The sequence below is a fragment of the Plectropomus leopardus genome, chromosome 1, assembly GCF_008729295.1.
Source record: "Plectropomus leopardus isolate mb chromosome 1, YSFRI_Pleo_2.0, whole genome shotgun sequence".
Classification (NCBI taxonomy): domain Eukaryota; kingdom Metazoa; phylum Chordata; class Actinopteri; order Perciformes; family Serranidae; genus Plectropomus; species Plectropomus leopardus.
This window is the reverse complement of record NC_056463.1, coordinates 401934-464927: the sequence shown is the minus strand read 5'-3', so window position 1 is coordinate 464927 and position 62994 is coordinate 401934. Positions and strand designations below refer to the sequence as shown.

Here is a 62994-nt window from a genome sequence, read left to right as displayed (position 1 = left end):
AAGCGTTTGGCTCTCGCCGAAAACATACGACAAACTGATTTACAGCTGGCTGGCTCGTCAAGAAGTAAAATCAATAAAAACAGGCATAAATAACCTGATGAGACGGCTGAGGGATCGGTAATGAAGATATAAATAACAACGTGTTTCACACTCCTCATTTAACCCTTTAATGCTCAACCAGTCCCCGGTTAAAAAAACCTTCTCAGGGTTTAATTAATGTTTGAATTATTTCTGAAGTTCTGAAACGTCAGCTGGAAATCTGTGAAAACTGAAGTGAAGCGTCGTGTTTGAGATCATGAATGAATTTCGCTCTGATTCATCGTCTGCAGAAATCTCGCATTTTCATTTTTCCACTCAGTCATTTCAAACGTGAAATATTCTCCGTTTCTGCACCAAATCCAGATGAGTCTCATATGTCAGCTACTCGGAGAGTTAACCCTTTGAAACCTGGAGCAACATCAGGTTTGTTTGTGCTGCTTTCAGACGCCATTCAAGCATTTAACCCTTTGAAAACTGATATGATTTCCTTCAAAAACACTGAAAAAAGGCAATGAGAAAGTTGGTAAGAAATGTTCCACAAATTGCAAGAAATTAGTAGATTTAGGGAAATTCTTTTTAAAAAAGCTAGGGAATTATTTTAATTATTTTAAGTTTTGAAGCATTTTTTTGAGGTTATTGCCTTGTTGTTGTTTTTTTTTATTAACTTTTTTTGTTTGCAGTTTTTTCTTTTATTAATTATTTTATTTTATTGCTGATTTTTGGGTCATTTCTCCTTTTGTTTCTCATTGCCTTCTTTCTTTTTTTTTTTTCAGAAATCAAGCCAGTTTGCAGAGTTTTAAAGGGTTAACAGTGTCAGCGGGGTTTAATCAGGACTTCTTTAAAAGCAGCAGCAGAAGAAGAACAAGTGTCTGATCGTAGATCAGCGCTGACCGCTTTAAAACATATAAATATCCAACATGCTTCATGACACATAATTCAGCCGATATTCAGACACATTTAAAGAGTCTGAAGATGTTTACGATTATCTGACTCACTGAGGCAAATCTAATTATGAAATATGATGAAAGCGTTTCGTCTTTGTGCGGCGACACGGACGTAAATAAAAACCAAACCCAGGGTTGAACTTTTGTACTCAGTTTTAATTTACAATGCACGTTAGCCCAGATTCCTCTGATATAAAAAAGCTGACAGAGAAATGCTGCCCAGCAACATTCAGACGAAGCAGAACAAACATCCCGACACACCGCGGCGTTATTTCGGTTTCCTTATCCACTCATCCGAGTGCACGCTGCTCATGCAAAGACTTCTCTACAAACATGCTGAGATTTAAAGAAACGTACAAAAAAACAACCATAGAAAAGTGAAAAAGATGAAGGCCGAGCTCGACCAGGGGGCTCAGCCAGCGAGCGGACAACGTTCCCACAACGTTCCCACAACGTTCCCACAACGTTCCATCACGTGAGCGGGCTTCATACACATTTTACCAATAAATCTGCAGGACTATGAGGGAAAAAAGGCCAATCCAAAGGGGTCAAATTACTGGGCTTTCGGGTTTTTGTAGTTGTTGGGGATTGTAAAAGAAAAAAAGGTGATTTTCCACGTAAAAAATGTTTTGGATTTTGAAAGAAAAGCTGATTTTCTTTAAATTGTTTTTGGTGATTTTCAAAGAAAAAATGTTTTTTGTTTCTTACAAAACATTTTCAGCTAATTTTTTTCTTTAAAAACTTTTGGGGATTTCTGAAGAAAACATGAACACAGGACTTCAAACATTTCCTTCTGAAGTGAAACAAACTTCATTTCACTGAGAGAAAGTGTGAATGATTCAGACCGGAGGTCAGAACACGAACCTGCATGATGATCGATGCTGCACAATATTCTGTGAAAATCAGTGAAAACTTTAAAAACAGGATTTTAGTTTCTTATTTATCAACACAACACGCACTTTTATGATTTTGGAAAATGTCTCACTGAAGACTGAAGGCTGTAAAATGATAAAAGGCAGATATGACAACCTGTCCTCTCAGAGACTTTTAACATAAGTGCAAATGACCAGAACGCTGTGGGAACGCTGTGGGAACGCTGTGGGAACGCTGGTGGGCTGAGCGGCTCCGGAGCAGCAGGACTCAGACAGACAACATTCCTGCAGGGAGGTGAAGCTCCTGACAGACAAACGCTCCACGCCCAAACAAAGCTCATAATTATAAAGTTTGACAACAACACGCTGCGGCCCCGCCCCCTCTCCACATCTGCCCACATCTGCTCAGACCTCAGAGACGACCCGGCCCGTTTTAGACTGGATCTAATTAAAGCTGCGGCTCGCCATCAACTGTCTGATACATGTGAGGCGTCTGGCTCCGCCCACACACGCCCACAACGCACGCACGCACACACACACACACACACACACACACACACACACACACACACACACACACACACACACACACACACACACACACACACACACACACACACACACAGGTGGAGGTGAGCGTTGGAGGGCGGGAACATACACTGACAGAATTTCACATCTCTATATTTAAAATGATTTTCTAAAACACAACCTGGGTCTCACTGTCGTATTTGTGTCCAGTTTTACCAAAAAGGAAACAGCTTGTATTAACCCTTTAAAACCTTGAAAAAAAGTTTTTTGCGCTACGTTGACGCCTTCCAAATGAATTCAAATGTTCAAAACTTCAGCAAACTGGTTTGATTTCTTTCTCAAAACGTGGTGAAAAAGGCAAAGAGGAGCTCGCCAAGAAACGTCCCGAAAAACTGCGAGAAAACAGACCTGAAAATTTGTAAGAAAAAGTGAAAACATTTTTTTAAAATGATTATTAACCTTTTTATCTATTTATTTATTTATTCTTTTATATTTTTCTTTAAACATTTTTTGGTTTTTCAGTTAGATTTCAGGTATTATCTTGAAGCTCCTCACTTGCTGTGTTTCTGAAAGAAATCAGGCCAAATTGCTCAGTTTTTTAAGGGTTAATAATCAAAGGACAGAAATGTAAACAATAACGAGTCATTTCTGCAACTAAAACATTTTAGTTTTCCCATTTTTAAAGACAAAACCAATCAGTTATCGTTTAAGTGTTTCTGTTTTCAAACAATACGAAGCAAATGAAACATTCAATTATTGACAAGTCGATCAGATCAGCAGCTATTCTGATTATTGATTTTTCATTTCAGATGAATTATTCGACTGAAGATTCACTTCAGACTGCAGAGACAGATCGATCAGGAACTGACGGCTACGGCGCTGCTTGAGGACGGCGTGACATCAGAAGAGACGCGAGCTTTTCAAACTGAGAGAACCGGTAAATGTGGAGGGCTAACCCTCGACGGGAGCATGTGACCGAACTCCAGAACAACAAGAGATCTGAAAAAACAAGAAAAGCTGCTGCAGCGTCTCCGCCCACACGTCACCTCTGCGACACGCAGAGCGTCACACCCGAGGCCACACACACCCGAGGCCACACACACCCGAGGCCACACACACCTGCCTCCCCACGCGACAGAAGCACAGCAGCTCGCCTTTCCATCGTGGCTCCGTAACACGCCTACGTGAAATAAAGCTGCTGATGTTGTGAACATCCATCGCCATGGTTACTTGGATGTTATCACCAGAGGAGATGTCACATGACATCACGCGGCGGAAACACGGTCAACATTTACTAAATATCGCTTAAGTTTTGAACGACTGTGATGGAAACTCGTCTGCTGTCGCTTCAGTCCGACCATAAAACGCTCAACGTGTCCTAAAAATGCAGATTCACGGCTGATTTTTGAGAACGCTGATTCCGTGCTGAACTGCCTGCATCTTAGAAACTTGTTTCTTTGCTTCTTTAAAACTTCCATCGCGAACAGATAACGAAGCGCTGCGTATTTAATAAACTTGTATTTCCTCGACCTCGATGGAAAATCCAAATTCTGGTAGAAATGTAAATGTTTTACACACATTTTTCTGGTGTTGTTTGACAGTGTTTCCGTGTTCGGCTCCGTCGTTTCTCTTTTAATTAATGATGTTTAAACTGCAAAGTTTTGTCGAGGCAGGTGAGCTCACCTGCACACCTATCAGCCAGAGCTGAGCAAAAGGTCAATATAACACAGAATCGCAATATTTTGGGTGGAGATATTGTATCTATACACGAAGGCAAAGTCGTTTTTAAAAAATATTAGAAATGAATGATGTGGCAAATACAAATTAAACTTTTTTTAGCCGACGAATAAAAAAAAGCTTTTTCAGTCCACTGGATGCATGCTGCTGCAATAAAAAATGAAAATAAAAATGATCTTATTTGATAAAACAGATGCTGACAAAGTTTGTCCTTAATTTGCAGTTGAAAAACAGTAAGAAATTTAAATTTATTGCATTAGTCAGCATTCTGCGAAAAACACAACGTTGTACTGTGTTAAAATATGAGGCCTGCAGCGACTCACAAACGTGACGGCCGACCCAGGTTGTTTCCTCTCTGCAGGAAAGACTCGACTGACCGACTCGGCCTCAAACACTCGGTGAATTCAGCCGGCTGCTGCGGAGGATTCTGTTCTCTCGCGGCGTCTCGAGCAGAGTGCGACTGAGCGGTTTCGCCTCGTGCGTTTCCGCTCTGCAGAGTGAAAAAGGTGTTTTCAGTTTAAATTCAGACTCGCTGCTGAAACATCGACATGTAGTGAACAAACCACCTCAAAAACTCTCTTCTCAAAAGAAAAAAATACACATCCTAAAAAAGGGAATTCAACCATATACATCTTCATCCTGCGGCGGCGGAGAGCAAGTCAAGCGTCACGCCGCCGGGTTTACGGGAGCCGACAGGAAGTGTGCGTTTGTATCCTACAGACGCCTGCAGGTCCGGTTTCTCTGACTGGACCACGTCTCAGTTTGTAGGAGCTCCTCACGTCCACCGATCAGTCAATCCATCGATCAATAACACGTGACTGTTCACCATACGTGATGTCAGAGTCTGTTCAAACTTTTCCACGACACTCTCACGTTAAAACGCAGACCGCCTGAGAAAGACCGGGACTGGTTTCCACTTTCAGACCTCTGAGTCATTCATTCTGCAGACGTCCAAAAACTCCTCATGGTTTCATTTTCACGACTTCTGCGATAACGATGGAACTTTCCCCGGAGGACTGTGGGAAACGTTTTGGCGTGGGGGAGGAGCTTAAACAGATTAAATATAAAAAACAAAAAAGCAGAAAGGAGAAGAAGAAGGTGTGAGTTCAGGTTTCCCGAGTGACAGAAGTTTCCAGAAAAGCTGCGGCGGGCGAACTGTGGTCAAACGTCCCTGTGGCCCCGCCCCCCCTCCTCACTGCCCGTTGGCGGCGGTGTTGTTGGGGGCGGGGCTGGAGCCCTCTGCGCCGGCGGGCGGCTGCACGTTGTCTGCGAGGTTGTGCGCGTGCTCCAGGAAGAGGTCTTTGAGCACGCTCAGCTCTTTGCTCAGCAGTTTGATTTTGGCCTCCAGCCGCTCGTTCTCCTCCTTCAGCTCGTTGACGCGCTGCTGCGTGTCCATCGCCTTCTGCTTGCTGCGCATGCGGCTCTTCTTCACCGCCAGGTTGTTGCGCTCGCGGCGCTGGCGGTACTCGTCGCTGTCCTTGTCTGCGGGGGGCTTCTTCAGCTTGCTGGGGGGGAGGGCCTTACCGCCTCCGGCTGACGGGCCTGCGGGGACGAGCTGGGGGACCTGCTGTGCTCGGGCTACGGCCGAGGAGGAAGCGGCGTGGGCCTGACTCTGGATGACGCTCACGCCGTTGTGGTCAGATGTGGTTAGTTTCGGCTGCGACGGCCGGCTCATTTGGATGTGCTGCCTTCAGGTGCTGATGTCTGAGTCTCCTCAGGTGTGCAGATGAATCAGTGACAGGAAGCAGCAGATTCTTCGCCTCAGAGACGCCTGGAGGACGACAACAACGATAAAATCACCAACAGTTACTGTCATTATCGATCTGTCTGATTATCTAAAATTCCAGTTTTAGAGGCACTGACACAATAATTCACTTTTTTGTATCACCATGGAAACAGACTGAGTGATTTCTTACATAGACCACAGTGTTTAATGAATTTGGAAACAAGGTTTTTGGCACAAATATTAAGATGTTGACACAAAAAGATATTTCACCTGCCCATAAAATCGAAAGAAAACAAATTACGATTTTCTTAAGTGTAGGTTTTCTAATATATAATCTTATTGATTTAATTTATGGATTTTTACACATAAGAAATCTTGAAATCTTATTGTAGAAATCTTATTTTTCTCTTCCAAATGGTAAATAAAGTAATTTATAAAGTAATTTTTAAAATTGCTGTGATTAATAAAAATGTTGAATTTGATATGAGAGACCATTACCAATATTTCAGTGAAATTCACAGATTACTGATATAGTGAGTTTTTTTGCACCGATATGCAAAAGTACTCTGCATCTGCTTTCTTAAACAAACCACTTTTACTTAACAATTAACTTATTGAACATCACACACAAACAGCAATAAATAACCAAACATCTGCCCTGCGTGTTCAGCATCAGTCTTCACTGACCTTTCAAATAAAGAGGATGAAACTAAAATACATGTCAGTATGTTGGAAATTTCCCCACTGTGGGACTAATAAAGGATTATCTTATCTTATCTTAGTACTGTATGCTCTAAATACATTAATCAAACATCAGTACTCTTCAGTATCAGTCAGTTATTGACCGTTTCTGAACCACGGAGCAGCGTTTTCTGCATCATTTGTTCTGTAAAAAACGTTTTCTTATCGGTGCGTATCGGAAAAAAATCTACGCCGATGCCGATATGCTGTTAAATATGAATATGTTAAATATATGTGATAAATGGGTCGGGCTCGAGGGGGAGGTCTCTTATTGCAGCTCTTCTGCGACTGTAAATCATTTCATCACTCAGGTCACATGACGGCTGGTGGATGCCGTTCAGCGTGCACAGAGGGGTTTCCCCGGGGTTTTTTTGGGCCCCGATCCCGATCCGAGTCATCTGAGTGAGCGCCGACACGCTCCTCGTCCTGAACCTCTGAGCTCTAGCAGCATTTTATGAAAGTGAGCACACGACAGCGCGTCCTCTCCAGCCTCCACAGCTTCCCACAGACGAACCCAAAAACGCGTCTGCAGATGTGCAGTGGGCCGCAGAGTCTCGGCTGACCTCAATCCGTCAGTCAGGATTCATGTGCCCCGCTGCTGCGGGCTGACACCCACCTCTCTGTGGCAGCGAGCCCGCCATCAGCATCAGTACTGCTGTCAGGCCGAAATACCTCATTTACCCTTTAACGTCCGGACCAACATCAGTTTCTTGTGCTGCATTAAGACACATTTTTATGAGCACTAAACCTCTGAAACCTGACAAAAACCTGATTTCTTTTAAAAACACAATGAGCAAGTTGGCAGGAAATGTCCCACAAAACACTGAACATTTCTAAAAGGTGACCTGGAAAATAGTATTAGATATTCTCCATAAAACTGTATTTATAATTCTTTTAAACAATAAGATGTTACACTATTTAAAAAAAAAACATTTTCTTAAGGTAGAGCCCACCTCATATTACTCACACTTTAAAAAGGTATCATACAATAACATGATTTTCTATTTTCATTGAATTAATATTTTAAACCGACATCAGTCACAGGTCACCTAGTGGAAATAGCATGTATTTCCTCCATATGCCAAATATGGTCAAAATGACCTCATCGGGTGGAAAATAGTCAAAATGACAAATTCAGAGTCAAAAGCCCAGAATGACACCCAGAAATAATACAAGTCCTGTTTTTCTGCTCTGATGGCTGTGGGATCAAAAATGTCAGTTTGAATGGGTTTCAATGGAGCATTTTTGGACCTGAACAGTCTGAATGTAACTATTTAGTTTCCACAGTGTATTTTAGACTTATTGTAGGAGCTGAGCTGCAAATTCACTGATTACACTCAAATACACAATCTGGACTACATTTAGGACACATGCATCAACACACACACAGTTATCACAACAGGAAGAAGGAAAAGAGACTAAAATGAGACAAACAGACTCTAAAGGGTTAATACTCTGCTGCTGTCTGTGAGCTGCAGAGCCTCCTACATGATGATTGGTCGGATTATTATTCTATACGGTCAATTAGCAGCTCTGCTCTGATTGGCGGGATTATTATTCAATTAGCAGCTGTGCTCTGATTGGTCGGCGCGTTGCCATGCAGCCAGTCAGCTGTGTGCGCAGCGGAAAGCGCTCCGGGTGAAACACGCACTGTTGCCTGCTGTTGCATCATCATCGGCTCTCTTTGTGCCCAGAGAGGGGAACTCCGGAGTCATGCGGGGATAAACGCAAATCTCAGCTTTTACCGGACTTCACGAATGTTTCAAAAACACCAAAACACCACAGAAAACAAAGACACGGCTCATAAAATACCGCAGAGTCTCCTCAAAGTCCCACAAATTTACGTTTCCAATCACTTTTTATCAACTTTTACTTCGCTGTGAGCAGCCGACGGACGAGTCACGGACCTGCCACTCGACACTAAGCTTCAACACTCTGAGAACAGACGATGATTTGTGTGTTTTTGTCTCTGAACACACTCTTAAGTACATTTTGACTTTCCTGAGCTCCTTCACTGCCCGTGTAGCCGGGCAGCTAGCCAGCTAGTTAGCTCCCGATGCTAACCAGCCCCCAAACCTCCCTTTTCGCGCTGTTTTCCCGACATTAAAACAGTTAAAATCACACGTTACCTTCCCGGGGCGGCGGCGGACTCAACCATCCGTCAAAGAAGACAAAGTTTCCGCAGAAAGAGTGAGTTTAATCCCGTCGGTGAGAGCTCGGAGTGTTTTTGTTTGGAACATGGAGAGGAGAGGATTGCGAAATCTTTTACCATGTACGGCAATGTCCGCGCTCAGCCAATCACAGGCCGGGAGGAGGCAGCGGAGCGAGCGGCTGGCCAATCACGAGCGAGCGTGCCGCAGAGTGATGCAATGCAGCTAGTGATTGACAGCCGGTTGGACCAACAGGAGCCCCGTTGTTTTCTGTTGGTTTTGTTTATGTAATATGAGGATGGTCAAATTAGTTCAAACATGCATGACTTCATCCCTGAATGACGACATTTAATCACACCCAAAATGTATTATTACTCGCTTTATATTTAGACTGGTAATTATTCAAAATTATACATGAATCATTTCACATTTTACATAAAATCCACCCAACAAAACCAACACCTAAAGGTTTACAATAACATTAAACCTTCCTGTGACCTCAAGAAGGAACAATCCACCGTTTATTTTCATCAATGTACTAAAATATTTTAGATTGATGCTGAGCATTACATCAGGAGAGCAGCGGGACAAATGATAAGTTTACAGGAAAGACATTTTTATTTATTTTGGAGGCAGCGTGGAGGACAAGGACTCTTTCTTGTTCAGCTGATTTTGATGAAGGGACAGACTCCAAGCCAAAAATTGAAAATTTCCTACAAAAACTGCACCAATATGCTACCACGATAAAAGGCATAAAAACAATGAACCTCATCTTTAAGAAGTTTCTCATTGACTCCAACTGTGAAATATATAATATTTGTTTTATACATACTGTGAACATTGTATCCCTGGCATGAATGTTTTGTATTTATTTTTCTGTTTGTAAATACAATTAAAAAAAATACTAGTATATTCATTTTTATTTTTTATTTTTATTTTTTTTACATGATACACATGTATAGAACATGCCAAATAAATTTGGGAGAATTTGTCAACTATGACACCCACGATTATTTGCATGATTGTGTGTGTTTGTGTGCAAGAAGAAAAACAAAATCAACAAAATCTTTTAAAATTAAAGAATCATAGTAATATTAATAGAAACAATAATAAAAAAAGATACCTATTTTTAATTATCATTATTAATACAAATATCAACAATAATAATAATAATAATAATAATAATAAAAGCATAAAGTCATAATACAATAATAGTAATAAACATTTCAGGTAAAAATCCATTCCAAAATTCATTTATAAAGCACACTTAACAACAACAGAGTTGACCAAAGTGTTTTACAGCAAAAATAAAAAAAATTAAAAAAATTAATATGAATATAAAATAATAAAAGTAAAATCAAATAAATAGTAGCCTATAAACTATTTTCAAAGTTTTTCTGCTATCGAGTAACATTATGATAACTTGTGCTTTTGTACCAAGAATACATATTTGAAATACTTTATGTTAAAAAAAACATGATAAACTTTTAACATGAGGAGGAAAAAGTCAACAACTTAAAGGACAGTTACAAAACACACACACACACACACACACACACACACACACACACACACATCACAAACAAGTCAAAATAATGACATTAATATTTTTATTATTTCTAAATTTAAATCCAGAGGCTTCTGGTTTAGTTTAAATGTGAGAAATCATGACCGTGTTCATGTAGTAGCTGCTGTTAGAGTGACAGCTGCTCTTCCAGTAAAAACTGTAAAACTGTCAACTGAATTTTGGTTTGTGGTGGTGTTTGCTGACGTCATGGTGATAAAAATAATATTTTGTCATTTCAAGTGAACTTGCTGTGATCTGAACATATAAATGAGGATGAATCTGGAAACATATAACTGTTTTAATATAAGATTGCTTATATGCTGCCTTCACGTGCTCCTCAAAAATATCGTATTTTCGAGTTCCAAGCACTCGGACGGCCCTTCAAAGTCGAAATCATGAGTGGGAAATTGTGAAATTTCATTGATCCCCGAGTTGTCGAGTCGCAGCAGAAATGTCATAAATCATGGAAACTGTGTCAATAAACTGATGGTGAAAAATATATTTTGGTTATTTTGTTTGTAAATGACATCACAGTGATGTCATCAGAGGACATTAAAAAAACTGTTTTCACAGACTGAAGACGGCGGACTGACGGACACGTCTGCGTCAAAATGATTTTTACGTTTTTCTTTCTGCAGGTTAAATGTTTGAATATCGACCTCATGTATTCGCCCTTTGTGTACGAAAATGAATGCATGTTTACGTATTTAAACGTATGTTTCAAATGTCGTTAACGTCTCTGTCCTCATGTTTCCGTGTGTCCTTTATGTTGCCATAGATACGCCAATAGACGGCACTACAGGGCTCTGCATACACATTACACACATGCACTAATGCACAAGAGAGATGGCTGCTTTTTTATCTGTGAATTTATTGTTTCAAAACTCATCTATGACGTATGAAGCCTCCCGGGGCCGTGATGATTAAAGTGTTACGGCTGTCGAACATAAGAGAGGACACACGCAGCAGGACGGATGCAAGACGAAAACATTTATTTACAAAAGGACAAAGACAAACGATACAAACACAGGAAGCTGCTGGGTGCAGGGAGTCGGAGAGAGCGTGAGCAGAGAGGTCAAAGGTCAACATGTCCACCTCGCCCTGCCTGAGTCATCCACCCTGACTGTGAGCCAAGTCAAACCAGCTCAGGACGCACAGTACACACTACAGTACACACTACAGTACACACTGCAGTACACACTACAGTACACACTACAGTACACACTGCAGTACACACTGCAGTACACACTGCATACAGTACTGACAGTACACACCACAGTACACTGTGTACTGCATATACAGTACTGACAGTACACACCACAGTACACTGTGTACTGCATACAGTCCTGACAGGCGTTTCCTTGAAAACCTTGAATCTACTAAAAGATCTGTTACATCTCCAAGATCCAAAACTCCTCAAGGATCTGCATGACTTCCTTATGGAGCCTTAGAAACCTATTCAAGGACCCCTGGAACCATATTCAGGATCATTAAAATATCCTCAAGCACCATTTGACTCTTTTTGACTCTCCAGGATCTTAAAGAAAACTCCTCAAGGATCTGAATGACCTCTTACAGGACTCCTTGAACCATATTCAGGATCAATAAAAAATCTTAATTACCATAATTTCCTCAACAAAATCTTGTAATTTCCTTGAATCTACAAAAAGACACTTCACATCTCCAGGATCTTAAACTCATCAAGGATCTGAATGACCTTCGTATGGAGCAATAGCCCAAGGATGCCTGGAATCACCTGAAATAAACCCCAGAAGCTCCTCAAGGATTAACGTCCTCAATGAATCTCATTCAAAAACCCGCTGACTTTAGTTTACACGCTGCTGAATCCAACAACACTTCCTGAAATCTACACTTTGATTCAGGACAAGACAGAAAAAAATGGACAGAATAAAGAAAATTATGGAAAACAACATATTTGTCATAAAGCAACGGAGGGGAAATAAAATTAAAAAGAAAATAAAACTGAATTAATTTCCTGCAGGAAATAAATAAAGAAATCACCGACAGATCAGAAAAATGGCAGTTCCACAGAAGAGATCAGGTGTCAGTGTTGAGTCGACAGAGGGAGCTCCAGTCCGCTTCTTCCCTCTGCACAAACGGTTTATCCTGAACCTGAACCCCGGAGCCCTCAGCTGAACCGTCTCCGACCCGAGCCCCCCCCTCCACAGACCCCCGGTACCCCCGCACAGAGACCCCCGGTACCCCCGCACAGACCCCCGGTACCCCGCACAGACCCCCGGTAACCCCGCTCCTTTGGATGCACCTCGGTCAGAAAACATCCACCCCAATAAAAACCACCAAAAAACATCTTTACATGAGAGCAGCAGAAAACATGTAAATACTTAAATTAAAAGTGCGTTTATATGTTCAATCTGAATACATCTCATAATTTTAGCGACATAATGTTTATTAACTAATGTCTTTTTAAAATCAAAATAGACTATAATAAGTTTTGTTTTTCATAAAATAAGAAAAAGTCATACAACTAAAAATATGTTTTTTAAAAAGGTGTCTTTTTTGCATGTTTTATGTTTCATGTTTTAGTGTTTAGTTAATGTGCTGTTAAGAGACTTTTGAATGAACACGCCTGACGCTCAAAACCAGAACTGATCAGAATATCTTTGAAAGCGTCTGAATGCTCGCTGCGCCCTCGCGCTCTTCAGGTGAGCGAGTTTTTGGTTAAAGTCTGCAGAGCTCCGTCCTGTCAGTGATTCACAGGTTCAGCAGAGGTATCATAAACTTAATAACCTGGCGCACCGTAATCACTCCTCACTTTGAACCGCGCCGCTCCCTCTGCGCAGAGACCAACACCAAACTGCGTCCACAGAAGTGTCTCTTTAATGTCTCTGTCTGTAAAACTAAAGCTTCAACTGAAATCGTGTCACAGTGGAGCCGCGCGGAGCGTTTCAGAGGAGCGCGCCAGAGGCAGAGGACTCACAGGAGTGTGTTTAAATCAAAGAAAAGTGATGTTTGGAGCGTTTGACTTTAGCCGAATCGCAGACTGGCTCGTGCTCTTGCAGAGGCACAGAATATTTTTGCGCGTGTTCTCCAGTGTGATGAAAATCCCGAAATACGAGTAAAATTAGATTCTATCTTAACGGAGGTCGGAGCGAGGGGCTGAACGCGGCGCGTAATGTACATTTCATTCTGGTTTTCCTCCTTAAATGTATCTGTGCGGGAACAGTGGGTTAAATCCAGGACCGTGTGTGTGTGTGTGTGTGTGTGTGTGTGTGTGTGCCCGCCCACTCACTCCTGCTATATAAACGCAGTTTGACAGCTCAGAGTTTACTGAGCAGGAGGAGTCTCACCGACACCCCGCAGCTTCTCTCCGCTTCTCTCTGTGCAGAAATCGAACCTGTGACACTCACAGAACTTGATGTGTGCAGGTCTGTAGCCCCCCTCTCACCCGAGGACCTGACACTGACGCAGACTTTGTCCAAACTGGATTCTCGGAGCTCCTCGCCATGCATGCCCGGCTTTAGGTTCTCCATGGAGCTGTCGAACCTGTACGAGGTGGCGCCCCGGCCCCTGATGAGCAGCCTGACCCACGGCCAGCAGCCCTCCTCCGGCTACAGAGACCCGGCAGACCTCGGCGGTGAGATCGGAGACAGCGAGACGTCCATCGACCTGAGCGCCTACATCGACCCGTCGGCCTTCAACGACGACTTCCTTGCGGACCTGTTCCACCACAGCTCCCGGCAGGACAAGCTCAAGATCATGAACGGAGAGTACGAGTCGGTGCCGTGCGGCCCGGGGCCCCCGGGGCCTCAGCACCACTACATGTCCTCCTACATGGAGTCCAAACTGGAGCCGCTCTACGAGCCGCGCATCCGCCCGGTGGCCATCAAGCAGGAGCCCCGGGACGACGAGGACATGAACGCGGGCATGCCCCCCACCTACCACCACCCGCACGCGCACTCCCAACAGTACTCCCAGCATTCCCAGCATTCCCAGCAGCAGCAGCAGCAGCAGCAGCAGATGCCGCACCTTCAGTACCAGATCGCGCACTGCGCGCAGACCACCATGCACCTCCAGCCGGGACACCCGACCCCCCCGCCGACCCCGGTGCCCAGCCCGCACCAGCACCACCACCACGCGCACCACCACCCGCAGCACGCGCAACAGGGCGGCCTGAAGCTGCTGGAGCAGCAGCGCGGTGGCGGCGGCGGGAAGAGCAAGAAGAACGTAGACAAGAACAGCCCGGAGTACCGGCTGAGGCGCGAGCGCAACAACGTGGCCGTGCGCAAGAGCCGGGACAAGGCCAAGCTGCGGAACATGGAGACGCAGCAGAAGGTGGTGGAGCTCACCACCGACAACGACAGACTGAGGCGGAGGGTCGAGCACCTGACCCGCGAGCTGGACACGTTACGGGGCATCTTCAGACAGCTGCCAGACGGATCCTTCAAACCCATGGGCAGCTGAGAGACTACTGAGCCGGGCCGGACCGAGACCGGCACTACAGACGGACTGGAGTCAGACTGGAGATGGACTGGAGTACTGCTGGATTTATTCTCTTGATGTGTGGACGGACAGAGAGCTGTGAGGACACTGAGGCAGCTGAGGTGTTCACTGCAAAAACATCCAATCATTTTGTCTTCAACTCTCATCAAAAAAATATTTTCAGAAAAAAAAAATTGCAGACAAACTGACAAACTGAACTTTTCTGAGTTTTTATGTAAAACAGGAAACTTTGCAGCCACAGAGCTGAAACACACACACACACACACACACACACACACACACACACACACTCTCACACACAGACAGACTGCTGGACTTTAAATGTTGCAGAAAAAGTGTCAGATGAGACATCTGGAGTGGGGACAGGTGAGTGGGACAGGTGTCTCACCTGCTCTGACAGCGTCCTGTGGACTGAGAGACACGGTCATCTTTTTGCAGTGTTCATGTGCCTTCTTTCAAACTTTTGTGCAAAAGCCGATAAGCTGGTTCCACACACACAGAGGACTGGTTGTTTTTGTGCCTTATTGTTCCCTTCAGACTGAGCACGGTGAAATCTGACACCTTCATTTGACTCAAAGAGATCCAAGAAACCTCGAAAAATGTGAGTAAGTATGACTATTAGTCCAAATTTATGTTTGCTTTATATGTGATTGTTAAGTTCACTTAAAATTAAGTAACTTTTATGGAATTTTTCAAAGTTGTTGCAACTTAAAAATAACAAGTTCAGTTGAATCAATCTTTGCAAGTTTTAGCAACTTCAGTATTTCTGTCAGTATTCTGCTGGTTACAAACTAATCAATCATATTTTCTTCAACATGTTAAGCAAACAGAGCTGGCAGATCTCCAAATTTTATTATCGGCAAAATCCTCTCAGTGATGATCACGTTAAATCAGAGTAACTCGATTTACTGAAGTTGCAAACACTTAGAAAGAACGACGTCATTTCATTGGTCATTTTTAAGTTGCAGCAACATCACTAAATAAAGCAAATGCAGCTAAAATTTTCGGTGAACTTAACAGTTAGATATGGAGTAAACATAGATTAAGACAGTGATATTAACTCTCCTTTTTCAAGGCGATCAGTTTCCAGGATTCTGGTACAGTTTGTCAGATTAGACGGCGTGCTCGACACTCACATATCAGTGCAGCTAAGGTAGGGCACGTGCTCCCAGATCAGCCTGTTGTGCATGTTTCAAATGTGTTTGTTTGTTTTATACCAGTTTCCATCTCCGTCATCTCCTCATCATCTGGAATGCAAAGTGCACTGAGCTGCACAGACACAGACTCTGTGCAACTGTTTATGGACTCTTCTTCTGTGGTACGCTTCACAGGTCCCAGATCAGTGTGACGGTACGGCTGCAGGGTGAAAAGGAGCGTTATTATAGAATATTACGTGTGCACCAGGAGGGAGACGTTAAATTCAGCCCGCTCACTTCAGATGCTTTAATGCAGATCTCAGTCTGCTGCACATTTTGGTCAAACTGAACTTTTTACGTGCTGAGACGTGACGACTGTGAACCAAAATCATCTCCACAAACTGCTGCTTCATGCTTTCAAACCGTGTCAGGGTGCAAAAGCTGCAGCGCGCTGATACGAACCGTGTAGAGTTCATTAAAAACAGAAACATCTCTAATGTTTGATAAACGTGCGTCGTGTTCCCGCTCAAAAACACGGTGGATCTCTCTCCTAGTTCCCTAAAAATGTTGTTTTCACGTCAGTTTGAATGATAATCGAGTTATCGGCCGTCTGGTGCCGAAATGCCAAAGTGAAAAATACAAAAAAGCAAAGACTGGAATTGATCCTGTGGTACCTGCTTCGTCACGTCGCCGTCTGCTGAAAACCGAGAATCTCCAAACCTGCAGCAGTTTAACGCTCAGCACGATGCATCGATTTAAAAATGCTGAGAAAGAGGAGAATTTCTCTGTAAACTCTGCAGATTTGGAGATGCGTGGTTCCCAGAGGACGGCGGCGGCGGAGCAGCTCTTTCGTCGTCGTTATGCACTATTAGTGGTCACATGAAGCGCAGTGACTTATGGGTACTGATCGATCTGAAAACACGCCTCGCTCTTCATATTTATATGTAAAAACAAAACAAAATGTGAAAAGGGTTCCTATGCAACACGTCTCTTCCTCTTTTCCACTGTTGAGTTATCACACACACACACACACACACACAGTGCCTTCTGATCCTCTGAGATGACCTTTGACCTCGCGCTGATATGCTCGCTGTCTTTCTGTTGAGAAACTCGACGGTTGGAGTCAGGGAGGAAAAAGGAAGCACTTTTGTTTTCTGTTTTTTACAAACTGATGTTAAACCTGTTTGTTTCGATGTTAACGACGTCTCAATTGTAAAATAAGCCTATATAAAGGGTTCCTATGCAATAAATATATATATAAAATACCAAAAAATCTGAATTATGATAATAAAAGAGCTTGTTTTATCAGACTCTGCTGTTGCTTTTTTTTGGATTTCTCTGTTTGTTTGTCAGAAGCTTCTCTGACATCATCACGTTCAAACACACAAGTTTAGTGTTTTTATTTCTCCTGCAGCTGATAGGAGGCGCTCACAGCACCGTCACACACCGACAAACCTCCAGTTTCATTCTGCAGAATCACGGGTCGGCCTGCAGCGCTGGACCGTCAAACTTAACCCTTAAGTCCGCTTTAGTATCACACACACTCGTATCGCTCTGCACTTTTCAAAATTAAGTTAATTCTTTTTAACCAACAACAGTCCTGGTCTTTAATATCAAAAATTCATTCATTTGATCATTTTAAAGTCACATTCAGGATTAAATAGTTAAAGATGACAAATGAACTCAGAATCAAATATCAGTGTGTTTTAAAGGAGCAGTCCGTCTCTTCGGGATCACAGCAGCTGCCCGTCGTGCCGATGATTTTGGATTATTTTTTGGATCATCGATCTTTAACCTGCAGCTTCTTCTTCTTCTACTGCGTCCTTGACTACAACCCCAGTCCTTTAACAGTTGTCAAACTTAACCCTTTGAAATCTGCAACATCACTTTTCTTGTGCTGTTTTCAGTGAAACCTGAGCACATTAATGCAGTTTCTCAATAAAAAAGCAAACAAACATGGGAAAAGGAAATAAGCAAATTGACAATAAATGTTTCACATATCGTTGCATTTAGTATTAGTAGCTTTAGGAATTTATCTTTAAAAAGCTTGGAAAAATGTCAAGGGAAAAATAAAAAAACCAAGGAAAAGCTATACTTAAATTCATCATAAGTGCATATGTTTTAAGGGCCTTTTTTCCCAGGTCTTTTTGGTGTTTTTTTTTTACCTTCCTTACATCTACCTTACACTAATTTTCAGGTTCTTTTCTTGTACTTTTTACAATTTTTTTTTACACATTTTTGGGTAATTTCTTCTTTCATTGTTCATTCCTTTCTTCCCATGTTTTTTTTTTTTTTAAATGAAGCCAATTTGCTCAGGTTTTGAAGGGTTAAATAAAGGATTCATTTTTTTTAAAAAAAAAAAGTGTGTGCTGCCTGTTTTCTTCTCCTGTGACGTTGCAGCCTGGAGTCAGTCTTAGTTGAAAAATCACTAAAAATCTTTGAATGAGAAAGTTTGCTGAAAATCAGCGCTTTATTTTCGGACAGCAGTGAATCCATCAGCAGCCATAAAGACACGTCTGTGTGTGCAGAGTAATTATGACTTTTTTAGGACTTCAAACACTAAAGAAAGGACTTGATGTTCTTGACTCGGGACTTGTTAAGCAAGACTTGAGACTCGAGTATCACCCCTAAAACGCTGGCATGGGTTTGAACTCTGTGAGTTATCTAACAGAACAAACTCAGAGAACATTTCTTCTGCAAACATGTGATATCATGTCAGTCTGCGTCAGCTGATCAATCCCACAGATCAATCAACCCATCGGCGAGTCCAAACTGCAGATCTGCTCCTCCGAGAGGAAAAATGAAAAGCATCCATCAGGAGCAACGCTGCGTGTGAAAAGGAGAGAAGAAGAACGCAGATCGTCATTTTGAGCTGAGAACAGAGAAAACAGAAAACATGTGTTTGACATAAACAGTGAAGGTCAAACACCAGCGAGGAGTCGCAGATTCAAACTCTCCATCTGATTGCTTTGATTTATTTCTCTGATCTGAATGTGAGATGATTTTGGTGGTGCAGATTTTTTGACAGTAGAAGAGGTCTCAGTCTGCTGGCGTTACAGAATGGAGCGTCTTTCCTCATAGAGGATCTTTGTTGAGTTACAGACTTAAACAGGCATGTTTCATTGGGCTCTGGATCAGCTGATTTCACCTTCTGTCATTTTGAAAGTGAAGTCAGCTAAATATGAATAAATGGTTGCTCTGGTTTCTGCGCTGAATTGTGAAGACAAAGAAGAGAAAGAGGAAGGATTCAGTAACAGATTCAGAGTTTAGTGTCTCAATCGGAGGGTTTTCATGACAGATTTGCACTAAACTTCAGCGATATTTCGGATAAAACTCAGCATGGAGCAGACTGTGTTTCCACTGCGTGATGTCATGTGACCTCTCCTCTGGTGATAACATCCCAGTAACCATGGCGATGGATGTTCAAAACAATAGCAGCTTTATTTCTATTGCAGCCACCGCACTAGCCGTCATTATTTCAATCCAAGGCTACGGAAAGGCGAGCCCCTTGTACATGGGAGCGGCCACATATGAGGGATTTCTGGGAGATGTAGTCCACGATTTCACAGAGGAATTGTGGGTTAAAACCTTTCTCAGAGTTATGTGATGCATTAACAGCTCTTGTAGCTCCTGCTGCATCATGAGGGAGCCAGTTCCTACTGACAAGCACATAGACACAGCATCATGTGACCTCACAGCATCATGTGACCTCACAGCATCATGTGACCTCACAGTGTCATGTGACCTCACAGCATCATGTGACCTCACAGCGTCATGTGACCTCACAGCATCATGTGACCTCGTAGCTCCCAGTCAATGGCAGTTTTTTCCTGTTTGTTTTTTTTAAATTGATGCGTTTATTTTCTATTTGCAATTTCAATTTGTGCAATTTGAGGGTTAATACCCACCTTGAGTGAGCCCTAAACATTTTTTATCTATCCCAGCTCCCTCAGGAATACCTTCTGATTTCTAAATGGGTGTTTTAAGATTCATCTGGGAACTAGATTTTTTCTTTTTTAAGCAATTTTGTTTGTATGCATTTTTGTTTCCAGCATCAAGAATTTCTTGAACATTATGACCTTTATTTTGTGGAGAGATTTGCTCAACTGTAGTTTGAGTAATATATGAATTTTGGCTGTGTGTAAAGTTGAAGTTGAAAGAGTCAAATTTTGTATCAGATTCAGCTGATTAGCCCCTTCAGATGAATTAGAGCACACTATAGAAAATAAAAAAGTTGCAATTTAGAGCATGTGTTTACTGATATTTTTCAACTTGTTGTAAACCGACAGGCACATAGCCATAGTGTCATGTGACCTAGAAAAGACAAAAAAGTGTTTCCATTGCAGTTTGGACAAATATGGCTTTTTTACAATCACCGGAAATACCACCTCATGGCAGAGGGAAAACGTTTTTGTGTTTAAAAAAAAAGACTTGTTTGAGGACAATTGACAGTGAATGGAAACCTGCCTAATGTCTGAACTCAGAGTCATTTGCTCCTTAATTCTTTAATAATCTATGTGAGGCAGCACTGAGGAGAGCAGCTCCTCTGCTGTATCCTGAGAGCTGAACAGCAGTCTGACAGCTGCACTATAACTCGCAGCCAAAGTCAGTTGGTTCTGCATGTATTCATGTATTTCAGCTGCTGCCAACAGACAGAAGAAAGCTCAACAACAGTCAGGAGGTCCTTTTTATCAGAAACAGGTGAAACAATGGACTGAGTGAGAGGTGAAGACGGAAAACTGTTCACAGCGTTTTTATTCAGGAATGTCGAGAAAGAAGAACCTGAAACGGCAGAAGAAGAGCAGGAGGAATCAGGAAACCTGCAGACTGATGAAGACTTCCACATGTCTCTGAATCCGACCGATTCAACATGAAATCTGCAAACATTCAGGATGTGAATGCATCGTCACAGCTGGATAATAAAACCTGCAGGAGGTCGCATTCAAATATAGTTCTGCACAGATTTCACTTTAAATATTCAGTTTTTTTTGGGCACATGATGTCCAAGGTTACAAAATGGTGCCTTGTCAAGGCTCTTTTTTTCTCTTTGTGAGGGCCTGTGGCCCTTATCAAGTACGACTTATAACAATTTATCATACAAAATAATAGAATGCCATCCAATAGCCCATCATCATAAAAAAAACCTTCCTTCATGGACTAGCTAAAAAGATGACCTTGACCACAAAGATTCATATAGTTATAGTTATACAATTTATAGGTAAATCTCCTCAAATTACATTATAACTTATTTATCATAATTCTTTACTGCCTTGCTTAAAAGTTTTGGAGAAGCTTTTCTATAAATCAGTGTTAATATATCTAAATGATACAATATCCTGTATAAACATTGAAGATTTCAGCTGAAACACTCAACATATGTGGCTCTACTACAACGTAAAGATAAAATCACCATAGCATCGGACAATAATTAATGTGCAGTGTACCAAAAGAGTTTGATACAGCAGACCATAACTTTCTTATATCCAGTCTTCATCGTTATGGCCGTCAGGATGTTTCTATCAGGTGGCTGTGTGTCTCCAATAAAATCAAACTAAATTGCGGAGTGCCTCAAGGCTCTATACTTGGGCCTCTTTTATTTTAAATCTATTTAAAAATCAATTTAAAAGTGCAAAGATCAATAAATAGTCAATAAACAACACTGAAATTTGCTCCTACATCATCAGAGCTGTGTTGCTATGACTTGTTGGTCTCACTGATGGCTGCTGCTGGACAAAGCTGTTTCACAGGCTGGTGCTTCATACCTACGTCCAGACGGGAGACGCTGAAATTCATAATATATCGGGTGGGAGCTTTCTTTCAAAATACATCCAGCTATCCTCTGTAACTGTCCATTGTACAGGGATTCTGGGTATTCTTGTTATATTTGTTTTCATTTGCTTGTTTTTTTTTTGTTGTTTTTTTTTTTTTTTACCACATTTTGAGTGCTATTAAGTTAATAAATATAAGAAGTTGGGATGACTCGAACACACATTTCAGTATTATAGTTTTTGATATGTGAAGAAATCACCTTTTTTCTGCTTTAATGAGAACACATGGGTCATTTTAGAAAAAAACATTGGCAGAGAGGCTGTTCCCATGCACTATTTATATTTATAGATATAAAGGAGTAATGCAACATAGTTTTTACAGACCTCACATGATCACGAAGGCGGGAACACATGACCAGCGCACTGCCGGGAGTAAAAAGGGAGGTTTAAAGAGCAAAATAAGGAAGCAGGTTGTGGTGGTGGATGTCTCAAACAAACACAGGACTTTCCCCCCGGAGACCCGGGAGACCAGTGTTTGTGTCCCATGTGAAACTAAATAAACAGTGTTTTTCTGTTTTTTAAGATGTATCTTTTCCCTAAAGCGGTGTGATTTTACGTTGAGCACGTAACATTCGTGGGGTGCTAAGTCCTTGGATATCATATGAACTGTTGTATGAGGACACAATGAAAGAGGAGACACACAGACAGATGGACGCTGGATGTATGGACACATATTTCCACAGACTGTCGTAGTTTCTCCGTGGCAGAGGAATCGTTACAGATGTGTGTCGGAGAGATTGATGCAGTTACACCTTTTCAACATCTGGCTGAGTGATGAGGTTGAAAGCTCGACTACGCAGTGACGGAGGATCTCAGCGTCTCCGCTGGTCACCTGTTTGAAGCCGCACACCGAGAGAGACATGTCTCCAACATGTCCACATGATAATATCCAGACTCAACATGAGCTTGTAGTTGGATCACCTGAGAGTCCAGATGAATCACTGAATATTGATTTCCTTTGGCTTCGGCTGATAATCAGTAACAGCTGGTCTGAGATCAGCTGTGGGACTCTGAAGCTCTGTGTGAGACTCCAGAGTTTTCAGATCTGATCACCTTTTCTCTTCACTGAAATTCTACTTTCTATCGGTCTTGTGTGTCCCCCTCTCTCCATCTGTCTTCCTTTAGTGCAGGGACACTCAGCCTGCTCGTGTGGGGGCCACTTTAATGAAATGACAGGACAGGGGCCAGTCACAGCCGAACCATACATCCACCAAATGTCCTCAAATCCAAGACAATTTGAGGACATTTCCCAGATTTTAGGACACTGCTAGGATTTAAAGACATTTGTATAATTTGAGGACAATTCTAGGATTTTAGGACATTTCTTGGATTTGAGGACATTTCTTGGATATTAGGGTCTTATTTAGGACCTCAGTTGGGGGTGTCGGGGCTCCTCCACTGGCTCTTTTTTGATCAACAAGCTCTATTTTGATGCTGCTTTATGTCTCTGACACCTGATGGAGACTAAAAGGACAAAAACTATTCAGTGTCAATCACTGTATTTTTATTGTGGATTATAAAATGGTTTCGGGGCCACTCGACACCCTATGAGGGGCCAGATTTGACTCGCAGGATGTAAGTTGAGTATCGCTGCCTTCGTCCTTTACTTCTTCCCCTCAGATGTTTTTCTCTCCTCCTCCTCTTCTTCCCTCCTTCTCGTTTCTGTCACTGAAATAAGAGAAGTGTTTAATCTGATATTTTCTTGATGTCATTAGTGATTTTATCAGCGTGTTTCGTGTCGTTGGGCAGAGGAGACGTTTGGTTGGCTCTCGGCTGTGCGGCGGTGGATGGTAGCTGTTGTGGTTTTGGCCTGCGGTCGGCGTCTCAGAGTGTGTAAAGACACACACAGGTCTTTTATTGTGTTTTTGGATGTGTGTCGGCTGTTGGCCTGAGACTCTTCCTGCGGATGGAAGACATTAGCCTGTTAGCGGCTGGAACTTCTTCCTCTCTTCTCTCTGTTTTATTTCCACTTCATGTCCAAAGATCTCCTCTCTCTCTCCTCTCTCTCCGCTCGCTGAGCCAGAACTTCACTGTTAATAATCCTCTCACACGGTCGGCCGAGCTCATCAATCACCGCCATGTTGAGGTACTTAACGTTACGCCGAGGTTTTGGAAGAACCATCAGATGCTTCACTTCAAGATGTCACATAAAAATGGACCTCGTTTCAGTGAGTGAATTCAGTCTCTTCATTATACTTTCAGAGCTGCAGTTCTTTGACTCGTTTCCAGAGAAAAGACGAAATTCAGCCAGTGGTTCCCAACCTGGGGGTCGCCCCCCCGAAGGAGTCACGGCATAAATCTGATGATTCGCATGGCAACAGGCACAAAAAACAATGTTCTGCTTCAAAAGATCTGTTTACTAATATTTATTCCAAATGATTAAAAACGCTCTGGAGAAGTATGTGTTGATCACAGCGAACAGATGAAGGTCGTCCGTGTGAATGCTGACATTATTCAGCCTCTGAACAGCCTGACATTAATCAGACTGATCTTATGTGCTGTTTGTGCCTACGAAAAGTAATACACTACAGTTTATATATATACGCCAGATAATCATGAGGGCTGCGATAATGTGACCAATGCACCAGAGAAGAGAAAGTGACAGACTGTCTAAGGAGGCAGGTCAAACAAACACAGGACTCCCCCCGGGAGACTGTTTGTTTTTCATGTGAAAACAAGTGAACTTCGAGTTGATTTCAAGGTACGTTGTCACGTTACATTAAGTAAGCGACATTGAGTTAAGTATATGACTTGAAGTCAAGTGTTTTCTTCATGTTATGAGTACAACTTTACGTTAAGTGTGTAACTTTACATTACGTATGTAACTTTACAATAACTGTGTAACTTTACATTATAAGTTTGCATGTTTACATGTTTATAGGTTTGCATGTTTATAGGTTAACATGTTTATAGGTTTGCATGTTTACATGTTTGCATGTTTACATATTATCGTGTGCATGTTTACGTGTTTACAGGTTTACATGTTTACAAGTTTGCAGGTTTACATGTTTATAGGTTTACATGTTTATAGGTTTACAAGTTTGCATGTTTACATGTATGTAGGTTTACATTTTTACAGGTTTACATGTTTACAGGTTTGCAGGTTTACATGTTTATAGGTTTACATGTCCCTCTGAGGCAAACCTTGTTTTGTGATAATGGGCTATATAAATAAAACTGACTTGACTTGACATGTTTACATGTTTACATGTTTGCATGTTTACATGTTTACATGTTTACATGTTACAGGTTTTCATGTTTTACATGTTTGCAGGTTTACATTTTTACAGGTTTACATTTTTACATGTTTGCAGGTTTACATGTTTGCATGTTTACATGTTAACATGTTTACATGTTTTGCATGTTTACATGTTTACATGTTTACATGTTACAGGTTTACAGGTTTACAGGTTTACAGGTTTACATGTTTACATGTTACAGGTTTACATGTTTATAGGTTTACATGTTTGCATGTTTACATGTTACAGGTTTACATATTTGCAGGTTTACATGTTTACATGTTTGTAGGTTTACATGTTTGCAGGTTTACATGTTTGCAGGTTTACATGTTTACATGTTTGTAGGTTTACATGTTTACATGTTTGTAGGTTTACATGTTTGCAGGTTTACATGTTTGCAGGTTTACATGTTTACATGTTTGTAGGTTTACATGTTTGCAGGTTTACATGTTTGCATGTTTACAGGTTTTCATGTTAGCAGGTTTTCATATTAAAAGCGTCTAACTTTGCTGTTTGCAGTAATGTGTGTGTGAAGCGCGAGTCATTTATCAGTCACGCAGATGAGAAAAGTTTAAACGCTGTGGATTAATTTCCTGTTTCTGGATGCAGCAGGTTGAATATGTTTTCTGTTGGTGAATATCAGCGTGTTGAACGTATCTGAACGTGTCCTCTCTGTGTTTCTGGGTAAACTGTGTCTCTGTGTGTGCAGGAGAACATGTGGTTATTTTGGGGTTGTTGGTGTTTGCCGTCTCAAAGTGCTCTGCTTTCATTGACGTGGTGTGTGGAGAGTGTGTCAGTGACTCGATCCATCTATCTGCTCTGTTTGGACGTCCACTTTTTCTATTTAACCTCCGTTTAAAGATTAACTGGCTCTTTTCATTGACTCGGAGCAGACAGAGTTGACCGAGCAGCACTTTGCCGTGAAAGGCCAGGTAGTGCTTTTACTGTTTGCTCTGCGATACAGAGACTCGCACTCAGCTGCTGCGGTCACATGGACTACGGCAAGACTCTCACTGGGGGCTCAGGGGACCACTGGTCTCCAGTATGAGACCCAGTTTGTATCATCAGCATTAGTGGGACATTTTGGAGCGTTCATCTGCTCATTTCAACGATGTTAGAAACCCCAGACGTTCGTTCAACGCTCGTTTCTGCTCTGAAAGTTTCTTTGTGAAATCATCACAGACCTATTTTGTCTGCTGCACAATGAAAAAGATTTTGGACATTTTTTCGAGGTGTTGTCTCATATTTCCTGTCCATGTTAGAGTCTGAAGATGTGCTAACACCTCTGAGAGGCTGCTGCAAACAACAACACATTCTTTGTCAAATATCACCATTTGGTCAGTGGACATTGATGTCTACATATAACATGCTGGTCGTCTTCCTGTCCCTCCGTGTTGACGTTCAGGACGGCGTGCCAATTTACACCGTTCATATGTATGGAGTCTTTTCAAAATAAGCTTCCATTCTCACAGGGAATCTCCAATTTCTGCATGTTAGATGCATACAGTCTTTTCAAAATAAAGTCACATTGGTAAAACATCTCATATTTACATTTATTTCTTGTGTAACAAAAGCGAGTGGTTCGGTTCACAAAAAGACATCATGTCTGAACATTCATGCAAGAAGTGAACTGCCTTTTACCACGTCGTTACCGGCAGCGTTTTAAACTGATGCTGTCCAGCAGCATGCCAACCCGCCACGAAAAGCGTCTGATGTCAGAATCACTGACCAAGCAGCGGCACTGCTGGACTGCAGGTGCCTCCTGCAGAGGGTAGAGGTTAGTCTCTTTATTGTTGAAGGACACATGAAACGGAGGTTTGGGGTCTTCCTCCAGGAAATATTGAATGCTAAACAATTCATTTCTGCATCTAGGTGAATTTGCTCCTTTCCTGCATCAGTTTCAGGTAAAAATGTCTTGAGCTTCGTCAAATCCTTTGCTACTCTAATGTTGTTATTGGTAGGGACAAATGCACATGTTCTAAATATCAGAAGTGCCCTCTTCTTATCAAGATCACTCAAACCGGCCGACCCGTGGGCCGGGGTTCAGCCTGCACATCACTGAGGAGAAGTAAGCCAGCAGAAAACACTGCTGCACATCAGCGAATCACTGCAGGAGTCTTAAAACCCGTCATCATGTGCAGGTTGTTTCTGTTTTATTCTCCTGTCGGTTTGTCTGCAGCGCAGCTACAGTGATGAGTGATGACGCCTCCTTTCAAAATCAGGTAAATATAAATGTGGGGATACCTGATTCCTGCTGCAGACAAAGAGCACACCTGCAGAGGAGAGGGTGCACAGGCTGCATCAGGTGATGCAAAGTTTTACGCTCACGTGCATGAATTAATAAAGTTATTTAAAGAGGGATTAAACGGAGAGCTTTCTAATTTTTGCACGACAACAAACTGTTTTCTTGTTCTTAAGCTGCTGAAGGAACCTGAAGCTGTTCACAAAACAAGTTTTTTTTCTCAGAGGAAACCATAAAATCAAACACAGAGAAAGCTCTCTATCAGATGTGGAGCCAGTTTTTCATTTTTATTTCCTGTGCGGAGCTGCAGCGGTGAATCCTGCGTGATAGTGCAGATATTCGTGGAGGGAGGGAGGCCCGCTCACAGGAACAAAGAGAGGAGTGTCGAGCCGCAGCAGGAGATCCAGATATCTGCCTGTTGATTCAGCTCTCCTCTGGCTGGTTGGCATTTTTTGGCTCTGAGTGAAACTATGAGGAACATGAGCGGGAGCCCAGCTGTTTGTTTTGGTGGTTTTTTGGAGGCACATTCTGCTTTTACGAGCCCGTCAGGAGGAGATTGATGGTGAAAGTGCCGTTAGCGACGGTCCACAGACCGGTTTCCCTCGTCCCGCCGCCGTGGCCGCCTCGACATGTCGGGGCCGCCGTCGTCCTGAGACTCAGCAGATTTCACTTCGTGTTGCATGTCATGGCTGCGTGGCCTTTGATCGGCAGCTCAGATCTGCTGTTTTTCGGCTCTCCATCTCACGCTGATGATTTATGAAGCTTAATTACTCTCAGCTTTGATTGCTCTAATAGATCGTCGGAGGCGAAGCTCTGACAGTCTGATCACCACAACAAGCAAAGCATTGTGGGAGAGCACTTACAGTAGAGAGGCTCAGTTCACCGTGTCACACCCACAACTATCAGGGAACGTTCCCACAACATTGGCTAATGTTAACTTTAATGTTTTAGATGTTTTACATGTTATTGAAGACGGACCCAGCGAGCAATCTTTGGTTCTAAAAACGTTCTGAGAACGGTACAATGCAACCACTAAATGTTGTAGTAACGTTTTCAGAGGCTAGTTTTCTTTTTGTTCCAGAACGTTCTGCTGAGTTCAGCCTTGAGGATCTGCGTTACAACAAACCCCCCAAAGGATGTTTCTTTCAACAATAAAAAATCATCTCAACTCATCAAACCGGGCCACTCGGAGCTGCTTCCTGTTTACAGTCCGATACGAAAACGCCGCAGATCTGAACCCCTCGCCACGCTGCCTGCATGTAAACAGTCGCAGCCCAACATCTGCAGCTCCTCTCCAATAAAACGCCACATTCCACATTTATGGCAGAACAAAGAAAAACACAGGCACGTATAGAGGACGCCCATCCATCCATCAGCACACACACACACACACACACACACACACACACACATGCACGCACACACACACACACACACACACATACACACACACAAAGCCTTTTTTGATTTGACTGCTGCTGCTGCATGAAGTAGAAGAAGAGGAAGAGATGATGTCACACCTGGTTCCTCCTGCAGCTCACCTGGATCGAACCGAGAGGAAAAACACGGATCTTTGAGTTTCGGTCCGATTTGTGTCGATTTTGACAAACAAACAAAAACGAAGACGTATATAAATCTGAATCCATCAGCTGTCGGCCTGATGAGGATTTAGCCAAGACTTCCACTTGACTGACTGATATCTGCATTTAAATGCAGATCAATCAAAAAATAAGGAATAAAAATCTAAATTGCTCTCAGATGATAATCCATGGTCTCTGAAATGCTTTCCTCCTCGTTGGCTCTGCACACAGACTTCCTACATGCAACGATTCCTTAACTGGGTGGTGATGATGGACTGGGACAGGTTTCCATAACCCTCTGTGTAAAACAAAACTGTGAATGTAAAATATGCCTAATGCAAACTTGTCAATTTAAAAAAAAAACCTGAAGCGGCTGCCACTCGTGTGCACACACAGATTTTCCTTCCACACCGAGTTCACAGTGTTGAACTTCTGGCTTTTGAGTGATGAAACGGCGGCAGCACAAAGACAGAAAGAAGGTGAAGGAGGTGATGATCTGCTCTGCTAACTCTCAATTCATCTGACTCGACGATGGAAAAAAAATCTCATATGATGTTTGTGGTGTTTTCTGCTCGGAGTTTAAGTTTTTTCACCTCGAGGCGTTCGGGAAAAAACACGAGTTGCACAGCGACACAAAAGCAGCGACAAAACACTGAAATGTGCTGAAAATCATTTTTGAAAAGCCGCCCCAGGCTGCTGAAAATGCTCCATCCGGTCAGGACATTAAATCTTAACTTTTCGTTCAATAAAATATATTGTATCGATATATTTTCCACAGACGGCTTGTTGGCAGTGACACAGAGTCAACGTGTATGTGCTGAGTTCAGAACGTGTTTTGGAGCTCCTCCAGAACAAACGCAGCGGGTGAATAAATAAATGTTCCCGATGCTGCGACCTGAATCTGATAACCGTGCGTGTGCTGCTGCAGCGAGTGTGTCTGTGGACTGATAGTCGGCGTTAATAATTCACAGCGTTATGAGCCCCGCGCTCTGCTGGACTCGCTGCACGGATCGTCTGCGCTCCTGCGAGGCCTCTGGCAGGAGCGCACCGGGCCGAGGACGAAAGAGGAGAAGGAGAAAGTGTGGGAAGAACAGCTGGAGCCGCCTGAGACTCTCTGCTGCGTTTCTGTTGCCCTGATAGGATCAGTGAACGCCTCGCGGTGCGTTCAGGGTCGAGCTCTGTCCCTGCCAGGTTTCCACTGCTGTTCACTGCGTCTCACTTTGTTCCCGCTTCACTCTGATGATTGCTGATAGACGCAGAAAACGATTGCAGACGCCGAGTTTAATAAGAGCAGAGCTCTCAGAGGGGAAGTCACGATACTGGAGTCAGAGATAAGAACCATCATTTAGGTTAATCTGCTCCGCAGATCCAACGCAAACACGCCGCAGAAAAAGTGTCTCATTACACTAAACGCTTTCTGTTAAATGAGGAGTAAAAAGTTGTGGTTGTGATGAGGAGAAACAGGCGGAGATGTTTGAACGAGAGGTTTGTTAAACGATGGCAGCTCGGCTCGCAGACAAACCAAACAACAAAGATTTATTTACATTCAAATCATGAGAAGGAAAGTGAAGGATGCTGGGAGCAGAGCGAACATGAGCTGCAGGACGAGAGAGAGAACAAAGAGGAGACGTTACAGAGAGCGGCTCTGCTTTATCTACCTGAGAGCCGCCTGAACCAGGTGTGAGTCTCATCCTGCTGACGATCCTCCAGCAGCTCTGCGGCCGAGAGGACAGAGACATCCAGCGTCTGTCCAGCCTTTGTGTCCTCCACATAACTCAACTCAATATTCAGTCATTCAAACCTTTATCTAAGAAGTGAACGTAAAGAGACTGTTGTTTTCACTGATGCCGAGCGTCAACAAAAACATTAAAAAAACAATCAACAAGCAAACAAATAACACTTCAAATATAAACAAAATCATACAAAACAACAAACAACAACAGCAGTGTAAACAGCTGAAAAATACAGGATAACAAACCTGTAGTATTAAAACAAGCGGTGAAATAAGGCATTTGAACGGCCGTAATGGTGTCGGAGTTTAAGTTCCTCCGCAGATTATCGGAGGTCTCAGGTGAACTGTGCGTGAAAGTCTGACACCAGTACGAGAGGTGGACCATTTTCTCAGATTTTCTAAATTCAAGATTCAAGAAGGTTTCTTCCTAAACACGAGGTTCCTGAGAGGGAAACAAACTGAGTGCTGAGATCAGCATGAGAACAGTCATGAAATACCAAACTAGAATCTAAAACTAGTAGAAGCAACAAATAAATACAACAAAATGAAACAATAGACTCCGACACTAAAAACTACACAGATTTAACAGTGCAAACAAGTATTAATGAATATGAACAATCTTAAAATGCTCTTCTTCCTCTCCAGTGCTGCCAGATTGGAAATGTTAAACTATCGGACCAGAGACTCAAAATCATCGTATAATTAGAAAAATGATTGTCACAATCACGAGAACAAATAGGTTAAATTTATAACTTTAGTAAACGAATATTTAAAAGACTGGTGACTGAAAAATCAACAGCGGTGCGTGCCCGAACGTCGCCTACACCCAACGTGATTGGCTGTAAGGAGGTCATGTGAGAAGCGATGCGTGAACACAGATGTAGGAGCCGGGAAACGAGTTAAAGTGAGACGCGTGAACCAAACTAAGAGCTTACTGTAAGTGTCACAGTGGACATCACAGCAATTTTGGATTCATGGAATTATCGTACAAATACGCTAATTATCCTACATCTGGCAGCAATGTTCCTCTCTCAACGCAGTAATCTTTATTTCTTTAGATATAATAAACAGTGATATTCAAAAGAAATCTTGACTTGCTAATAATAAGCTGCACAATTTCAGTTTTTTATCTTAGTGGTCAAATTTGAGTCTCAGCTCTGTGAAATTCCAACATGCTCTCATCCCGACTCTGTCAGTGGACTTCTGCGTCTGCATGTTACGCTCGAGGTATCCTTCTGCGTCTGCATGTTACGCTCGAGGTATCCTTCTGCGTCTGCATGTTACGCTCGAGGTATCCTTCTGCGTCTGCATGTTACGCTCGAGGTATCCTTCTGCGTCTGCATGTTACGCTCGAGGTATCCTTCTGCGTCTGCTGTTGATGTTTCAGGATGCTGTTGGTGATGTCAACATGAGCACATGGTGTGATGACGCTGCACGTGCACGTTTAGGCAACAACAACACATGGCGACCAACACTGGGACGTCAACAAACATGCTGGGATCAGACAACAAAAGTCGACGGGTGCTGTCCGGCCGTCTGGCGACGTATCAGAAATGGTTTTGTCTGGACGCTTTCTGAACTGAAACCATGCAGTGGTGTATCGTACGGTCGTGAAAGGCGGCTTTGGGCATCGAGATCTGAAGTCTGCTGAAGTCTTTTCAAAAGCAGCGGTGAGAACGGGCTGATATTTTTCAGAGCTGAGGAACCTCTGAGAAAAGCCTCTGAGCACAGCAGAAGAACAACAGATGTTGCTGCTCACAACAGTCCAGAGATTTGTCTCAGACCGGCCAGAGGTGGAAAACAAATTTTAGAAATACATAAAATATAAAAGAAATATTAAACAAATAAAGTCAAAACAGTAAAAGTGCGTAAAAAAGCATAAAACAAGTTCATAAGAAATAACAACCAAAATATGTGATAAAAACATCACATCACCTGGATGACATCACATCACCTGGATGACATCACATCACCTGGATGACATCACATCACCTGGATGACATCACATCACCTGGATGACGTCACATCACTTGGATGACATCACGCACAGGTACGACCTCAGAGTTTCTCTGCTGGCTGCAGCTGAACAGGAAGTAGCGTGACGCAGCAGCATTTCTGCTCTCAGATGAGGAAGCCCGACTGTGACTTTATCTCTCGGGGCAGCGCGGCGTCTCATAGGTATCCCAGCATGCAGCGGGGCTGACAGGTCACTGCGGTGAATCGGTCATGAGTCAGCAGATTGACTGTAAAACCAAACTCAGAGTTCCCACAGTGAGACTCTCTTCTTCTTCTCCTGCTGCTGTTTGAGCTCCGACGTTACAGTTTAACCCTTTAAAACCTCGATTCTTTACGAGAACATAAGAAGAAGATAAACAGTAACTTTACAAGAAATAACCCACAATACTGGCAAGAAATTAAAGCTACAGGAAAATTACCCAGAAGTTTGTATAAAAGAAAAAAAAACAAACATAAAAATGAAAAAAAGTGCTAAAGAATATTAAGACAGATGATTGTTCTTCGAAGAAAATGTGCTGCAGAAAATGTTTGAATAATTCTAACTGGACTTTACGTTTTCTGTAATGACATCTAGTTTACGGCGTGCAGCGCTCTGCACACTGTTTGCAGAAACGTTTTTTGAAGCTTGATGTGATTTTTTTTCCCCCAAAAATGGAAAAAAAGACAATACGCAACTTTCTAAAAAATGTTTCACAAATTGCAGTAAGTAAATGTAGAATTTTTTTAAGTTAGGGAAGTTTATCATAATTACATATTTGAAATCATATTCCAGTTTTTTTTTCCTTTAAAAAAGCCATGAAAAATTATATATATAATTATCATAATTAGATATTTAAGATTATGTTACAGAACTACATACATTTTTAAGCACTTTTTTCAAGTCTTGTTTGACCCTTTTTCTCTTTCATTTCACTCTTTTTCTTTTTCATTTTTTTGTTTTGGTTATTTTTTATGATTATTTTTCAATAATTTTTTAAAACTTTTTCTTAAAACTAATTTCTTGCTAATTTTGGGGTTATTTCTTCATTTGTTGCTCATTGCTTTCTTCCCGTTTTTTTGACAGACTCGACAATTTTCTCAGGTTTCAAAGGGTTAAATGTTTCATCAGTGCCTGTGTTTCTGATCGATTTGTGTCTCTGCTCTTTCTTCAGTTTCAATCATTTGCCGTCTGTGCGCAGCGGGAACATTTTTTACTGGTTTGTCATCCTTCTCATTTTCTTTTTCATTGTTGTGGTGACAACAACAAACAAAACAAACAAACAGGAAGTACCTCAGAAAACTTTCTTCCATATTTTGAGGAGTTTCTGCTGAAACAGGAAGTGGTGCGGTGCCACATCATGCCGTGAGACACGAAGTTTGAGTGATGTGACAGAAGAACAGCTGAGGAGGAAACGACAAGTCCCGTTTCACTTTAATTATATGTTTAAAAATATGTGCATAATTCTTTTTTTCTTGAACAAAATTTAAACATCTAATGATTTTCATGATGATTTTTTTGTCATTTTCTTTCTTTCTAATTTCTTGTTTATTGCATTTTTCTCATGAAAATTGGTGTCCCACCAGGTTTTAAAGGGTTAAATGTAGTTATGTTCTTATTCCCCAACCGACTAATTATTTAATAACAGAAACCAAAACGTCTGTGGACCAGCTCAGACCAGAGGAGACCTGCTGAGTCAGCCTGCAGGGGAGGAGGAGGAGGAGGAGGAGGAGGAGGAGACGGCTCTCCTCCTCCTCCTCCTCCTCCCACAGCTCGTTATCAGGGAGCCGAAACCGGACGACCCGTCCTCCGTCGAGCGTAAACATCCGGCAGACGGAGAAGCCGCTCTCTGCTGACTGATGACCTCGAGAGACCGAAGAACAAACTTTATTCTGCTTCTTCACGAACGTTTTAGCTCATCTTCGTGAGGACGGAGAAATTATTCCAGAAGCTTTCGGGAGTCTCCTTCATGTTCAGCTGATGACAGTTTCTACGTTTCTGCAAACCACAAATACGTTTGTACGTTTTGCACGTATCATATCTATGCGGCGAGGATCGTAAAGATGTAAAGGAAACAGCAACATTTCTCCACATTTAGCTCAGAAACATCATTAAAAAGTCACTTTTTTAATCACATTAAGTGCAAACTTTGCCAGATTTATCCTTTGGTGAAGAATGAGAAGTTTTAATCTTAAAATTTAAATTAAGTAATAAGCATTTATATTTGAACATTCAGTAACATTCAGATATAATGTTTAGATTTAATATGAAACATTTGTATTTGACATTATCTATAATATCTTTTTCACGAAATTGTCTGAAACCGCAACAGGAGAAGAAAACAGGAGTACAGTTACGTGGTTTTCCTTCGCTCTTGTTACGTGTCATTATGTGTGAAGACCCACTGACACGGCCACCGCCGCCGCCGCAGATAGAGCCGCGTTTCAGCTGCAAAAAAAACTGCAGAGAAAAGAAAATGACTGAGATCAGCTGATGCTTGCTGTCTGTTTTTAACGTTTATGGCGCTGTTATTTGCAGCGTTTTGATATTTTCTTCACGGTTTAGAGACATTTCTGTGTTGTGGATCAGCAGCGCTGCGGATCCTGCGGCCCGATCAGTCCGCTTGGATCCGCCTTTTTAGTTGAACTCTTGCTTTCAGAGAGCGAATGCTGCAGTTTTAAAGTGTCGACAGCCAAACGTCGGTTCAGGTCTGATGATCCTCGCGGTGCTGCGTGCCAGTTTGGCATTCGGCCGACAGCTGAAGTCGACCTGCGAGAGTCAACAGAGAGCGGCGGATGATGCTTACAGTAAACACTGATAAGATAAAAAGCCTGCAGCAAAATTCCTCTGCTTCGTCTCTGAGGCGTGTTCACACTCACATTCCCCCGCTCGCTCTCAGCTCACCTGAAACATGGCCGCCACCGCCACCGCAGGACGACCTCTGACCCCTGAGATGGAGCGGGAAACTTTACTGCTCCTCCTTCCAGGTGGGATTAATGCACAGTGTTCACCAGAGGAGTCAGTTTTCTGTTTTTTTAGCCAACCCTCCCCCAAACGACAAATATTTTTCTTTGAGCCGACAATCATTTCTGCTCTCACAGTTTCATGTTGTGAAAAATCACAAATTTCAAAATCACAGAAAAACCAACAAAACAAAACAAAACAAAACAAAAAACAGGAACCAAGTTTCACAGAAAAGCAAATTTGCAAAAATGTTTTTTGAAAAATCACCAAACACTTTTAAAGAAAAATACCAACAAAAGTTTTAAAAGAAAAAAAGATGCCAAATAATTTTAAAGGAAAAAAATGACAAAAATCTTTAAAGAAAAAAAAATGATAAAAAGTAAAATGTAAAAACAAAAATGTTTTTTTTTTTTTTTTTTAAATGCCTAAAGTTTAAATGATTTAAATGAAAAAAATGCCAAAAGTTATTAAAAATCATCCCAAAAATTTTTTTTGAGAAAAACATGGCTTCCATACTGCGGGCCCCTGGGTTTGAAATGTATGTTGTCTTTCAAACTGAACAACTGAGATGGACGAGAGACGGTTCACGTATGTGTGCGTCCACATGTGTGCAGGGGTGATCTGTCCAGAGTTCACATGCTGAGTTTACTCAGGGAGGGGGCTCCCGTTAACCCCCCCCCCTCCCAGTCTAAAGTCCGCCCATCCTCCAGCAGAGAGCGTCCTCTGTTTGCTCGGCCGATACCGGCTCAGATAGGGAGGAGGGGGCAGGAGGGCAGAGTCCAGCCGTCCTGACCCGGCGGTCTGGGCGGGGTCAGGATGACCTGCAGGTCTCCGTTAGCTTGTTAGCCGGTTAGCGCTGGCTGAGTGTTGGTGCACCTGCATGTTACACCCAGTCGTCCTCGCCAGAGATGGACGCCAGCAGAGGTGGGGGGGGGGGGGGGGCGGCGAGTGCGGTGGCTGCAATAGAAATAAAGCTGCTGATGTTTTGAACTTCCATCGTCATGGTTACTGGGATGTTATCACCAGAGGAGAGGTCACATGACATCACTCAGTAGAAACACAGTCAGTCACTTTGAGTTTTTATCCACATTAATAAATATTGCTTCAGTTTTGCACAAACATTTACTGAATATTGATGAAGTTTTGCAGAAATCTGTGATGGAAACCCTCGAAACACATGAAGGCCAACAGCATTTCATGCAGACGTGAAAGGTGGCCTTTAGCTTTGGGATCTTACGCCGAAATCACAGCAAAAATGGCGGTATCTGATGAGCTGGGAGTAAGTACAGGCAAAAATGACTGTGTGTGTGTGTGTGTGTGTGTGTGTTCAGATAGTTAGTGTGTCATGAAAACATGTTTTCTTAGTGAGTAAAAGGTTTAGTTTCACTTAAAAGAAAAGAAACAAATCCCCAAACTGAGCTTCATGCAATCAAGTCTGAACACACACACACACACGCGCATGCACACACACACACACACACACACACACACACACACACACACACACACAGAGCCGGGGGGACTGTGAGCTTTAAAAACAGTTTTGGGCGAGCTCCAAACTGGGATTGATGCTGACAGCATTGATAATTCACCCCGAGTTCTGACTTACAGGCTCAGTTTGTAATGTTTTCACTCAGTCCCAAACTTTCTGCGCTCGTTAGTCTTTTAACACTCGCTCCGTCTCCGTCCCCGCCGAGTCCCGTCCACGTGAAGAGTTAAACGGCGAGCTGGTGTGTGTGTGTTTGCATGTCGGCTGCTCTCTGTGATTGATGGCATTGTTTAAAGCCAGGGAGGCTTTGGAAAGCTTTGCTATTGTTTCAGCTCTTGGCGAGGAGGCGTCTTTAGAAAAACAAGAGGGGGGAGGAGGAGGAGGAGGAGGAGGAGGAGGAGGGACGAGCGAATAAGAGGAATTAGAAAACAAAACATGACTTGTCTTCACACTCATCACACTCACTCTTTTAACGTCCGAGCGGCTCGATGGTGAATCTGATCGCCGCCCGCTGGGATTCAAACTGCAGCGCCATCCAAAAACACCACCCCCCTCCTCACACCGCCGCCACCGCCAACCAAACCACAGCTATCCGTGCCCCCACCCCACCCGGCCGGCCCCCGGGAAGACAGCGAGCGAGGGGACAGTGCAGGAAAAATAAAACACACACCAGGAATGTACCAACACACAAACATGGCGTCGCCCAGGCCCTCCGCTGTTATTCTTACAAGATGTTTGGGGCCCGGCTCTGGTCACAGGGCCCGACACCAACCACAGAATTTCTGATATTTTTCCCACCCCCCCCCCCCCCCCCCCCCCCCCCCCCCCCCCCGTCCACTACACCCCCCCCCCCCCCCCCCCCCCCCCCCCGTCCACTACACCAGCCCCCCCCCCGTGGAGCCGCTGGGAATGTTTAGTGAAAACAGCGCGCCGCAGGGCTCGGCCGGTGGTCCCGCTTCATAAAGCACGGTGAGCAGGACTCCAAGGCCGACCGGCCCCAGGGGGCCCCTGGGGCCTCATCAGCAACGAACCGGCAGCACACCCCCCCCCCACCCAGGGGGAACAGGCATGTTGTTGCAGCGAGCCCCGTCCACTCTGATGGATGAGACAACAGATCAGAGTTATTAAGAGAAACGTTTCTGCTCCATTACAGCCGATTCAGGCTGTTAGAAACCTCCAACTCTCCCAGAACCAACCGGCCGCCCGCCAAACTCCCCGACCTGCATCTTACTGCCTCACACTGGAGGGAATGGAACCAGCAACCCCTGTGGGGTTAAAGCAACGCTGCTTTAGCTGTGCCCGAGCAGCCAGGATTTCCAGTTTACCCAGCGCACGTAAAACAGGATTAAAGACGCTGATCAGTACTGACGAGTAAATGCTTACTGGTAAAGCAGCCCGTGCCCGTTGATCCCAGATGACTTTCACGCAGGAGTTTGGAGTTCATTTCCTGTTTTCCGTTTTTTTTCTACACCTCACCATGTGCCTCTGTAGTCCAATCCTAACCATCGTGACGGTCCGCGTTGGTTGCCATGTGTTTGTGTGGTGAAAACGCTGACCCTCAAAAGCTGACGCAGAACGACAGTGACTGACTCACTGAGAGAGCGGCACCACGTGACGAGCTGAGATGAGAACATGTTCGATGGAGACAAAGTTTACAAGCTGAGGCGCAAGCGAGCATTTTAACGATCCTGCAAACAGGAGTTGAGTTGGTCGCTGTGAGAGGAGGCGGGCGAAACTCTGCCAGGGAGGTAGGTTTGGACTTTCACCTGTCAGCCTGCTGTTCGTTTCCTGTTCAGCCAAACCATGGTGGTTTGACCTAGTCATGAGGTGTTTTACTGATGTAAGGTGATTTTTAAAAAAGACTGTATGCATTTAATGGCAGTAAATCCACACATCGTCCCAGAGCGTCCACAACAGCTGCAGGAGGACACCGAGCGGTTCAGTGGTTCAATGGTATTGAACAGGCGCTGATATTTGGCAATGAGCTGGTTAATGAGACAGAGTTTGAGTTGTGCAGTTTGTTGTCATGTGTGTGTGTGAAACACGTTGAGGTGTAAACAGTCGGTGCTGAACGCTGCTGATGTCAGCATCAACAGTAAACAACACGTCCTGAAGCACAGCGGTCTGAAGCCAGACTGACATGATTCAGTGATGATTATTGAAGAAGATCAACCACACAATCTGTGTGTGTGTGTGTGTGTGTGTGTGTATGTGTGTGCGCAGACGATCTAATGGGAGACAGGTGAATAATTGGTGGATTAGGGCACCGCCCTGCGTCTGGATTGGCTGGGTGTGGAGGAGTAAAGTTAAGTGTGATTGCCTCGTCATTACACACATAAATACCCCCGCAGTGTGTTCAGGCTTACCCTCATTATCACTGATTCCTCCTGATTCCTGCCTCAGACTGTTGCTAGGCAACACAACAACAAGCAAGTTTCAACCCACAGAGGAGAAGAAGACGGAGACGTCTCCGTCCATCAGCCAGGATAAGCGAGACATTCAGAGGACGTCAGAGCGTCTCTGAGGAACCAGAACAAACTCTCACACTGACCCGCCGTCCAAACAGAGGAGAAACCACAATAAAACTCTGTGAAAATACTCGACTACAGTTCAGGTCCTAAAATGTTTCTTCTGCAAAACTCAGTACCATTAGTAAAACATGAAGTATTAAAGTTATACTGTAATATCTGATCTCATGAGCTGATCTGAGTCACGCATTCATGTCAAAGCAGGATCTGACAGTTGGAGTCGGTCGAGGTGGAGCTCATTTAAACTATTAATGATTATTTTCACTCTGTGTTATCTGATGATAATTGTTCCATTAACTGAATGATTGTTGGGTTTGGAAAAACAGTTAAAACTGTGAGAAATGTTTGTAACAATGAGCCAGAGCCCAAAGTGACTCCTTCGCTTTGTTTGTTTTGTCAAACCAGCAGTCTATACCTCGACAGTAAATGAAGATTATCAAAAGGAGGATGTTAATTAATCTTCTGTCACTGATCTGTCTCTGAACTTGCATTATCTGTCTGGGAGTTTAAATTATAACTAAATACAGTCAATAAATTTTATTAGGAAAATCCTGCAGAACATGCGTGTTTTTACACATTATGCAGCTACATGAAGTCTGAGAGAGCTCACGCTCTGTGTGAGCGGGCAGATATCTTGCTGAACAGCTGCAGCTCACACGTGTGGTTTTCACATTGATAGCATTGTTGCTGCGCCGCTGCTGCTGCAGAGCTGCATCTTCTGTATTGGCACAATTAAAAGCAGATACTCCACTCATCAATGGAGCTGTGCAGCTGCTGTGTTTTCAATGACACAGACCTGCATTTTTTTCACAATACATAGCTGTGAGTTAACTAATTAAGCAATTATTTCTATAGAAACGTTGTGGCACAGCTGAGCCGTGTTCACATAGCGCTGCTCACGCCAGCAGTGCATCCCCAACATGTTCTCATCATCACATGTTGCCACTTTGCCAGTGGACTTCGGCGTCTGCACATTATGCTCTCGGTATCCTTCTGTGTCTACATGTTACGCTCTTGGTATCCTTCTGTGTCTACATGTTGCGCTCTCGGTATCCTTCTGTGTCTACATGTTACGCTCTTGGTATCCTTCTGCGTCTGCTGTTGACATGCCAGGACGCTGTTACCATGACGTCATCACAAGCACATGGTAAGATGAAGCTGCATGTGGTTATGTTTAGACAACAACAGCACATGCCAACCAATGCCAGGACCTGAACAAACACACATGCTGGCATGGATGGTAAGGATTAGAGGAAAGAGGCACATGGTAAGGTGAAAAAAAAAAAATCACATTCTGGCTTGAAGCAAACACTGGATTCCTGCATGAAAGTCCAGGGTTTGTTGGATGCATCCGCCTCCTCTGACCTTCCTGCTCCTTATGTTACATCGTTACCGGCAGCATTTCAACCTGATGTCGTCCGGCAGCGTACCTGCAGATGTGACAGGATTTGCCTGGATGTACGGCCGCGTTCTCAACTGAAACTGCCCGTCCTTGAACTATGCTGCCTTGGCAGGTGCAGTCTGGCAGCATATAATAACACCATTGCCTAGTTCTATTTGGCTGCATTCTATTGTTTGATGCCTTTAGAATGAGAACGAGCTGGTATCTGAGGCATCGATGTCTTCAGGTTGGCATGTTGTAACCAGCCATGTGTCTTAATGTCATGGGAAACAACGGTTTCATGCACACAGAGTCTGTTGAATCAGAGAAAGCAACTAAACTGGAGCTCATGCAAAGTGAAATGCTGTCACATTAACCCAGAATGTGACTTCACATCATCTGACTTTGCATTTATATTTTTTATTATCTCCTGGGTTTATATGCTGAGAAACAGGGAGTAGAAAACTTGTGATGGGAACCAGCAACAGTCCAACAGAAAGAGTTAACTCTGCGCAGAAACTGAATGAATGAAGGGCTGATTGTTTACTGCGTCTGCACACAAGCAGAGAGAGAGTCCTCCGTCTGAGGACGAGCGGCCCAAACTCCGTCTCCGTGTTTTCCCCTCTGCTGTGTGTAAACACGACATGATGGAGAAGCTGCCTGTCCTCATCACACACACCACCGGTCTGTGGACGTCCTTTTGTTGACCGAGACAAACCCCAGGAAGTAAACTGTAAACTCTTTCTGTCTGGAAGAGCAGAAGAAGAACAACAGTTGAGTCTGGAGCCGGAGAGACAGATGGGATCTGGAATCGCGGAATTTCTTCCTTTTTCATCGTTGTTTTCTCTCAGAGGACGGCGGGGACAGAAAGACAGATAAACAGCCAGAGACAGAAATATGACTTATTCAACCTGGAAACACTCAGCTCATAGAAGTACTGTTCTTCATTTTTAACAGTTTTGATGTACTTGTACATTACAATAAGACAAGACAAGATATGATAAGATCAGATAAAACTTTATGAATCCTTGGGACATTACTGAGCAGTAGTTGCAATACAAAGTTAGAAGAGTGCAGACACAAAACATGCAAAAACAGAAAACCAAATGTAAAGCATATTTAAAATACAAACGCACAGCAAATCATAATGAAATATCAAACTAGATAACAGTAAGGTACAATTTTATTCTACGTCATGGTTCTGGCCCTCACCTCTGAGGGAAAAATGGACATACCACTATATTTATTTGCAGATAATCTAGCAAATTTTAGCTTTTTGGAATTAACAATACTATTATCTAATGCTTCCATATACCACACTACTACACTGTATACAAAGTGTATAAAACTGACACCACATTGATGAAGTACAGCATTAAAATGCTCGTTCTATAATAAGGAGATATTGTTCATGATGAGCACTTTTGACTCTGCAGCTACATTTTGCTGACAATACTTCTGTATTTTTACTTAAGTTGAATACTGAATGCAGAACTTTTTTCTTGTAATGGAGTATTTTCATTCTGTGGTATTTGTACTTTTACTAAAGTATAAGGGATCTAAGTACTTTTTCACCTCTTTCTGACAAAGATTAAAATGAAAAAGCAACGTAATGTTTTCATTTTATGCCCCGGCGACCCCCTGTGACTTTTTTTATGCAACAAGTGTGAGTTTCTGTAAGTGTAATCTGCACAGACAGATGTTGAAAACATACAAAGATCCTGCCGTACATGTACATTTACATTTAACTTATTGACTGAATATTTGTTGATTGATCAGCTTCTTTTCTGCCTGTGAGCAGCAGATTCTTCTCACTCGCTATGGTGGGCTGGGAAATCAAATCTGGAATCAATAAATACAAAAACTGCTGACTTCTTTTCGTGGAGCTGACATGAAAATATTTCAGTTTAGTTAATGTCTGCCATCAGTCAGTCTGGTGAAGACAGTTTGACCGGCCGCTGTCCTCTCAGCTCTGCAGGAGCTGCTGCTGACAGACGGCAGCTGCTGTGCACGGAGGCGCTCAATGCAGCGTTGAGGAGGACTGAAAACAAATATGACAGACAACAAAATGACATTGTCAGCAACATTAACAAAACTCTCCAGGTTTGCACTATCAAAAAAAAGAAGTGTTGAGCAGCGTTTAAAATACGTAGTTGCTGTCGAGTGACAAGTTCCCATCAAAATAACAAATTGGACATTAGTTTGCGTGTCTGTGAGCCACAACATTTCTTAGCAAAATATACTTTGGTTTTTAAACATGTAAACAGTTTCCACCTTTTTCCAGCTTTTGAGCAAAGATAAACAGGTCGACACTGAACAAACAGAGATGGAACTGATATCAGTCTGAGACATGAAGAGACAAATGTGTGTCCTGAGTCCTGTCTGTCTGTCTGTCTATAACACACACACACAAACACACACACACACACACACACTCAGACTCATCCTCGACACAGTGTGTGTTTACAACAATAGACATCGATACAACAACCTGTCAGAGTGCAGAACAGCAGTCAGCTGCTCAGGTGTCTCAGTCTGTTAGGACAAACAACACAAACAAACATCGAACATGTCTGAGTGGATATTTACTATTAGGCACAAAGAGCACCTGGCGATGGTCAGGAAAATAATCATTTTTTGGCTTAAAACATTCATGTCAGTGGCACGAAAATAGCTGGAAAACAGGAGGAGTCCGTGAAGAACATCTGAGATCAGTCATTTTGTAATTTATTAAATTTCAAAAAAGGGACGGGGTCCATTAATCAACATTTAAACAAATGTAAATGCACCCGAGTTAACTGGGGAGCTCATTTTCATTGCCAGTCCGTCGCCTGATGTGAAAAGTCATCCTGATAATAACAGCATGTTTAACAGTTAAGACAAACGACATTAAACAAAAGGAACACTTCACATTTACATCACCATTAACAGGATAAGTGGCTGAAATCTAAATAACAATTTCAGTAGCTCAAACACAGCTGTGACAAACAAAATACCTGCAGGAAGTGTGTGTTTTTGGTAAAAACAGGACGTGTGGTTTTTTTCGGGATAACGAGCTGTAGACCTTCTGGTCCCCCCCGTCCACTAATGTGATTGGCTCAGCCCCTAAAACGCTTTCTTTCACGGAGAAGAAATGAAAAAAAAGCATCATTTTTTCTAAACAATCCTTTTTTAAAAACCTAACCAAGTGGTTTTCTTGCCGCCACCATGTCCTTTCGACACATTACGCGCCAACACCTCGTCATGCGACATCATGAGAGGTCGTGGTCATTTCCTGTTGCAATAATGTGATGCTAGCTTTGTACCATTTTAACCCTTTGAAACGTGGAGCGACGTCATTTTTCTTTAGCGAATGAAACCAGAGCTGTAAGTGATTTTTGATATCTGAGTCTACAAACCGCCACAGATCTGTGACGCATCGATGAGGTTCATTCAGGTTGTTGATACGATGCGACCATAAAGCGACCGATGAGTCTCTCTGACTGAAGCCGCATGTTCTGACGTTAAAACAGCGAGAGCTTCGACAGTTAATAACTCCCGGTGTGACGGTGGTTATCTGTTCCAGACGCTTCCTGAGGAGGAAGCTGCAGTGCGTCGCGCTGGGGGTAAATCTTTAGATGGATGGAGGTATCAGGTGGTATCAGCCCGGATTATTGTGGATTATTGTGGATTATTGTGGATTAGTGTCAGACAGATAATGAGGGGAGTTGGTCGATCAGCGTTAACGCCGCGCTCCGTCTCCTCACCACACTTCAAAACACACACACACACACACACACATTCCTCACATAACTCTGAATGACAGAGCTGGAGGTGGAGAATACACACCATGCTGGTTGTGTGTCTGTGTGTGTGTGTGTGTGTGTGTTTAATCCTCTAAATATGACCTACCTAGTCATACCTGAGGTGGGCGGAGCATAAACACACCTCACTGCACCACGCTCACATTCCTGACATAGACAGTCACTGAGACATGTATGATGCGAGCACACACACAGACACACACAGACACACACACACACACACACACACACAGTGACTCACAAACATGTATGATCTGGCTCGCGGCCACAGACGGACACTTTGTCTGTCTTTTCGAGACTTACTCACATGGATCCTCTCTCATTTACATACATACCAAAGACACCCCCACACACTCACACACACACACACACACACTCACACACTCACACTCACACACTCACACACACACACACACACACACACACACACACGCTCACACACTCAGACACACACACACTCACACACCCTACACCCCCACACTACTTGAAACACGCACACGTAAACACACTCATGCCGTACAAGGCGTTGCATTACCTTTGAGTCATCCATCATTACTGACCTCAAATTTCACAAAAATGATCTAAATCTAATAAAAGATTAAAGCTTCAGTAACATCAGCAGGTTCCAGCTCTTTATTAACCCTTTGAAACCTTTAACACCAGTTTTCTTGTGCTGCGTTCAGACACCGTTCACAAGCTTTTTGACTCTTTGAAACGTGAGCCAGTTAGTCTGATTTCTTTTGAAAACGGGGAAAAATGAGCTGAACTGAAAATGTAATTTAATGTGATATGCTAATCATAAAAAAAACAAACAAACATTTGCAACATTTTGTTGATGTTTAAAGAGACTGTTATCCAAATTTAAATGAGAACATCCTGGGAACTAAAAGATAAAACTTTATTGAGCCCTCACTGGGAAACACAAAGAGTGATAGAAACATAAAGTAAAAATACTACTATTCACAGTGAGAATAAAGACTGTATACACTTGTGTGTACTGTCCCACATACCAGTGTGACCTGACAGAAACACAGAAAAACACAGAAAACTGTAGTACACACACAGTGTGTCATAGTATTCTAAGTAGGAAGTGAAAATAAATGTAATTGCACATAGGAAAGAATAAATGCTCAGGAAGAGAAATTAGGATTGCATGACGTAATTACTCAGTGCAGATGGAAGAAAAAACAAAAACATTGCATTGGTTGCATTGTAACATTCTCAGAACATTTTTAGAACCAAAAACTGCTCGCTGAGATGTCATCCTGCTGAGGAGAAGAGCAGAGGATTTGAGGAGGACAGATGAGACAGCTGAGACAAACAGAGGACAGGGTTGGACGCACTTATATCGGTCTCAGCAGGTGATTAACTGAACGAGGTGCAGGAGGTTTGATTAGCGGCTGCAGGTGATCTGAGTTATTAGGAGAGAAGTTTGGAGCTGAAATCCCCAAAAAAGCTTCTCCGGTTTGTTGGTAAAAAGTGCAGCAGCAGCTGATCAAACTGTGTGTTTAACCCCTTGAAACCCGGACTGTCATCAGTCGTTTTGTATTGTGTTGAGATGCCTTTCATAAGCGCGTTAACCCTTAAAACCTAAACAAAAAGACAAAAAGCGACATGGCACTACATTTCTGTCAAACTGCAAGAAATCAGTAAAAGAAAATGATTTTTTTTTAAGGAAAATTTAAAAATTTTAGGAGGAAAATGTCCAGAAGATTTTTGTTTATTTATTTATTTATTTGACATTTTTAGGATTGTTCATGGAGCCTTTTTGTTTGTTTGTTTTGTTGTTTTTATTTCTTTGTTTCTTTTACTTTTCTTACTTTTACTTTCTTCTTTTTTTTTCTGGGTAATTTTCTTTTTATAAGCTAATTTCCTCCTTGTTTTTGGGCCAGTTCTTGCTCAGTTGCTTATTGCCAAGAAATCAAACCAGTTTGCTCAGTTTTTAAAGAGTTAAAAAAATCATTTGGTCTCGTTGGATTCTGTTTGATCTGAAGCCTTTTAGAGGTTTTTACTTCTCACATATGTTGACCTGAAACTTTGGGCGTCTGAACAGAATGAACATCCAGCATCATGAAAAGCATCACTGCTCCACTTCAGAGTTCTCATGTGGAGTTTTTTTGGACACAAACCAAAGTTGACATTCGGTGTTTCTCTCCAGATTAAAAAGTTTGGATCCTGAAAGTGTAAAAAGCGTGATGAGCAGATCGCAGTTATCTGACGGTGTTGAAGCAGCGTGGTTTCCTCTCTGACAGTCTCCTGCTCTGCTGCTGATGTTGGCGCAGCGCTGTGTGTTTTGGCCCTCTGCCGCCTCCCGTACATCAGTGGAATAATGTGAAACCACCAGCAGGAATGTAGAAACAAAACCAGGACCCACTCACAGAAAAACCCATCCAAAGTGCCAGTACACTCAAACCTCCACTGGGAACCTAAAACACTGTGTGGATTTACTTCATTTGAATAAAATTACTACAATTAGTCAAAGTGTGTGTTGACAGTGAGCTGAATGACTCTCGCTGGATTACTACGACACTAAGAAAACGTAAAAACAATCACATTCAGCAGCAGCTCTTTTATAGGATTTCTTAGTGGACCCTTATTTTAATTTAGTTTATTTAAACACAATGAAAAACTGCTTAAAATCCAGATTAATTAAAAAAAACAAAAAAACAAAGAAAAATCCTTACTTCACATTTTACAGAAAAATACAAAAAGAGGAAAATGACAACAAAGAGCAGAAAAAGTAAACACTCATTAAACATGAATGCAATAAAAACCAAGAAACACACAGAACAAATACAAATACATAATAATAATGATAATAATGAACAACTTCATTTGTATAGCACATTTGATACAAGAAACGCAGCCCAACATGCTTTACAAGAAAAAAATGACATGCACCGAGTGCTTCACACAAAAAGACAGTCAATTAGACAATTCAATTTCACAAATTAAATGTAATGATAATTTATTTTTATATTTTTCCATGAGTGATCTGGACACTGCGATGATATCTGAGGGAATATTGGCCAGGTTTGGTTTTCTTAAACAGAAAGTCTGAATTAAATATAAAGAAACGGCTAAAGGGACGATGGCACAGTAAAACGTGCATTTATGTATAAACATATCTGATGAATACTTCTTTCACTGAGAGAACGCTCAGTTTAAGGCTCATCAGAGGATGAGAGAGTTTCTAATCTTACAAATTATTTTTGCAGCAAATAATGCATAATGCTTTCTGTCTCTGAGTGTCGGTGAGCCCGTCTGACTGTTCTTCATTCATTCAGTTTGTAAAAACATGTTAACATGTCATCGGCCCACGCAGGAAGAAGAAGAATAAGGCTGATGTGTGCTGTGAGGAGGAGGAGGAGGAGGAGGAGGAGCAGCTGGCTCTGCGTGAACTCGGTCTCATGATGTTCAGAGTTTGGAGTCACTCAAACATCTCTGCAGGAAGTCCTCTGAAAAAACTCTCTAAAAACACTCCGTCGTATCTATCACTGACCTGCTGTCACATTTTGGGGACTCACCTCATCTGAGAACAAACTGCTGTTCACACGTCAATATTACGTTTTCTAAATTAACACATTTCTTTCACTTTGTGGAACCTGTCTTACCAAAATGCTCATTGTGGGTTTTTTTTAAGAAATTGAACCAAATTGTTCTGGTTTCAAAGTTTTCTTAAATTAAAAAAACTTGTGAAATGCATCTAAAAGCAGCTCCAGAACAGTGATGTTGATCCAGGTATCAAAGGGTTAAGCCATAACGGAGTGATTTCTGTGCCTAAACACGAGGACACGTTAACAGCAGTAAAGTTTGATCGTATGGTAATAACGTAGCAGCGCGAGGTAGACGCGGTTGAAATGTCAGCATTTATTTCTGCTGTTGTTCTGTTCAGTTCATGATGAGTTTAAAGTGCGAACAAAACGTCTGTTATGTGAACTTTAATCTTTTTTTAATTTTATTGTGTATTCTATTTTATGATCTTTTTTTTTAAACTTTAGTTTTGTGTGGTTCGTTTGGAAACTTTAAAGAGCCCTCTCTAAATAACATACATGTATGTAACTCAGCTGCAGAGCCAGCTCAGCCGCACAATGACTTTTTGTGTGTGTCAGGGTCCCCGCAGTGAGCGTAAACGGGTCCTGGCTCCTGCAGCAGCTCTGTCTGGCCCTCAGGAGGTTGTGTGTAACTGCTGGCCCCCAGTCGGGCCCCTGGGGGCCTCTGGTTGAGCCGTGGCTCCATGCGTTGGCCAGTGACAGCCTATCATTTGCAGCACTAACAGAGTTTGAAACGACCCCCCCGCCGTCTGGTAATCTCCCAGAATTCCAATAATCTGTGCAGTTGCGGCCTGTCATCAGCCGCCGGCGTGGAGCCGCAGACCGGTCGGTCCGGCCGAGCGGCCGCGGACGTATTGTTCTCTGTATTTACTGGAGATGCAGCTCTCACAGTCGCTGTGTGGCCGGAGTGGCTGCTGCTGCAGGAAGCTAAAAATATTGGTCTGTAAAAATAGTTGAGCCGGTTTCTGTTTGAGGCTCCACTGAAACCAGAGTCACTGTTTGACTTGGAGCGGAGTGTGGGATCGCTGCTCGCTCTGGACGTGTTCCTCGCACGCCCACACCACTGTGTGTGTGTGTGTGTGTGTGTGTGTGTGTCCAGCATACATAACCACAACCTTAAACCAATGACTGACTCTGCAGTGTGTGTGCAAGCAGGTGTGTTGATAATGACATGTACAGGCCCGTGCGTGTGTGTGTGTGTGTGTGTGTGTGTGTGTGTCTGCATGTACAAACGTGTATGAGGTAATTATATGTATGCCTGTATAATGACATGTGACTGCATGTACATCTGTGCATGCATTCACAAAAAATGTGTGTGCATCTACATGTTAGTGTGTGTGTGTCTGTAATTAAAGACAAGAATGTGCAATTGTATGTGTGTGTGTGTGTGTGTGTGTGTGTGTGTGTGTGTGTGTGCTCCACCATGTTCAGCCATGTTCTGGTTGGATGTGGAGGAAAGTGGCTTTTGGCTCGTGCGCTGAGAGCACTGACAGAGCGGACGTATTTGACGAGTTCAGAGTGATAACGGGCTGAACGGCGAACGTCTGGAGTTCACTTCCCGTTTGAATGTGTGTTTTTTTTCACACCTCACCGTGTGCCTCTTTAGTCTAATCCTAACCAACACGACGGTCCGCGCTGGGCACCATGAGCTGGTTTGTAAACATAAGGACATGCTGCTTCATCCCACCACGTGCATTTGTTGACGTGAACAGCTGACGTGGAAGGATTCCTTAAACATCAGGAGTAAACTGACTGACGGGGCGGCACCATGTGACGAGCTGGGATGAGAACGTGTTAAACTTTCATGTTTCCTCAGACGCCACCTGCTGCAGCAGCATGATACGCAGACGGCGTCCGGTTTAAACGCTGGTGGTAATGATGTAATATAAGGAGCATGAGGGTCCCTGTAGGGGGGCGGGAGGGGCGGTGTTTGCTTCCCGTCTGAATGTGATGTTTTTTTGTCCATGTGCCTCCTTCCCCTAATCCTAACCACCTCTGCTGGGGGGGAAAGGAAACCGAAAGCGCCGGAAAAAGAGAGGGAGGAGAGCCAGCATCAGGGCGTGGCTGACCCGACTGAGCGAGAGCTGCTCCTCTACCAGCCTTCCTCTGGCTAATGTCGGCTCGCAGGAGAATAAAGTGATGAGATGTGATTCAGCAAATCAGAATCTTGTGTTTATGCCGCTCACTGGACAGTTTCTATTTTTCGGATCATTCTCTGTAGACTCTACGATTGAGATGATTGTAAGTGAAAATCTTTCATTACCTTTCCTCCCATTCTGATGTTCGGTTTAAACTTCAGCAGATCGTCTCGACCATGCTGACATGCCTAAATGGACTGAGTCGCTGCCGTGTGATTGGCTGATTTGCGCTGTCGAGCAGGTGAACAGGTGAACCTCATAAAGTGACCGGGGAGTGTTCATCGAGGGAACGCCTCAGGATCCCACAGAGGCAGCTGGAAAACTTTGAGTACCCCGCGACCTGGCCCCGAATAAACGGATGATTTTGGATGTATGAAGAACTTCATCAAGCGACCAGGCCTCAAAGACGACGAAAGCCAGCTGTGGAGAAACACGTAACTCTGCAGATCCGAGTCTGTAACTGAGAGACGGACGACAGAGAGAGCTGCTCTGTGAATGAGCGTGAACACGGGGTTAATGTTGGTGCCGAGGCCGAGGCTCTGTAGGTGTGTTTGCTTTGTGTTTCGGCCCTCGGTGGGACTTTCTGGGAGCTCTGCCATCAAACACACAGTCAGCATTCCTCACAATTTACCCGAGCAGATAGCGGCTCTCCGGGGTCGCTCTCACTCATGATCTCGCTCTTACATAAGAGACGAAGGTGAAATCACTGCGACTCTGGTGTTCGTCAGCAGAAAGGCTCTGCAGGTCTGAAGAGACGCCGCCGACGTCACGCCTCGCACTTTTCCTCATCGCCGTTTTCTGACCCGCAGAGATCAATAACATTTGAAAAACTGATTCCTGCTGAATCAGCTGACACGAACGTCAGCGCCGTACCTCGCTCCGACTCCGGTTTCTACAACAACGTCCGTCAACAGACACACACAGACGTTTCTCATCTGCAGCCTGTTGTCAGAGCGAGAGAAATCAGCTGAACGCGGGGCTCTGTTAGCAACCTCACAAGGCTGTCAGCTCTCTGTGAGTCACCTGCTGCTCTAAGCCCAAAAACAAACACCACGCAATTCACAAAATGCAAATTACAAACACAGATGAATGCAGAAGAGCTGTCAGTTTGCTCTGTTTCAGCAGAGCAGCAGAAATCCCCTGCAGCCAAACAATATTTATATTTCTCAGCTTCAACAGGGTGTTTGCAAAAACTTTCTCAGAGCCGAGAAAACCGGTGAGGTGGTGCATGTGTGTGTGTGTGTGTGCAGGTTTACAGAATATTTCCACCTCTCGGCCACAAAAGAAATACCCATTCTTTACACGAAGCTCCAGTGTGCAGGATTTCGGGCAGATATATTGTCAGAAAGTGAATCTTTGGTGTCTAATCAGCTGAAAATCGGAACAGTTGTGTGTTTGTTTGGAGCCGTAAATCCTCTCAGCTCCTCGTCGACGGAGATTGCCATGCTGCAGGACGGACAAACCAAACCCCGCGGACAGAAAAGAGCATTGATGTTTTCATGTCACACACACACCGCCGTCAGCAGTCGCTCCAAAACGAGCAGAAAAACACTGAATTTTTTTAAGCGCAAAACATATTTTTTTAAGTTTTTTTCCAGCAGGTTCTCTGAACTCGTCAAATAGCGCCACACTGTCGGGCCTTTCAGTGTACAAGCGTGATGCTTAAACTGGAACGCAGCTGGACGGTATGCCGGGACAGAAACGGTGGCGTTGTTTTTATATGCTGGTGGGCGGCACGGGGCGCGTTCACAAACAACACGCGTGGGCGGCATCACTTGAGAATACGTCGGGACAGAAACGGTCACATATGCATGAAACGCTGACAGACAGCGTCAGGTGACAACGCCGCCCGTAAGAACCAAGCAAAAGATTCACACACTGAATTTAACGCTCCCAATAAATTTAATCTTGCAAAGTTTGGATCAGAGATCTTCGTCAGGCATTTCTCTGATCGAAACGCTGCAAGAGACAAAATATTGTGAGCTTTAAATACAGAGTGCAGATCTTCTGCTTCATTCTTACCTTTGACTTTTTTTGATGCTTCACCTGCAGAAGTCCTCGTTTATAACTAATAACGCAGCCGGTAACCACGTGACATCAGTGATGAGAACGTTTTAAATCTGGAAGAGACCTCTGTGGATGATTCAGCTCCTGGTTCGAATCCTCCTGAACAATCTACACTGAAGGAATTCAAACCAGGAGAAGTTTCAGCTGGTTTTAATCTGTAATCCTCACCGCAAGACGCCACTAAATCCTCCTCAATCTGACACTCTGGACCTTAAATAAAAGTACCACAGTGTCGAAATACTCCCTTACAAGTTCAAGTCAGGCTTTCAAAATATTACTTTGGAAAAGTGCAGGAGAATCATAAACACAATGAAGTATTAAAAGTACAAATACTCTTTAAACAATGACTTCTAAGTATCAAAAGTACAAATACTCTTTAAACAATGTCTTTTAAGTATCAAAAGTACAAATACTCTTTAAACAATGTCTTCTAAGCATCAAAAGTACAAATACTTTACAAACAGAATGACTCTGTCTTATTATCATGCTGTATTTTTACACTAATGAAACACACTGTGTGTGTTTGTGTGTGTGTGTGTGTGTGTGTGTATGAGTGTGTGACAAAACTCCTCCAAACAAACACACTGTCGAGGTGTTTAACCCTTTAAGACCTGAGCAGTTTGGCCTGATTCCTAGAACATATGCAGAAAGCAACAAGCAACTTCATTAGAAATGGCCAAAAAATAAGCCGGAAATTAACAAAGTTTACAAGAATTTTTCCTGAAAGCAGCCTGAAGAAAGAAAGAAAGAAAGAAAGAAAGAAAGAAAACATTAAAAACGAAACAGACATACAAACAAACATGCGAATAAACAGGGAAATGACCTAAACACATTTTAAAACCTATCTACTATAAATATGGCTTTCTGAAAAATTTTTCCGAGTATTTTAATACATTTCCTCATAACTTTTTTAGGTTATTTTTCTTGAGAGGTTTTGCTGTTTTCTTCCAGAGTTGCTCGTTGCCTCATTTCCACATTTTTGTTAGAAAGATGTAAGATCTGATGTTAACGCGGGCTGTAAGGGGTTAAAGCACTGATGGATGATCGATGGAGCCTGACGGAGAGCAGGAGGAGAAACAGCTTAAAGAGAGGAGGAGGTGAAGGAGAGAAGGAGGGAGGTGAAGAGTTTTTACCTCCAGAACTAAACTCTCAGTGAACCACAGAAACTATGATGGAGATCTGAGGCCGAACAGAACAGCCGTGTGTGTGTGTGTGTGTGTGTGTGTGTATGTGACTGCAGAGTAAATGGACATATTTTAACATCAGATGTATCATGTTAACAGTCAACTGTGTGTGTGTGTGTGTGTGTGTGTTGGGACAAATGGTGCATGAGCTCTTGGATTTCTGTCTTTGTGAGGACCGGCTGCAGATTTTAGGCCGCGTTTATACGGAAACGATTTCAGGATAAAACGGCAGCCTTTAGTTACGTTCCGGCTCTTCATTTACACAAAACTGCCGCTTCGTGCGCCTGAAAACGGAGAGATTTGAAAACAGTTTCCAGAGTGCAAACTTTTGAGAACATTTTCATTGTGATGTAAACTGACAATACGGAGTTTCCTCTGACGACGGGGACTTTGCACACGTGCATTACGGTCTCAGTTAATAGCCACGCACGAGTAGGTGGACTACAACAGTGGCGGACTCACCCTCCTGCATTTAACAGATTTACTGCACCGTGACTCTGATCAGCAGACACTTACATGCACCAAATACTAAATCCACCTTTACACTGATGGAGGTACAAATACACACATACAAATATTCGTGCTTTAGTCGTCTTTGTATGTTTATACCTCAGCGCTCTGTAGAGGGAAGTGTGTGTGTGTGTGTGCGTTCATCTAACTGACAAATTAAGTGTAAATGTAACACTTATCTTTATATTTTATCACCTGTGGTGTGTGTTTTGACGTGGGTACTTGTATTTGTGTGTGTTCAATCTGTGTGTGTGTGTGTGTGTTTGCATACGTGTGCAAGTGTGTGTGTGTGTGTGTAAGTTTTTAAGTGTAAATATAATGTAGTGTGTTTTAATATAACAAAGTTATCAGGCTGACAGCCAACAAGCTGAGGAATGTACAGCAGTGTGTGTGTGTGTGTGTGTGTGTGTGTGTTATCACGGGGGACAGATGTTGTCTGATAACAGGCTGTTTTTATAAGGTGGGAGTGATGAAAGGATCCAGAGAGAGACAGAGTGGGGACGATGAAAAGTTTGATGACCTGAGTCTCCCTGTGAGGCAAAGTTGAGGAAAAACACACTCACAGCTTTTTAACTGAAGAGTCGTACGAACTGAAAATGCTCACACGGCACACTGAAGTCCTCCTGACTCTGTCTCCACCTCAAAAAGGTCCTCACTTTTTAAAACAAATGTCCCCACTTTGGCAAAATGTCTTAATTTTTTTAAAAAAAGAGTCTTTGCAGTGTTTCTCATATGTCCACATTCTCATATGTCCACCCCAAATATCTGCACATACAGGACATCTGTGCAGTGAGGCCATTTGTGTGCATTTTTGGAAACCAGTTTTTAAAATATGCTCAATTTGCACCAATGTCCTCACTTTCCAAAAACGTCCTCTCTTTGTACAAACGTCCACACTTCTTAGAAATGAGCTTTTCATAAATGTCCTCACTTTGGAAAAATGCCATCACTTTTGTTGCGTGCGACAACAATAAAGTTTTGTGTTTTTACTCTGTTACAACCGTCTCTGGTGTCCTTCACATGTTGCGGTCTCCGTTGAGCTTTCTTTAGTTCTTAGAGGCTGGAATCCTTTGCACAGATGTCCTCACTTCATAACAATGTCCACTTTGCGTAGATGTCTTCACTTTGCACAGATGTCTTTATTTTGCACAAATGTCCCAACTCTGCAAAAAAGTTCTCACTTTGCATAAATGTCTACTCTTGTCAGAAATGATCTGCACTTTGCACATAGGACATTTCTGCAGTGAAGACATTTGTGTGCATTGTTGGAAATAAATGTTCAAAATATCCTCAATTTGCACAAATGTCCACACTTCTTAGAAATAATCCAACTTTTCATAAATGTCCTCACCTTGGAAAAATATTGTCACAAAAGTGTCCTCACTTTGCAGAAACGTTGCACACAGATGCATGGACAGACACACAGTTTTTGAAAATATATGCATAAAGACAAACAACTATCACGTATTAAAAACATCGAGGTCAAACCTGACAGAGGACATACAGGCGATCCTGCTCTCTGATTGGATGGCGGGGGTGGTCGGGGACACGTCATGTGTTAACATGCGAGCTGTGATCAGACATCGTGTTCGCCTGACATGAACACCGATGAGCCCACAGTCACATTAATAGAAAGCGTTGCTCACCAGCGTGTTTTCGCTGACTTGCAAATGTTGGTGCACATCCCAGAATGCCGTGCGGCTCAGACCCTGACAGATGGTGAAAACCAGAAGTGAAAGCATGCAGATGTTTCCATGTTTCAGCGTCAGCAGTTTAACGTGAGTCTCAGACAAACAGACGACAAAAAAATGACCAAATCAAACTGGATTCTTACGCCCATTTTCTGTATCAAAACTGAACTCATGGAGTGATAATTTCACCGAGGAAATAACAAACTGCTCCTCCGGACTCAAACGATCGACTCGTTATCGAGCAGCTTCAGGAAATCACAACGAGTCGATCATTTGAATCAGCTGGACAGAAGGTCCTCGAGGAGCGCTTCGGGAAATGCTGCTGTAAAATAAACTGAACAACAGGATGTAAAAGGGTTAACACAACCTGAAACACATGCAGCTGCAAAATGACATAATTTTTATTTCTTCTTATTTATTTAACCTTTACTTAAAAAAACCTCAAGATTAAAAATCTTTTTCCAGAGCTTTCATACAGAAAAGCAGCCCAAAGTGCTTCACAGAAAAAAAGAAATTACATGCACCAAAAGACATAATAAAACCCACATATAAAAATAAAATACGATCAGAGTAGACAGCACAGAATGCATGTTCACACGGATAAAACCCACCTGAAAATACGAGTAAAAGTAAGATAAGATAAGGATAAACTTGAATGCACAACATAAGATGGAAAAAATAAATCAAACTAAACCCACTGACATTATTTAAATTTAAATACTTTTAAAAATATTTTGTGAGGCAGCTTCTCTGATATCTGTAGGCAGGTACGGACAATAAGAATAAGGACATATCTATTTGTATTTTTTTGCTGAATGTTGACACAAAAATACTCTGAAAATAGTTTGTGTCGAGGCTTAAAACTAAAGGTGACCGTGCTTTCGCCGTCAGCAGCCCTCGGCTTTGGAACGACCTGCCCGACGCGATCAGGCTGCACAATCAATAACAATCAATAACTCCTTAAAATCACATCTAAAACCGACTTTTATGGACTTGCTTTTATGTGATGTTGTATTTTTAATTCTTTTAGATTTTTTTTAATGATTTTACTTCCTTTTATTTGTGGCTTCTCTTGTTTCTGTTGTTGTCGTTGTTTTTGGTTTATTTCTTTGTATTGTTATATATTTGCATGATGCGTCCTGCATCTTTAGCATCATTCGTCCTCAGGTTTTAATTTGATCCAAACTTTGTTCTCGTTTCTTCTCGCTCGCGTTCAGCTGGACTGTTTCCAGTCTTGTATCGTCGTCTCAGTGTCCCATTTCTGCTTTGCTTTGTTTGTCAAAGCTCTTTGTATCTCTGTGTTTAAAGGTGCTATATGAATAAAGTTATTATTATTATTATTATTATTATTATTATTATTATTATTATTATTACATTATAAAGTGTGTGTGGTCACCTGACTCGACCTGCTGCAGGACTGAATCCACCAACAGAAGAACAAACAGTGAATGCTTTAAATACAAAACTGCCGCAGCACTTTTAGCTTTGACTGACTCGACAGTTTTTTTTCTTGGAAAACATGTAAAAATATTGCAGCAGCACAGAGAGACAGAGTGTGTGTGTGTGTGTGTGTGTGTGTGTGTGTGTGTGTGTGTGTGTGTGAGAGAGAGTCAGTGAGTCTGCTGCGTGTTGTTGGCAGTGTTTACTCTGAATGGCTGCAGTCTATTTAAAGCGGCTCGGTGTATTTATGTCAGATGTATACAGCGTGGAGGAGCCGGCGGGGCCGCTGTGGTTCACGCCGGGTCATTTTGGGCTCCAGGAGTTTGTAACAAAAAAAAAACAGGTTGTGTTGTTGTCATCGTCGGTGTTCAGAGGCGAGCGGGTCGAGTCAGGCCACAGCAGCTCGTCTGAGGACAGTCGCAGGAAACTCGGCAGGAAATAGATCATATTAAAACAATGTGAAATCATATTTTATGAGATGATTTTCAGTCAATTCTGCAGTAAAAATGAAAAGCAGATTCTCCTGAGAGTTGTTCTGTTTTTACGAAAAATATCGAAAATCGGTGTAACAGCCACAGACGACTGCGATGACCTCTAATTATTTCACACAGTTTTCACTCTGATTCGATCGAGTCCAGATCCCTGAATCCAGTTCAGTCAGAGTCCGACGGTTCTGTCTGATCTCCGGTAAACCCTGCGTGACGCCTCGTCTCAACACACAGCGGGCAAGCGCCTAAAATTCTCCAGATGAACGAGGAGCCAACAACAACATTCAGGGAGCTGATCGAGTCCCGACGGAGCCTCGGCAGCAGCTCTGAAAATAGTCTGGAGGTGAACAAAGCTTCGCCAAAATAGAGCGAATGTTTTATCAAGCAAGCGACATCCTGAAGAGGAGTGACAGGGACGACATTAGTCCGACAAACCAGTTAGAACTGCTTACAACATGAAAACAAACACTGAATTTATATACACACACACACACACACACACACACACACACACACACACAGAGTTAAAAGATTTCTCCTCCTCTCTTGTTGTTGTTCAGCACCTGTTTATTTCAGACTGACAGTTTGTCTTCATGGTCCACTGTGAATTAATATGGGAAGTTTCTATTAACCCTCAAATTGTGCAAATTGAAAGTATATATACATTATAATAAATAAATATAAAATAATATAAAGTACATATAACGTCCTGTATGTGAGGACGGAGGAAGAGACTGAGATCTTCTTCACTCTGATACCAGACAAAGAAATTAATATTAGATCGACTTTATAAAGCTGCTGCAATAGAGATAAAGCTGCTATTGTTTTGGACATCCGTCGCCATGGTTACTGGGATGTTATCACCAGAGGAGAAGTCACATGACATCACTCAGTGGAAACACAGTCAGCTCCATGTTGAGTTTTATTGAAATTTTGAAAATGTCTCTTAAGTTTTGTGCAAATATGTGATGCAAACATGCATAATGTGGAGTGCAGCGTTTTTCTCCAAAGGTGAACATTTTCAACTCTCGGTGCTCTGATAAAAATGGGCAGCGTTCAGAACGAATGCTCATCACCTTGTTTGTTGCACAGTGTAAATACACAGCGTTCCGCCTGCAAAGCATGGAAACAAACCTGCTGCCCTCAGAGAAAAAAGGTGCGGGGGCCGCGGCTCAGTCCTCTCAGTTTGTGTTTCCAGAACGCAGACGGAGGATTCGGAGGCGTTCCTGTGAACGTCTCCGGTCATCAGCTCCGTCACTGCTCACAGGATGTGGAGCAGCTGCTTACAGTAAAACTCAAACATCAAATACAATTAATGACACCTACACTGCACCACAGCAAACAGGAAACAGTTAATAGTTATTGGACCTCATGCAGCAACTTTCTCTTAAATTTCTCTCTGATTTTCTCTTAATTTTCTGCTAAGAGAAAATATCAGAGAAGTCGACTCCAGATGCAGCAAATGCTCTGAACCATCAGATCTGCTCTGAGCAGGTGAGAGCTCAGCGATGAATCCCACAGATCATCAGTCACCTGTCAGCACAGGTAACACCCCCTAAACACCATATAAGGACAGGTGTAGTGAAAAGACTGACACATGATCAAGACTGGAGGGATGACGCCAAAAAAAGGCTGAAAGAAGAAGAACGTCTGCAGGAGAGAAACCGACATTCTGTTAAATAAACTTAAATAAAGTAGATGTGATTTCAGAAAAAGGTATTGAATTAGTGTTTTTATTGGTATTTATTAGATGCTTTAATAGTTTTCTCTTTTTTTATATTTTATCTTTTTATTCTTTATCTTGTATCTTTTTATCTGTCTGTCATGTTTTTATGGTGTCTGGGTACAAATAAAGGAACCTGAACCTGATAGAAACTCTTTTTCTTATTTACCTTCCTGTCTGAACTTTTCTGACCGAAACATGAGGGTTTTTTTAATGTGATGTTCCTGTGTGTGTGGGACCTGATGATCTCATCAGGATGCTGTGAGAACATCTCTGTCCTCCTGCTGTCCTCATACATATTAATGTGCAGACGCCGCTCGCAGCCAATCACCTGCCTCCTCTCTCTCCTTCCTCCTGCCGGCGCTGCGAGCTGAGCGCAGCTTACATAAGAAAATAAAAGAGCCATTGAGCGAAGTTTATTCCACACATCCTTCATACAGACTTTATATAACACTCGGCTCAGAGGGCTGAGACGCAGACGCAGAGCCTGAGCGGTCCAAAGTCCAAACTGACCCTGTAAGCAGGATTATTTATCAGAGCAGACTTTAAACCGCTCCAGTTACTGATCAACCTGCAGCCCGAGGCCTGGAAACGCCGCACGACCGCAGCGGCACACTGACGCCCACAGTGACCTCTGACCTCTGAACTTCACCAGGACAGCCAAACAAACACAAAGTTTAAAAGTTAAAAAATGAAATTACTTTTGTCCCTGATCTGCTGCATCTTTGGAGTTGAAGAATGAGTTGATTAAAATCAGCAGCTACTATGAAGAGTCCATCCAGTTTCTTTGAGCATGTTGCTGCTGATGACATCATTCAACTCCTGCAGAGCATTTTTTAAATTTGCATCAGAGCCTTATGTCCTTATGGTTCCCAACAAGGTCCGTCCAACCAGTGCAGCAGCTTGATTCAGGATGTTAGGGGTTAACATGTCTGTGTGGAGAGCAGTGTCTGATTCGTTGTTGAGTGAGCCCTCAATCACATCTCATCACTTTATTCTCCTTCGAGCGGACATTAGTCAGGAGAAGGTTTGGTAGAGAAACAGCTCTTGGTCAGTCGGGTCAGCCTCGCCCTGATGCTGGCTCTCCTCCCTCTCTTTGTCCGGCGCTTTTGGTTTCGTTTCTCCCCTTTGGTCTGACTGCCCGCTCGGTGTATGCCATTTTTGGGGATCCTCTCGTGGTCTGCTGCATTCAGTCCAAACCCCACACAACTGTTCTCGATGTTGTTAAGTGCTTCTCTGTCAAAGAAAAGTCGTGCTTCATCAGAAGGGGTCATGATGTCGAAAAAATAGAAAAATAGAGCAAAAAAGAAGCAAGGATTTGAGGAGCTACAGGCTGCTGCATCTACATGTGCTGCCGTCGCCATCATGATGATGTAACATGAAGGGAACGGGCGCCGATAGTGCAGGCAGGCAGAGCGGTGGATGGATCCAACAAACCCTGGACTTTCATGTAGGAGTCAGGTGTTCTCGTCCCGTCTGAGTGTGATGTTTGTTTTTTCTCCACCCTCTGCCTTTTTCCTCTAATCGTACGACATCTTTTTTTAAAGATTATTTTTTGAGCTTTTATTGCCTTTAATTGACAGCACAGTGTAAGCGTGAAAGGGGGAGCGAGAGGGGGAGACATGCAGCAAAGGGCCGAGGCTGGATTCGAACCTGCGGCTGTTGTGGCGAGTCACAGGCTCTGCACACGGGACGCTGCTATATCCACTGAGTCACCAGGCGCCCCTAATCGTAATCATCATTAACCAACAGAGTGTTTGCTGACATCCCAGCGTCGGTTGCTCCCAACAGATATTTCACACCATTTATAGTTTTGTCTTTTATATCTATTTAGTTTTTGTAAAAATAAAAAAAAACATTGGCCTTTTTGTGTTAGTGGTGTTAATAATAATCAAAAGTATTCTTGCATATTTTCTATACATCGGACATGATGTGTTTTTTTTGTGTCAGAGAAAATGAGTAAACAGTAACCTCCATACGATGACAGACGTTAACCTGCAGGTCAAACATAAACTGAGCCTCTGTGGACTCTAGTTCAGGTGGAACCACACGGACGTACACATTCACACTCACACTCACACTCACACTCACTCTCACATTCACACTCACACTCCACACTCACTGAAACGGGGTGTGTATGAACCCAGAAGCAGTACGCCAACACTCAAAGTCAGTTGGTAATAAGCTTTATTATCGCCAACACAATTAAAGATCAGCTCACAAATGTTCTGTCCGTTCTTCGGGTGAATTACCCAGTTAATGTCTCTGGTAATCCCACGAGATGAAGACACGAAGCTGGAACTCACTGTGGCTGGAGAGTAGGAAACCCCGTAGCTCGAGGAACCGACAACACGTGTGGAAACGTCGTCGGGGAAAACGCTGGGTCGTGGTCGGGAACAGGCAGGGGATCCGTAGCCGAGGAAACAGTCCCGAGGATGCAACGGTACCGTCGAGGAGCAGGCTGAAGGATCGTCGTGGTCGAGCGGGGAGGTCTTTGCCAGTGAAGCCGTCAGAGATGCGGAACGCCGAAGCGAAGCACGTGGTCAGGGACAGAAGGCAGGTAGGTACACCGGGTGGCAGGCACGGAGGGTTGGTCGGGAACAAACTGAGAGTCGGCAACAGGAAATCTGGCAAAAGAACGCTGGAAAGTCATGCATGGCAGAGGAACAATCTGGCAGTGAATGAACGTGTGCGAGAGTCTTAAGTACTGGACTGATTGATGATGAGCTGCAGCTGTGGGGGAGAGCAGACTGCAGCAGTGGGCGTGGGCCAGCAGAAAGAGCAGGTCAGAGTGAGGTGAATGGAAAAGTACTGGCAGTGAAGGGGAGGAGGAGAATGCAGGAATCATGACAGAACCCCCCCCCCAAGGGACGGCCCATGACGTCCCAAACCCAAAGTCACAGAAGCCGGGTGGGCGGAGGGGCCCGGAAGGAGGGTCAGAACTCCTCGGACCCCTCCCAGAAACCATCTCGTCGACGTCGTCGTAGTCGTCGTCGTCGCCGTCATCAGAAGGAGGATCCCCCACCGGCGGCGGCAAGGAACCCCTGGAGCAGGACCCCAACCCCCCCCCCCCAGGAGCAGGAGACGGAGAACGGGCAGGAACGGAAGACCCACGGCCAGGAACTGCACGGGACGGCTGGTCCTCAAAACCCCCCCGATGGAAATCCATGATGAGCTGGCGGTCCAGAACCTGCCGAGCCGGGACCCAGGATCGCTCCTCCGGACCGTACCCCCCAATCGACAAGGTACTGGAGGCCTCTGCCGCGGCGCCTGGACCGAAGGAGCCGACGGACCGTATAAGCCGGGGCCCCGTCGATGATCCGAGGCGGAGGAGGCGGCTGAGAGGCTGGGCTGCAAGGGACTCTCCCGGACCGGCTTGATCTTGGAGACGTGGAATGTGGGATGGATTCTCATGGCACGAGGAAGCTTCAAACGGACTGCCACGGGTTGATGACCTTCTCAACAGGGAATGGACCGATGAACTTGGGAGCCCCCCCC

At 43.2% G+C, this 62994-nt stretch overlaps 2 protein-coding genes across 2 annotated transcripts; one reads left to right on the top strand and one right to left on the bottom strand.

Moving 5' to 3' along the window:
• Nucleotides 1–3672: 3672 nt before the first annotated feature.
• On the bottom strand, nt 3673–8845 carry cebpg (CCAAT enhancer binding protein gamma). Its single transcript, XM_042490076.1, has 2 exons — nt 8717–8845; nt 3673–5891 (listed from the first exon to the last, which is right to left on the bottom strand). Exon 2 carries the CDS (start codon nt 5793–5795, stop codon nt 5313–5315), a length of 483 nt encoding a protein of 160 aa, XP_042346010.1. The 5' UTR covers nt 5796–5891; nt 8717–8845; the 3' UTR covers nt 3673–5312.
• A 4751-nt stretch (nt 8846–13596) lies between these two features.
• On the top strand, nt 13597–14969 carry cebpa (CCAAT enhancer binding protein alpha). The gene has a single exon (XM_042490062.1). The coding sequence runs from the start codon at nt 13794–13796 to the stop codon at nt 14745–14747; it is 954 nt and encodes a 317-aa protein (XP_042345996.1). The 5' UTR covers nt 13597–13793; the 3' UTR covers nt 14748–14969.
• Nucleotides 14970–62994: the final 48025 nt, after the last annotated feature.

Excerpts from the sequence above, each read along its gene's own strand:
- cebpg (XM_042490076.1), bottom strand. The coding sequence starts at position 5,795 with ATGAGCCGGCCGTCGCAGCCGAAACTAACCACATCTGACCACAACGGC.
- cebpa (XM_042490062.1), top strand. The coding sequence starts at position 13,794 with ATGCCCGGCTTTAGGTTCTCCATGGAGCTGTCGAACCTGTACGAGGTG.